Source organism: Prunus avium, chromosome 1 (assembly GCF_965620075.1).
Source record: "Prunus avium chromosome 1, drPruAviu1.hap1.1, whole genome shotgun sequence".
In the NCBI taxonomy this organism is placed as follows: domain Eukaryota; kingdom Viridiplantae; phylum Streptophyta; class Magnoliopsida; order Rosales; family Rosaceae; genus Prunus; species Prunus avium.
Window position 1 is genome coordinate 3,131,533 of NC_142284.1, and position 71,566 is coordinate 3,203,098.

The 71,566-nt window shown below is 36.6% G+C and overlaps 6 protein-coding genes and 1 pseudogene across 7 annotated transcripts; 4 read left to right on the forward strand and 3 right to left on the reverse strand.

The window, feature by feature from the left end:
• Positions 1-319: 319 nt before the first annotated feature.
• Positions 320-4,256, forward strand: LOC110744437 (Transducin/WD40 repeat-like superfamily protein). The gene is made up of 3 exons (XM_021944409.2): positions 320-2,247; positions 2,582-3,195; positions 3,556-4,256. The coding sequence occupies exons 1-3, from the start codon at positions 427-429 to the stop codon at positions 4,082-4,084; spliced, it is 2,964 nt and encodes a 987-aa protein (XP_021800101.1). The 5' UTR covers positions 320-426; the 3' UTR covers positions 4,085-4,256.
• A 4,517-nt stretch (positions 4,257-8,773) lies between these two features.
• FAO3 (fatty alcohol oxidase 3) lies at positions 8,774-15,531 on the forward strand. Its single transcript, XM_021944402.2, has 3 exons — positions 8,774-9,206; positions 12,140-12,412; positions 13,440-15,531. The coding sequence occupies exons 1-3, from the start codon at positions 8,970-8,972 to the stop codon at positions 15,192-15,194; spliced, it is 2,265 nt and encodes a 754-aa protein (XP_021800094.2). The 5' UTR covers positions 8,774-8,969; the 3' UTR covers positions 15,195-15,531.
• Positions 15,532-15,835: 304 nt separating this feature from the next.
• Positions 15,836-24,137, reverse strand: PHO1 (phosphate 1). 2 transcript variants are annotated; one of them, XM_021944406.2, is made up of 15 exons: positions 23,751-24,137; positions 22,543-22,626; positions 22,115-22,352; positions 20,588-20,942; positions 19,862-19,910; positions 19,546-19,617; positions 19,277-19,406; positions 18,713-18,833; positions 17,955-18,201; positions 17,684-17,788; positions 17,530-17,574; positions 17,269-17,421; positions 16,696-16,977; positions 16,454-16,593; positions 15,836-16,299 (listed from the first exon to the last, which is right to left on the reverse strand). In XM_021944406.2, the coding sequence occupies exons 1-15, from the start codon at positions 23,988-23,990 to the stop codon at positions 16,209-16,211; spliced, it is 2,352 nt and encodes a 783-aa protein (XP_021800098.2). In that variant the 5' UTR covers positions 23,991-24,137; the 3' UTR covers positions 15,836-16,208. The 2 variants fall into 2 exon arrangements, with proteins under 2 accessions (XP_021800098.2, XP_021800099.2); XM_021944407.2 differs by having other exon boundaries at positions 20,588-20,930; positions 23,751-24,136.
• A 13,364-nt stretch (positions 24,138-37,501) lies between these two features.
• Positions 37,502-39,143, forward strand: LOC148297148 (cell number regulator 7-like). Its single transcript, XM_088246783.1, has 4 exons — positions 37,502-37,687; positions 37,864-37,935; positions 38,132-38,341; positions 38,469-39,143. Exons 1-4 carry the CDS (start codon positions 37,606-37,608, stop codon positions 38,522-38,524), a joined length of 420 nt encoding a protein of 139 aa, XP_088102909.1. The 5' UTR covers positions 37,502-37,605; the 3' UTR covers positions 38,525-39,143.
• Positions 39,144-44,965: 5,822 nt separating this feature from the next.
• On the forward strand, positions 44,966-46,337 carry LOC110744434 (cell number regulator 10-like). The gene is made up of 4 exons (XM_021944405.2): positions 44,966-45,295; positions 45,458-45,529; positions 45,802-46,011; positions 46,132-46,337. Exons 1-4 carry the CDS (start codon positions 45,220-45,222, stop codon positions 46,185-46,187), a joined length of 414 nt encoding a protein of 137 aa, XP_021800097.2. The 5' UTR covers positions 44,966-45,219; the 3' UTR covers positions 46,188-46,337.
• A 48-nt stretch (positions 46,338-46,385) lies between these two features.
• LOC110744436 (putative disease resistance protein At1g50180) lies at positions 46,386-53,826 on the reverse strand. Its single transcript, XM_088246784.1, has 5 exons — positions 52,720-53,826; positions 51,069-51,670; positions 50,914-50,916; positions 47,132-48,329; positions 46,386-46,631 (listed from the first exon to the last, which is right to left on the reverse strand). Exons 1-4 carry the CDS (start codon positions 53,768-53,770, stop codon positions 47,136-47,138), a joined length of 2,850 nt encoding a protein of 949 aa, XP_088102910.1. The 5' UTR covers positions 53,771-53,826; the 3' UTR covers positions 46,386-46,631; positions 47,132-47,135.
• Positions 53,827-66,489: 12,663 nt separating this feature from the next.
• Positions 66,490-68,579, reverse strand: LOC148297149 (LOB domain-containing protein 29 pseudogene; annotated as a pseudogene).
• Between the last annotated feature and the right edge of the window lie 2,987 nt (positions 68,580-71,566).

The following is a 71,566-nucleotide window of genomic DNA, read 5'->3' on the forward strand; positions in this document are numbered from 1 at the left end:
TGCTTCTTTTGTTCTTAAACTTTATAATTATTGTTTCTTGAATTCTTAGCGCACTCAAGGGTAAATTTGAAAGATTTGCAAATTTTTTAGGTGCTGGGTGCACTGAGCAGATGGCTGGGTGGCGGTGCACACCTTTGTTTTGTTCTTTGCACATTGAGGCCCATTTACTATGTAACTTTCAAGGCCCAACGCTTCCAAACAAAAGCCAACAACCTTCCCAAAAAAAAAAAAACGAAAATTTCAAATTTTCAAAACTAAAATTCATTTCCCGCCCAAACTAGCATCGAAACGAGTAAACTTGAAACTCAAATTAGATCAAAAGACTTCCATTCATTCATCTTCCAGTCTTCTTAAAAAACTCATCTCCCCTACCTTAACATTTCCTATTAATCTATTAACAATCAATTAATTTACTGACAAATTGCCATGTCGGCCTCATCGGCTCGCCGGCTCAAAGACCGTGGCGGTGCCGGAGGTACCATCGGAGCCAAAGCCGGTTCCATTCTGAAGCAATCCAAGCCCCTCACGCCGATACCCATCTCCGACAAGAGGTACTCCAGCGCCGGAAAAGAGAACCCTTTACCTGGGTCCACTTTCCGATCATCGGCCCAGAAGCCCACGATCCGGCCCGTGCCACGTGTCGACAAGGCGTCTGTGACGGCGGCTACCAGTGGTGGCGGAGGTGACGCGCGTGCTCGGTGGTCCATGTCTTCTGTGCCTAGAGGTAGGAGCTCTAGCCCTTCTGAGTTTGTAAGGGTATTTTCTCATACTAGTAAAGAGCGGAGGGCTTCGGTGGACCGGACCGAAAGGGGTTCCGGTTCGACTTTGAGTTCGGTCGGAGAGAGAGATCGGGCGGTGTCCAGTGCAGGGAAGGCTTTGAGTAGGGTTAGGGGATCCGCGAGTGGGAAACAGAGAACAGGGTTTAGGGATTTGGATGTGAAGGTGAGTGAAGTGGGGGCCAATGGGATTAGGGTTTTGAGGGATATCAAAGAAAGTGGTAAAATTGGGTTGAGTTCGGATAAAAAGAATGGAACTTGTGGAGAAAAAGAACTGAAAGGGGTTGCAAGTGAGAAGAATTCAGATGGGGTTAGGCTTAGGGTTCTGGGAAGTGGCGATGGAGAAGCTAACTTGAGCTCTGTTCTGAAAAACCCAGATGGGGTTGATGGTAATAGGACTTTACAGAGTTGCAATAGTAATAGAAGTAGCTTGAGTGTTGATACAAAGGATCAAAATTTTGTCAGGGTTGATGATAAAGCTGTGAAGAGTGGAAATGGTGTTGCTTTGGGACTGAAGGAGTCTCGTGAAAAATCTGTGAGTAGTGCAAAGGTGTTGGAGGGTTTAAAAGGGAAGGCATTGACTGAAGAAGGTATTAATGGCAGTCGTTCTGGTATCAAATATCCGAGTAAGCTTCATGAGAAGCTTGCTTTCTTGGAAGGGAAGGTTAAGCGGATTGCCTCCGATATTAAGAAGACAAAGGAGATTTTGGATATGAATAATCCAGATACGTCAAAGGTGATACTCTCTGATATTCAGGAAAAGATTTCGGGGATTGAGAAGGCCATGGGACATGTTCCGAATGATTTAGGTGGTAAGATGGGGTTGCCAAAAAGTGATGAGCATATCGAACAGGATTCCGAAGTGGTTGAAAAGGGTCATATTGAGCAGGAGATTAATGCTAAGAGTTTGGTGAAAGGGTTGAATAGCGAGGACTTGGAAGCTAGACTCTTTCCTCATCATAAGTTGCTTCGAAACCGCACAGCATTGAAAGAATCATCAGAAAGCTCTCAAAGTCATGGATCCCAGGTTGTTGAATCCAGTTGTGAATCAAAGGTTGATGAGAAGTCTTTGAGCCTTATAGATGACAATCCAATTGCATTAGAGTTCTTGGCTTCCTTGGATCAAACTAAAGTTACAACGAGGGATGGTCAGGAAGTTCTGGAATGTTGTGAAGTTCAAGAAGTGGAGGGTATCACCAATGCAGGAGTTGAAAAATCGTCGAAACTGGTCACTGGAAAGCAAAATGCGGAGCTCATTCTCACAACGGATGAAACACTTGATGAGTTTGATGATCAGGAGAATACACAGAAAATGATTATTGATGAGGAAACTGAGGACACTTGCATTTACCAGCTGAACGAAATAGGCCAAAAAACATCAACTGGAGGGTGGTTTGTATCTGAGGGAGAATCAGTTCTTCTTGCTCATGATGATAGCTCATGCACCTTCTATGATATCGTAAATTGCGAGGTATTTAACTTTTCCCCTTTATTGTTGGAGCTTCATTGTTCCTTGATCAGTATTCAAATTCCTTCCTTTACTTGCTATTTTCCCTTTGCTGATTGAGAAATAAAAGGAATCTCAGATGCTGTGCATATTCAGTATGAATTTGAATTGTTTATCTGATATTACTTTCATTCCAAATTTCTTTTTATTTTCTTTCAATTATCCCATATCAAATATTGACATAGAATAGCAAGATACAACACATGGATATATACTGCAGTATGAAAAGATGGACATAAAATCGTAACTGCTGCATATGAAATTTGCTTTATTGACTGATGGTTCATTGTTTCTTCAGGAAAAAGTGGTGTACAAGCCTCCTGTAGGAGTTTCACCTAATATGTGGAGAGACTGTTGGATAATCCGTGCTCCTAGTGCTGATGGTTGTTCAGGAAGGTATGTTGTGGCAGCATCTGCAGGAAATACGATGGATTCAGGATTTTGCTCATGGGATTTCTATGCCAAAGATGTGCGTGCTTTCCATATTGAGGATGGTTTAGCCCCTTCAAGAACAGTGCTCGGCCCCTTGCCCAACAACATCTCATATGGAAGAAATGCTTTGTCTAATCTTCTGGATCCTGAAACTCAACAATGGTGGTATAGACCTTGCGGACCTCTTATTGTCTCAACTGCCAGCTGTCAGAGAGTTGTGAGAATTTATGACATCCGTGATGGCGAGCAAGTTATGAAATGGGATGTAGCGAAGCCTGTGATAACAATGGACAATTCAAGTCCCTTGCAGTGGAGAAACAGAGGAAAAGTTGTTGTAGCTGAAGCTGAATCAATTTCCCTATGGGATGTTAGCTCTCTCAACCCTCAAGCTTTACTATCTGTTTCTTCTTCTGGTCGAAAAATCTCCGCACTTCATGTGAATAACACGGATGCTGAACTAGGTGGTGGTGTTCGACACAGGTGGATGCCAAACCTTCTTTTGGCTTTTACTTTTTTCTGTTTTCTACATTTTCTGGTTCCTGCATATTTTACGTTTTTTGCTAGCATTGCTTGATGAATTTGCTCTCAACATTGATTTTCTAATGGATTTGGCCTCCATCATCTGCTTGAATATGTCACTGCTTCACTAGTTTTCTATGTGTGATAAACCTTTTTTCATCTGGACGTCATTTTCTTCTCTTGCTTATAGTTGATACTGTATGAGGTGGGAAATTAGTGTTAGCATGAGAATATACAAGCGATGTAGAAATCTGCTTTTCCATCTTTGAAACATTTGCAAAGAACCTCTATTAACATTTACAGTGGTTATTTGGATTGCAGAGTAAGTTCCTCGGAAGCAGAAGGAAATGATGGAGTGTTCTGTACCCAAGATTCTATTAACATTCTAGACTTTCGCCATCCGTCCGGCGTTGGTCTTAAGATACCAAAACTTGGTGTAAATGTGCAGTCAGTTTCCTCTCGCGGAGATTCTATCTTCCTTGGCTGCAGTAGTGCAAGGTCAGGATGGAAAAAACAGTCCTCTTCACAGGTGCAACAGTTCTCAGTGCGAAAACAAAGGCTATTCAGCACTTATTCCTTGCCAGAATCAAATGCTCACAGCCATTGCACAGCGATTACGCAAGTTTGGGGGAACTCAAACCTTGTCATGGGTGTTTGTGGATTAGGGCTGTTTGTATTTGATGCCTTCAAGGATGATGGAGTGCCTTTGTTGACCAATGACGATGGGACTCAAAATGCCAGAGAAGTTATTGGTCCAGATGACTTGTATGCACCTTCTTTTGATTACTTGGATTCTCGGGCTCTTCTTATATCAAGAGATCGCCCAGCACTGTGGAGGCACTTATCATAGGTTTGCACATGCGTTTAAATTCTTATAATACATTTATGATTATCTAGGAAAGAGGATATACAAATGTGCTTCCGTAATACGTTTTGTGTGCTAAGATGCTGCTGTAATGTGTATTGTTATGTATAATGTATTGGCTTATCTATTTAGATGTAAACTTCTCCTTTCTGTGTCATATGCATCTGTTTTTTTGGTAAGAACTTTTTGGTATATTTTCCTTTCAAGTTGACCTCTCATATTAGGAGTTTGGAGCTTTTTTATGACAACAATTGAACATTTTATTTGACTGGTCAGCCAAGGCAAGCTCCTCACCAAACCCAGAGGATGAAGAGGAATATGTTTGATGTGGCTAATTATCCTCTTTTTAATCATTTTTGGCCAGGCTTCTTTTTAGCTATATCTTATATGCATGAAGATATTAAACATCTCCCAGAATCCCAAAGCCTCCAGGTTGTGAGGCCTTCTCTCAAGAGTCTGTCATCTTGCCTTGAGCAACTTGAGGGCAAAAAATCTGGGACAGTACGGTGTACCGTGGAGTGTAATCTTTTGCCATTGCTTGTTAACAAAAATTAGCCAATAGAATGTACTAAAAATTAATAAAATATTGAGGGGGCTACGATTTAGTTTCGCATTGCTGGAGACGTTAAAAAATAATCCAGTACTATTTCTTAAAAAATTATAAATGATGGGTTAAATTTTATGGGTGGTTTATGTTTAGTCTTCCACAGTTGGGGATACCTTGAAGGCCCGTTACAACAAATGTAAACCTTTTTTTTATTTATGTTTTTTCACATGAAGCAGATTTTGGTGTTCATTAATTTGAGGACCCCAACCTTTCATTGTAGTTTGTAGGAGACTGGGCTAGGGCCCAGACTAGTAACTATAGTTTTCTTGGGTTTCTTGGGCAACTGGCCCACATGTAACGTCAAAATAAATATATAGATATTATCAGTATAGAAAGCCTTGAGGATCACAAGCGTTCCATCGGTAGGTAGGCCATTGTTATTTCCTGAATTATTATGGAGGTTGGAGGATGAACGTATTTCATGACTTGTGCCTTGTGGAGCCGGAATTTGAAATGTGAAAGCAAGCCCTTTTGTTTGGGCCCCATTGGACCATGTGTTATTATGGGATATGTCAAGTTGCTTGAGTCATTCTATAGTGATGGCCTTATATATGGTTCCTTAGGTGATGTTTTATCTCTTAGCAGTTGGATTAGGCTAACCAACTTATCCAATAGCTAATCAATTTGATTCAACGGTTAAGAGATAGGGTCTTGCCTAAGGGCTATATATAAAGCCCTCATTATAGAATTCTTGCATGTTGCTTTTCAAATTAAGAAGATTCGCATTTCTAATAGGAGAGGCTACACTGATGAGTTTAAAGTGAGGAGGCCAATCCCACCATCAAAATATTTAAAATGTTTAAGTCTGGGCAGGGTCATTAAGGAATTATTCTTCTTACAAAGAAATCATGTTTTGACACTTATGCAAAGGTAATGTATTAAAATTATAAATAAAATATAAAAAATTATGCACATATGTCTGGCTATAATTTATATGCAAAGAAGAAAGAGCCACATATTTTCTTTTATGATACAATTTGAGTGATGTTGACAATAATCTTTGACTTCGGTGACACCTAACTAGGGGTGTACGTCGGTTCGAAACCAATGAATTTTTATCAATCTAATCCAATTTTTTTTATTGGATTTGAGATTTTACAATTTGATCTAATGTACATTGGATTGGATTGGATTGGATTGGATGATCGGTTTTTATGAAAATATGATAATCGCAAATATAATCGTATAGAATTCAATCCGATAGAAAATACCATTAAGTATGTTCTAAATAGACATAAATAAATTTTACAAAATAACACTACAACATGAAGTTCGACATTTAGAGTTCAAGTTACATCCATTCCTTAAAAAAAGAAATGCTAAAGTCGACACAAAAACTTAGAAATCTAGAATTTTTATGCTATATTAATATATTTTTTTGAAGGAATATCAATAAAGTTGTGTTAGTGTGTTGGTGTAAGTGAAACGTGAAAGGTGGTTTAGCTTTGAACACTAGGAAATGCAAATATTTGCATCTATTTTTAAAAGGTTGGATCGCTTCGGTTTGATTTGGATTTTAAATTCTGGATCCACTAATCAAACCAATAAAATTGAATTGGATTGGTCAATTTTGGCGGATTAATTTGAATCCTGTACAGCCCCACACCTAACCTAAAACGTGTCACTCAGACTGCATTGAGCCCTATAAAAACAATCTCCAGGTTGTCCAATTAATTTGTAGGGTAAGGCCCTTATGACAAAGAAGAGAAGTAATCATTTCACCCCAAAAAGAAAAAGAAGAGAAGTAATCATTTCACCCAAAAAAATGAAGACGAGAAGTAATAGAACCCGTTTCACATTATTTATTTATTTATTTTTATTTGTTAGTTTTGATTTAACAACGGTGTTATATGAGATTTGAACTCAAAACTTCATTCGACACAGTTTATGTTTCTCAATCGTTTAGTCGGTCAATGTTGAAGTTAAACAAATTACAAACATTAGATTTGATTCATTGCGAAATTAAACAAAAGAAGCTGAATATTAGTTGCTTGACCTAGAAAAAAAAAAACTTTATATTGGTTGGGTTAATGGAAGTCATATTCCTAGAGAAGGATTTGGAGAGCGTGAAACCTTTATAAAAGGAGTTGTGGCTGGTGGCAACTGCCAAGAACACGTACCCTTCATGATCCTTCAAGCTGACAGTCAAGTATCTGTTCTATAGAGGAACTGGAGTCTGGAAGTATATGCACGTGGCGGGATGTGTTGAAAATATTTGTCCCGCAATGAAAAAATACAAGCTTTACATTACTAATTTAACCATTGATTTGAGACAAATGATTAGGACATTCAATTAGACTTTTAAGTCAAATATACAAATTTATATTAATATAAAGGTTATATTATTTACTGTTGTTTTTTCTTTTTCAGCCTATTAATCGTCCATAATCAATACCAGTGTTTTTTTTTCAGTCTATTATTTACTGTTGTAAGATTTAATTTTCTTTTCAAATACTCGTGTTATAATTCGGCCCTCCCACACATACAATCCTAGTTCCGTTCATCTGTATTCTTGAAGCTTTTGATCCATCAAACAAAAGGGTTTCCTAACGGGTAAAACCCATCACGAAATGGCTAAAACCGTCAACAGATGGTCAACTTTGACGTTTCCTGACTATCAGTTACATATTTGTTTACATTTGAAAGCTCTTTCTTGACGGATCATATCATTTTCTGTACTTTCGTTTGGTGCCCTGCGTGCAATCATTTTCTATACTTTTGTTTTTTAAGTTAATAATATGAATTTATACTGGAATTTCAAATTTTGAGGTAGAAATTCATACTCAAATACTAATCAGAATAAAATTTGATTAGATATGATAATTTGACTGATTATTGATAAACAAATTGGATTTGGTAAGTTAACAGATATCTAACATGATAAACAAATTCGATTTGGTACGGAGAAGCTTGGTGTGTTTGTCGGCTACTTAAATTTTTTTACATCCACTCTCTTATTTTGCAATATTTGGCAGTGTGTGTGCCTATTTAAGCTACAAAAACGGCTTCCACAATTTTGGTTAAATCACGGGATCAGTCTATTTTAGACGATAGCTTTCTCTAATTTGGAAATATAACCGTACGATTGTGGACGGATGGTGTCCTCTTGTGCCCTCTGATTGGCTATAACATCAACTTGAAGAAAATGACACTTAGCTACTACTAATGGTTGGTTATTCTCTTGCCACGTGTAGGTGTAAACATATTAAGGAATAAAAGATGTCTATTTTTTTTTGAAAAAAATTAAATAAAGTGAGCTGATTTTCCCACTCTTCTTTTATCCGCTTACACTCATTTTGTTGGAAATTTTATGTTCTCGCTCATCTTTTGTCCATTTACACTCCATTGTATGTTATAGTAAAAAATATTCAAAAATAAAAAGGAGTAGGAAAATCATCACCCTAAATAAAAAAGACTATATACGATAAAAAATAATGGCATTAATAAGTGTGAGAGGTGATGCTCAAATTCAAATAGATAAAATTAGAATCCTCACCTCTTTCAACGTTTTTTTATATATTAAACATTTGTTACATTTTAAATTTTGTTTTAGGTGCTTCTGGGTTAGTCAAGATTTTCCACATATGACAGGAATGCTAGCTAACTTTTCTCGTCTTTCTTTTCTTGCCTTTTTCATTCACTTTATGCTATGTGTATTCCACTAACACATAAATTTGTGTATTTAATGCGAAGTACTAAATATTTTACTTCTAAATATAATAAAGAGTTTTTTAAGAATAGTTATTGGCACTTCAAAAAAGTTGTCATGTACTTTTTTTCAGTTTTATAAAAATATAAGAGAAATGCTTAATCAATTTTTTGGACTACCAAGAACATTAATCTAATCAAATATATAGCTTCGCAATATTTCTTAAACAATAGGTTTCTCTGATTCTCAAAGAAAAAAGTCTCACTCCTCCAAAAAAAAAACCCTTAGGCAAAACTCTTGCTGTAGTCTAGAAAATCATGTCAAATTGGTTCTATAGTAACTATGGTTAGGGACTATTAAAGCCTTGGTGGGGCAATCCAATTCAGGTTTACAAAAGTGGCACGTATGCATGCTGCAGTGATGACTTTATGATTAGCCTGAAACTAACCAAGCAAAAGGGCCTATATATATATAGCGAGTGATAGTTTTGTATATAATAACTTTGGTGGGGCGTCTTTCCCTTTTTTTTCTCTCTTGAAATGCTCCACTGTGTATAACAGAACATATTTAGTTTTCAGAGAGAGAGAGAGAGAGAGAGAGAGAGAGAGAGAGAGATGAGAAAGGAGTGTCATCCTTTGTTGAGAGGAGGGAGAAGATCAGGAGAACGTGGAAAATACAGTCATGGATTCTCTTCAGCTGAGATGCAGTCTTTGGCAAGTGTTTGTGAGGCTCTATTGCCTGCTCTGCCATTAAATGATTTTTGTTTTGAAGGGAAGGAGGAACAACCGACAAATAAGGCTGTTCAGTCCTTCCAAAAGGCTTCTGGGGCTCAAACTCCAATCCCTGATGAGGTTCATCTCTCTGTCTCTCTCCTCTAGTGGTAGCAATTTTTATGTGTTATGATGTAACTAAGATGTCACCACTTATGCAAGTGGGCTTAAAACTCAAGTGGTTAAGAGTATTTATTCATGCACCTGAGGTCTTGTATTCAAATTCCCCTCCTCCAATATCACATGTATGAAAAGAAAAGAAAAAAAACCCTCATCACTTACACTACAGGAAATATTTTAATGAGAAAAATTAATTATATTAAATTGCAGGTTAGGTGTACTAGTTGACCCAAAAAATAAATAAACAGGTTAGGTGTACATGGACTGCACTTATACTATAATCTCTTTTGTTAAAGAAATATTAAGGGCTTATTAGATTTAGATCCAAAATGATTAATTTTCATCGAGTTTAGTCATCGCGTTTTTGGTTTTAGATGTAGATCCTGTGATATTTATTACTTTTTTTGTTGTGTCGATTTTACCCTTTGAGGTAAATAAGGAAAACACATTGAAAATCTAAATTTAATGCATTATTTCATCATAATTGAATTCCATAGTTTAAATTTTAAATTCTTTCTTTGATAATATTCCTAATATATGGATAAACAATTTAATCAATAAAAAGTAAAGACCCATATATTTGTCACACTTCGAACTCGAGGGTCAGTGGAAACCCTGCGCTCGGTGCGTGAGAAAATAGAAAGTAAAATAAAATAAAAAGAAAAGAGAGCCGAAATATGGGTTTAAAATAAGTTTCTCTTATAAAAAATAGCTCCAAAATCTTACAACTTTACAAGAAATAAATAAAGCTCTATCACTCTCATTTAATTTTGCTTCAACCGATTTAGTCTTTGTCTTACCCACTAATTCATCTGAAAAATTAAACAGGCTCAGTGAGTAGATTATGTAATATGCCAGTCAAGCAATGTCGTTTTACACACTCTAGAAAATATCATGAAAAGATACACCAATCCAGATCATATCACATCATCCCATATCTCGGTTATCCTTCATAACATGTAACCAACCACGTGACCCTTATTGGCCTCACTGCCCTATGTTCATGTGTGGTACATCTATCCCTCAGATACTCCAACATTGAAGTTCTCATGTTCTAAAAGTGTGAAAGATTGCACCAAATTAGACATGCTTGACTTGAAATAGAGAGATATTTGTAAATAGAACAAATCCACGATAATTCATGGTTTTCATATTTTATCACAAAATAAGAACTTTTAGAACACATTACATAAACCACTCACTTTGATAATGAGAGCCCTTAAAATAAATTGGCAAGACAACCCATCTACTTATCTTCATGTACTATCACCCAAACCAAGCTCCAAGAGTTTCATCACCATTCTCTCTCCTTCTTTCTCTCTTACTTTTTCTCTCATTTCTCATGCAAACTATGCATGCCTTTCTCTAGATGTAGTAAACCATTTGTAAACATAGACTTCTGCTATTTATAGTAGTAGAAGTAGGCAACAAGAAATCCCTCATTGGTTAATATTCTTGGCGGCAACAATACAAGATAACAACAACAACTTGAGGTTATCTTCAATCTTTGCATATCCCGCCACCTAGCAAGAATGGTGGCACCATGATCCAACACCTCATGCTAATACCAAATATATCTTTTAAGCCTTAACTCCTAAGTTTTCAATAAAATACAATATAATTTATGATAAGAAGGTTTGTCCAAATCTATCACTCAACTTAAATATCTATCAAAATATACTAAGATTGACCTCAATGTGCACACTGCCATACAAATAATATGGGTTCTTATATATATATATATATATATATATATATATATAATTTATAAATTAAATGGCAAAATATTACATCTTCAAACTATATAATTTTATAAATACGGGGTTTCACAATATTATACCAATTGATCAAACAAGCACCCATATTAAATTATGCACATGACCTACAGGTAATTAGTGTTATTATTAGCAATGAAAAATACTTAGTGATAAATTGTGTTACCTATAAGTTAGGAACATAAATTAGAAGATTGCTTATACGTCAGATACAAAAATTGTATGTTACCTATAAAAAAAAAAAGATACATAAAATACTATTACACATTGTCGAAAATATGAAAAAACATATATATACCTATGCAATAGGCAATATGATATAAATGACTATTACCCGATTCAAGTCATAAGAGGCAACATTGGAACAAAAAATGATTTTAAAAATAAAATAATAAAAATATTACATTAGAAAATATTAAAAAAGGAATGTAATTCTATGTGGCACAAAAGTCAAAAGACTTGGATCAAAGTCACCAAATCCGAGGATTAAACCCAACTCCTTAATAGGAATTTGGATCTATATCAACTTTTCTAAAATATTAATTATGATTCTAGCCAACATATGATGTATTAATTAATGTATGAAAGGAGGTGCAACATTTGACGTGTATAATCCTATAACAATTATTAAATATTTGACTAAATAAGCATAATTAAATTATGCAAGGTGTTGTAACTCAAGTGGTTATAGAACAATCCTACACAGATTTTATAAGTTCGATTCCTCATTCTCCCAATACAACTTGTACAAAATAAAAAAATATAATTAAAAAAATTTTCTTTTTCTTTTTATGTGAAAAGAGAAGATTTAACCACAATATGCGGTACGGTTGGCAAATTGCCACCTCCAGCTGGCAGTTACCTGGTGCCTTAATGACAGGTGTTCGAAACCCGTTGGAAGCACTTTGTGGCTAGGGTCAAGCCAAATCCTGAACAGGGATTAATCTCACCCTTCGGGTGTGGTGACACATCGTGGTATTTACCCAAAAAAAAAAAAGAGGAGAAGATTGGAATTTAAAACTTCTTCGACCAAAAATAGAGAGAAACGTCAATAATATCATTATATAATATTTTCCTTCAAATAATTTTATATCATTTGGGGACGCTCGTGGACTGCAGGTTGCAGAACTACTGGTGAAGAGGGCCTTTATAGAAGCTGTGGTGTTGGTTAGAGTGGTTTTATGGGTCCTGTCTACTCGGTTGGGGACCCTACTGCTTTGTGGCTCGCGTTGTTTTGGTGAGAGATGGCCCTTCATTCTCAACTTTTCAAGTTTGTCGTTGGAGAAAAGAGAGAGGCTGCTGCAGAAGTGGTTCAAGCACAGGTTTTTGACACCCATTAGGCTTGCATTTGTTTACATCAAGTTCCTTTGCCTCTACATTTTCTTCTCTCGGGTAATATTTCCTCTCTCTCTCTCTCTCTCTCTCTCTCTGTGTCAACAGTTTTCATAATAAATAATTTTGAATTTATGATATTTATCTTACTTATTCTTTTTTTTTTTTTAAATCATATAACTTTATTGTTTTTGAGTTATTGGGCAGTCAACATATATATGAGTTTTTCATAAAAAATTTCAATTCAACATTCTTATATAATGAAACATTAGTGTTTGAGTTGCTAAATGTTACCGCGTAAAAGGGGTTTATAATTCAAGTAGTTAAAAATATTTGTCCATACACTCGAGATTTTCCCCCTAGTTCCAAAAAAAAAAGGGCATAATCTTTTGGTTGACAAAGAGCATGCTCTAAAATAATAATATGGTATTGATTCCAATAAATTAAGAAATATTGAATTGGCAAACGCTGTATCAAATCATAGTCAAATGAGACATGATAAAATAAAATATTGAAATCAACCAGTGGTTGAAACATCATCATCATCATCACCGATGCCGTTGAGCTAATCAGGTGGTTGCGCATCAACTATATTTTTAGACATTTAATTAGGACATTTTTTGCACACTGGACAAATGTATAATTAATTAAGCTTTGAGAGTGTCTCACGTGATGTCACGTGATGTATCATCTACACCAACCACTCTCCTCATAATACTAGTATATATGTCATGCCCTAGAAATCAGGGGATATTATACGTTAATCTTTAATTAAATTTCTTTTTGTGCAAGTAATCTTCCGTTTAAAAAACAAAGAAATTTCAAGTCTTTAACCCCACTCAGTCCCATGTCACTTGAAGACTTGTGGGCTTTGATGGTTTCTTATTGTATAAATATTTCTTTATTATATAATGACTTGAGTGTAATGTAACAATATGTGGTGGTGTGTGACAGTCACGTCGAATAATTTCACATTGATGTCAAAGTACATGGGAAAGATAACCAAGATTTACCAGTAATTAACTAAAGAGTAGATTCCAAGCAGTCAAAGAGCATTTTAATTTTTCTATCTTTGTTCTTTTCTCAGGTTGATAAAAATGGTGAAAACCCAATATGGCAAGCCATTGGATATCATGTAGACACTGACGATCAGAACACCCCAACAGCCCCAAAAGAGAGACCTCTTCAGAAGGGAATAATAGAAACCATTTATGAAACTGACACTACCCTTCTGCACTCCCTTGCTGAAAAAGGCCTCACAGTCAGACATGACCCCCAAGAGAACCTTTACAAGATCAAATGTGATGTTGTAGTTGTTGGCTCTGGTTGTGGAGGAGGTGTTGCAGCTGCTGTTCTTGCAAGTTCTGGCCAGAAAGTTATTGTTCTTGAAAAAGGAAACTATTTCACTCATTCAGATTATTCTTCTTTGGAAGGTCCTTCCCAGGATCAAATGTATGAGTCAGGAGGTATTTTTGCAACTATTGATGGGAAATTGATGATCCAGGCCGGATCAACGGTTGGTGGTGGCTCTGCTGTTAACTGGTCAGCCTGCATCAGAACACCAGATAATGTGCTTGAGGAATGGGCTAAGGATCATGAGATCGGATTCTTTGGAGAACCTGAATATGTTTCTGCAATGGATACTGTGTGTGAGAGAATTGGTGTTACAGACAATTGTGTAGAGGAGGGATTCCAAAATCAAGTTCTTCGGAAAGGGTGTGAAAATCTGGGCCTTGGAGTTGATTTTGTGCCTCGAAATTCATCGGAGAAACATTATTGTGGATCTTGTGGTTATGGCTGCAGAAAAGGAGAGAAAAAGGGGACGGATTCTACATGGCTGCTAGATGCTGTGGATCATGGTGCAGTGATCTTAACTGGATGCAGAGCTGAGAAATTTGTATTGGAGAACATCACAAGTGGAAGTTTAAGGAAAAAGAAATGCTCCGGAGTACTGGCAAAAAGTTTAAGCAACAATATAAGTAAAAAGTTGCAAATTGAGGCCAAAGTGACAATCTCAGCATGTGGAGCTCTTTTGACACCCCCTTTAATGATCTCTAGTGGACTCAAGAACAAGAACATCGGTCGAAATCTTCATCTCCACCCTGTTTTAATGGCCTGGGGATACTTTCCTGAATCAAATTCAGAGTTCAAGGGTAAAATCTATGAGGGTGGAATAATTACATCGGTGCATAAGGTGGCCTCAGCTGACTCCAAGGTAAAAGCAATCATCGAAACGCCTGCATTAGGGCCTGGATCATTTTCTTCTTTGTGCCCTTGGGAGTCTGGGGAAGACATAAAGAAAAGAATGCTGAAGTATGGAAGAACTTGCCATTTGATTTCAATTATCAGGGATAGAGGTTCGGGGATAGTTATGAAAGGAGGAAGAGTAAGCTATGAGTTTGAGGCATCAGACAAAGAGAACTTGAAGGCTGGTTTGAGGCAGGCGCTTAGAATCCTGATAGCAGCAGGAGCAGTTGAAGTTGGCACTCATCGGAGTGACGGGCTGAGAATCAAATGTAAAGGGATTGAAAAGGAGGAACTAGAGGAGTTTTTTGACATGGTCTCTGCAGAGAAAGGGCCACAGTCACTGGTAGAGAATTGGACAACCTATTCCTCAGCTCATCAGATGGGGAGCTGTAGAATGGGAATCAATGAAAAAGAAGGCGCGGTTGATGAGAATGGGGAGAGTTGGGAAGCAGAAGGCCTTTTCGTCTGTGATGCTAGTGTTCTGCCTAGTGCTGTTGGTGTCAATCCCATGATCACCATTCAATCAACTGCTTACTGTCTCTCAAAGAGAATAGCAGGCTCTTTAAAAAAGGAACAGTCTAGTAAAGTTGATTGATGCCTTGTTCTGAAGGTGTGCAGAGACACATACACAAGACACTGCCCGACAGAGTCGATAGCAAACTTCTAAATTATCATGTATTATAAAGTTTTAGCAGGTGCATATAAGTGCTCCAATATTTCTTTGGGTGTATACTTATTTAAAGATGGATGATTTCTTTTCCAATGCATGCAGAGCTTGGTAAGATTCAAATTATATCCTATACTACTACCTTATGGGAACCAGCTCAAGCATTGTAGCACAATGTATTACGTATACTATGCATGTTATGCACATTCTTTGCATGTTTAAATACTAAGGAAAACTACAATGTAAGAGGCTTTATGGCTTGAACTTCATTCAAGTTCTGTAAGACTCACCATTTATGTAGGGAGAGAGCTGGTGTGCTTATAGAGCTTCCTTTCCTGCCATAACCTGCCACTAGGGTTACAGATTAGGAAACTTTGACTACAAAGCCTCATTCTCACAGTAACATTTCTAATGCAGAACTTCCAAGATGAAACTTTGCTTTGAAGAATCATATTTGACCAATTTCCATAAAGAAACGGTAAGCCCCTAATCATGCTATTCTTTCTGTGACAGTCATCAGATAACAAAGAATCATTTTCTGCTTATTCTCATCCAATTAAGACAATGTGTTGGAATCAGATCAGTCATTCCAATTTTTATTTCATGTAGCAGGGTTCATATAGATGGCTATATCTTTTAAATGCCAACATTTTGATAGTCAATTGAAGAAGGATCTTTCTTTCCAGAAATATATGATACACCTATATTAGCAAATCCAAATTAAAATGCCAAACGTACGACAAAGAAACGTAATTCCGTTTGAGAAGCGCTTTTCTTCATTACACTTGGCGCCTTACAATTCATGTTCCGAATTGGATATGAGATGAATGGATGGCAGGATCTCACACATTGATATAAGAAAATGTGGATTCCCTCTGCCTTGGCTTAAATTGTCCCATATCAGCATTTCGGGGTTTCTGTAAATATCAAGACTAAATTTTCTCAGCCATCAGAATCTGTCTCACGGAACGGTAGAGGAACTGCCTTCACTGCCCTGTACTTCCCAACATTATTCAGATGCTCATTCTCTAACCTGTTTGATACAAAACATAGCATGTTGAGAAGCTTGTGCTTGTATTTCTAGTGCTTGCACTGAAGAATATGCGGCTCAGGTTTTGAAAAACATTTCTCTGGTAACAGAGGATAACTATTTGAATTGATTATCAAAATTGTGAGACATATAGTACCTGTAAAAGTTCCAATGCCCTCGCCGGATAACCTCTAATGAAGCCAAGAGAAAGTCTAGCAATCGTGATTCAACATCCGGAATTCTCTGGAACCCCATCACTGTTTCCACCCAAGCAACTCTTAAAACCGCATTCAGGACCTGCATCGAATTTTAACATTTGGTTTGAGAAATTTGTCTGCATCTGTTTTAATTAAGGAGACAATGAAGTAATAGATCACAGAAATTTAAAGAAAAACTTACAATGGAAGCATAATAGATGCTTTTGTTTTTCAGAATGAGATCATCTCTTAGCCATAGGTTCTTGGATTTTGGGTCGAAAAGCCCCCAGTCCATGACAAAATCCCAGTACAACTGGTACACTGTAGCCACCACAGATGTGATCACTACCATATAAAACCATAGGTGGTTGTCGGGGTTATTAGAATATGTAATCCTGGCTCCGGCTGCCACCATGGCCGAGACATACTTTCCCATGTTAGCCAAATATTTAACGTCACATTCTTCAAACCATCGTCTTGCACACTGGTAATTCATTGCATTCAAAGGCCACATGTTAGTTGGACTAAATAATTATAACTTTGCAGAAGTGTTCAAATGTCTATTATATTGGTTCTTCAAGTAAAAAAAGAATACGCATTCATATTTCCAATCACAATTTTAAGTCAAATGCTGTTTGTTAATCCTATATTGGATTTATTTCAAACTAATTTCCAGGGGAAAACTGATATCGATGCGGATAAATTTGGCGTAAGAATGAAAATAATAACACAATAAAATAATGGGAGAATCTGCATAAGGTTTTTGTGGTCTTACTTGCATGGCCCGCCAGTAGTACGGCAAGAATGAGATAACATAAAGCAGCTCTCTAAACAGCCTTCCAGTTCGGCAGGTTTCGTATTGGTGCGTTCTGAAACTTCCAGCAAGAAAGTAACAGGCTGTGGATTCCATGTGTCTCAGCAATGGGATCTACAAGCAGGAAGATAAAAGGTGTTTGATTAATGAAATTTTCTTTTGTGAATTGGTTTATGGTGGCATTATAAATATTTTTTTATCAGTGGATCATAATGTAATTACCTGGCTAGTTAGTTGATCAGCCATAAAAAAGTCTACCAACAAAACCTGCACAGGTTTCAGATAAAAAAACAATGCTTCTTAATGCTACTTTCAAAACATCTGCTTAAAATAAGCCAAGTAATTGATGAGACAATGAGCAAAGAAGTACATGTACCTTGTAAAGTGGGGAGCAGACTATGTTGCGAATTACTCTGATGAAGCAGTAACGAGTTGGTCGATAGAAGATGTCGAACGGGCATATGAGCAGGGCAATGGAGAACTGCAAAATTCAATTGATGATTAGTACAATGCTTCATGCTATGTGTCTCAATTTTCTTAGTTACTTTCTTTGAAGCCTGAGTTATGATTATTATGTTCCACATAAGTTGCTCAAGTCCTAGCTACCTTGACTTGAACAAGACCTTGATGAAAGTAACAGAACTAACCAGAAGGAAAATTCCAGGAATGGCATCAACTTGGCTTGAGAAGCCATTGGCCCTTAATATCAAGTGCACAACCATTGCACCAACCACAGCTGTCATGAAGGTTGTACATATGAGGAAGGCGTCGCGATATTTTAGGGCTGTGCTTGGTTGAAATTCAAATATGAAGTTGTAATTGATTCTTGTATTCTTCCACATGAATAGGTTGCAACCATACATAAACAAGTGCAGGCTGAGCAAAGCAAAAACACTGCACAAAATTCACACCCTTACAATTAGCACGCTGATAAAGTGAAGCTCTCCTCATTTTAAGATTGCAGAGAAATGCGGACAAAGAGATTTCGAACTCAGGACATCCTACAACTAGAGCTATGATAGTTTATTAGCCAATTACTGTCCCCGAAAAGGTTAAGTTGTTACGGAATGGCCAACAAGTTAACAAATTCCACTTAATTAAGCTTAAAAACTTCATTATCTAGCAGCTAATGAGATGTTAGGGATATATAGCTTAAATCAATGCATTCAAGAGTGACAGAAAGATCATATTCCACACTACTAGTAGAGCTACGTACCGCTCGATCTATACAAGTGAGTCCCACCTCTATTATGCACAATATAGTTCACAATTATAGTCCAAATAATTTTATTTGAGGAGTTCATGATATAAACTCTCATTATCATGATATAGTTTCTATTTGTTTTTATTATTTTAGTAGCAGTATATGTGAAAACAGAAAAGGCTAATGAGATGAAGAGGGCACCTGAAAACAGGATAGACAGTTTCCAAGTAATCTCTTTCTGTGGTAGGGGAGAATATACCAGACAAGTGCGCTAGGATTGCGTACACACTAAACAATGATACAAAACAACCTGTAAACAAACCTGCAGCAACAGAAACAAAAAACAACTTCTTTATTTTCTAGATATAAGACAGAGGAAAACGACTTCATTAAAAAGTCACCACAAAAAACTAAAAACAATTAAAAAAAAGAAAACTCATACAAAAATTGGGCCCCTGCTTGGTGGGCCCCAGGAAAATGTGTGGCGATGATTCATTCAATTAAGTATTGAGCAATCCCCACTTTCTGAATTAGTGGGAAGCAGAGCTTTGTAGTGCATTTTACATGGAGAATTATAATGCGGTTCATGTTGGCCCAAAGATTAAACCGTACGTACATGATATTGCATTACACAAGTGGTGTTGCTGTCATTAAGGGGAAGACATCAGACATTTTCAGTGATTATACTGTTTAGCTTTTGTGGCCAATTTGATTATACTGTTAAGGCAGCACATATTTTCATATATATAGAGAGAGAGAGATTACCAACAAAAAAGGTGAGCATATGAGAATCTTTGTTTTGGTGGGGCCTCAAAAACTTCATTGCCTTTTTCTTGTCATTACTGGTAAAGTGCTTTGTGAAAATGGACTCCACTTCATCCATTAGTTTAACAACCTTTTCAAACCAAATACAATAACACACAGAATCCCCATCAGAAAACCATTAAACCCATTCTTCCCAACAAAAAAAAGTATTTAGAAATATATCATATTCAGGACAATGAGCTAGGGTTGCAGGGCATCTGATCAGTTACCTTATCAGAACTGATAAAATGTGATCTCTTCACTGCTTTCAGATAGCTTGCTGACGCCTGCTGGTTCGATACCTACGCAAAGGAAAAGAAAAGAAAAAAAGTAGTTTGCTTCAATTTACTTGCACCAAAAGTTAATGTGGTAAATGCATATAAGAAACAATAAGATTGATATAAATGGGTACCCAAAATATCTTGCAATTCCCTTTTCTACATGTATATTCTATCTTGTGTTATGACATGAAGCTCAGATATTTTTATTTGCTGAATATAAAGGAGGCTGAAAAAATGGCACCATTTATATATATATATATCTCACCTTGTCGAACTTCTTCAGGATCTTTGTGAAAGCCACCATATTCAGTGAGCTGCCAAAATTAGTAGCAATTTTCGGTTAGAACGTTAATCGAGTTAAAAAAAAATCCTTGCAAACTAAAGGTAAATGATGCGTAGATCCAATGGAGGAACTTCATATAAGTAGAGTTCATTCTTAAGAATTATTCTAGTTCTAGAAAGAGCACTGCAACTATCCCATTTTGACAAATTTCACCCAACGCCCACATCAGCAGTTCAGTGAAAGAATACATTTCTTATACTACTTTCGTAAACGTTTCTCTTACTTCCTACTTGAGGATATTTACTCAAAACATTTGATGAAGTGAGGGATTTCTGAAAAGATGTTACCTATGTGCTTAAACATTTCATACTCTAGAAAGAAAGTACAAAATGCTGTCCAAACTAATGAGAATCCCGTCCATTTTTGACAAACTATTTAAGCCACATTTACTGACCATCTTACTGACTACCCCTCTAAACCGAGATGAGACGCATGTTTTGTCAATTGGTCTTATTGCTTCAAAGAGCTGGCCAGCAAAAATATATTCCAAATAGCACCTATTGGTTTGATTGCTTTCAACTGTGGCTAAAATAGTAATTGTAACTCAACCTTACTATTTTTAATTTATTTTCTTATCCCTTGTATAAATCATAATAATTTTATAAAAATAACAAAAAAAAAATATATTATTAAAGAAAGAGCAAGAACCTGTAAGTTCTAAGTAGACTTAGGCCTCTGTAGAGCTCCACAAAAGCCCCTCTAATCATTTTTTCAGCACACTGTATCTTCTTTCTATTGATGAATTCTCCAGGGCCTTCCTTTTTGGGATTGTTCACTAAATCTTCCCAAAGCATTGATGTAACAGCTGTGATGGTTCGTGTTGGTGTTGTGTTTGGAATATCAATCCTCATGGCCACTTTCGGTTTGCCTTTCTTGGTCTTACCCCTAGTTGCCCCGTTAATGAAGTTAACACCATTTTTTTCTAGTGCAGCAATTGCTTCACCCCTTTGTGTTATTTCTGTAGGGGTCGTATTCGATTCCGCCAAGCACTCTGCATCAAGGTCTATAATTAATAATTAATGCTAGCAAACAAATTTTCTAGTTAGGAAATGCTTTCAAATCCAACTCTTCTCTCGACTATTTTTTCTACTTCTCGCATTATATAAGACGTATAACATTTGTGCAACTCATTTAAGACCCCGCACTATGTGAGAGAGTTGAAAAAACAAATACCAAGACATTTTTTTTGGTTCTACCTCATTTTCTTGTCGCTATCGTATCATTTAGTGACTAATCTAACAACATTTTTTTTGTTCATTTTAATAGTTTTCGGTTATTTAAGAGCTAATTATATTCATTTTTAGCAAATTTATATATAGTGGAAAATATTTGTGGCAAAAAGAGAAAGGGCAAGGTTTTAATAGATTTCCTCGATCGCTTTCTCAAAAAAGGAGAACCGTTCATGAACAATAGCGTTAAGGATTTGGATTCGTCCGAAATCTATCTTTCTCCAGCTGTGATAGATAGGTGCACTAACGATAAGACTTGCGACTTGAGAGCCAAAAGTTGTGTCATAAAGAAAACGAAAATTCCCATACGTTTTGCATACCAAAATGATTTCTTTGCTTATCCATATATATATATATCCCTTAAACCTACAACTTTGACTAATTAACACTTGCAAATGGAGATGTATGTGAAAGAGGATTATTGAGAAATGAAAGCATCTACTTGCAATTAGGATTTGCTCGATATTTTATCGAGAATGTATCAGATATTGTAAATTAGTAATTGTTACAGTACTTTTTTATGATGAGCTACTTATTGTATTTTAGTTTGAAGCATTTAAGAAACAATTAATGAAACAAAAATATATTAATTATTTATGCACCTAGGCGTAGCCTAAAGAAGCCATATCATCCTGAAGAGAGGAGGTGGAATTTATTCTTGGTTTTATTGAAATTGTGACATGACCCATGTTTCTCCATTTCTGGAACTTACGTACGTATGTGGTCCATGGCCTTGTCCTAATCCAAAACCAACATAAATTGGTCTAAAAAGTCTCCAAGTTTCCATGTGTTTCCACTGACCTCATCATGTACATGTAACCAAAGGTTTGTCCTAATGGTTTTTTTGTGCTTAAATGCAAAACTGCGTCGTTCTAATACTAAGTGTAATATCGGCACCAAAAGCGTAAGCATACATGCCCTACTATTTCAAAAGAAGAAGGCTTACCACTACTACAGTCAGAATTCCGGGGAGAAGAAGACCATGAGCTGGGAACACTCGGCACGTTGTGCCTCGACCCAGAATTCTTCCACCGCCGATCATTGAGAATTTGCTTGAGGTCTAGCAAAATCTGTATCTGTTTGTTCAGAATCTCTCCTCTCTCTATAAACTCGGTCTCTTTGGTCTTGTAAAATTGGTTCACTTTGTTAAGTTCCTCATCTAGTCCCTCAAAGAACACCCTCACCTACATGGATACATAAGTACCAATATATCTGATTAAAGGTTTTAATATATATATATATATATATATATATATATATATATATAAATAATTAATTATAGTCACGTTGTAGTAATTACGTACAACTCAAAATTAATTGACAATTTGTTGGTTGTAAACTTTGTACCAATAAATTTTTTTAAAAATTGATTACCTCATCCTCCGCAGAAAACAACTGAGCGAGCTCGGTCTCAAAAATTTCCTCCTCTTCACCATCCTCCATTATTTTACTGTTCACCTGTGCAACAGAAAAAAATGATCCGTATTTATTAGATTGATGTCTGTCTTTGTTTGCTAGTGTCTTTTTCAGGTTGGTTTTGGATTTTCTTTAGTCACGATGGTTTCGTGATATGAGTATATCTCTACAACCGTTCCAGATTTTGCTTTCGTGAGAAAAATCGAAACCCTCAAAACTTATGTAACAAGACCATAAAAAGGGGCACCACACTTGCTGGACTCTGAAACATTCCGACATTTCCGGCAACTTTATTGACGTTTATCCTGGTCTTTTCTTCGTGTAAAAACAAAAAGAAGAAGGAGAAAATAAAACCCCAACTGATGGAAAACCAAAAGAGGAGATACTGATGAGAAAAGGGTTAGAGAAACCACTACAAGTCATCCCCATAGACCAATAGCAACTGTCCATTTTAGAAAGGACCCCGTTTTTATGCTTCTTGATAAAGAAGGGATTTTGTTGATATCTCGTAATATCGATAATGTATTAGATACTGTAGATTGATAATTGTTATTGTAATGTTTTTACGGTGTTTTTGTAAAAGGGTCTTTAGAGAAGGCTAGGTAGGTAGCTAGCTAGCTATAGCCGCACTAGAATAAGTGCATAATCATGTTCATTGTGCCATGCACACTAATCACACACTCAAAAATATTTAAGGCACCAGCTATAAAGTAAAGCTTTGGTGCTTCTGTCACTAAAGTGGAAGTTACATAGGACTAAAAGGACATAACTTTTGAGAGAGAGGGACGAAGAATGAACAAGATTTTAAGCAGACAAATCGGAGAATCAGTTTCGGTATCATCAGAGTATCGGAAACCCAACCCGAAACTTTTAGCCCCAAAATGACGTGATTTATTTGAGTACTTTACAGGTCTGAACACAACCCACTATAAAAGACAAAACCCAAAACACACCAACTTTATTTTTGTTGGAAAAAAAAACAGACAGAATAATAGATAAGCTAACAAATTTTCGGTTCCTTAGATTTGTGAACTTTGTTTATGGTGGCCGGAAACTCGCCTGAAAATCCAAAAAGTGAGCAAAACCCATTCTAGCAACCACCTTTAAACCTCAAAAGATTAGATATAACTAGTAACAGGTTCTATATGTGTGCATTAATTGGTTACCTGAATTATCTCAGTTTTCTTATCGAAATTGAACAACTTGTCACTGATTTTCTTGGTGACAAGGCGAACCGGATAAAAAATGGAGACACCGAAATCTCGGGCTGCGTCGGGGGTTTGTTTGTTGTGGACTCTTGCAAGCTTGATCTTCTTCACTTGTTTCTTAAGCTGCCAGTAGTTGACAAAGGCATCTTTCCATTCTGGGATAAGTTGAGCCTCAAGCTCCTTTGAGAACTTCACCATTTTTGTTATGTGATGTGAAGGGAAAGGAGGAGGAGGAGGAGGAGAAGAGAGGAGTGCTTAAGAGGTATTAGAGAGACATGGGAGAGGTTTATATATAGAGAGATGGGAGAGAGAAAGAGAAGACGTGTAGTAAAAAACTGAAAGATTTTGCTTTTGAGACAAAACATTTAGGTAACAACTTAAGACAAACGCACTTGAATAAATAACATGTGTAATGTTACACATTCTTTTTCTTGCTTATACATGAACAGTAAAAAAAGAAAAGACTTTTGCACTTTTTTCCTTCAGAATTTAGAATGGTGAGAGAGTTGATTCAGTTCAAGGTCATACGGGGCGAGAGCTATAAAGCTCCATGGTAATGTCCAACTTTTCTTTTTAGAAATTGGGCTTAGCAGAGACAGTCCAATAATTTTTTTTTCCTTTCATGTGAGGCAAAAAAACGACTTTTACTGATAATAAGTGCTTTATGCTTCTTTCTATACCCAAGTACAAAAATTATCACATAATTGATATGTTAAATTTTAAAGAGATGGGTCAGCGAACCACTATGAGCAATATCGATATTATCCTCAACTGAACTGCTTACAAAGCCCATTAAGTGTGAGGTTTTATCACAAAAAGTCTCGGTGATTTTAGTAGTGAAACAACTCATTATATATTGTATTTAGTTAGTCGAGTTTTCGACGTGTGATTTTATATTATTTAACATGATAATCACTATTTGTTACAATAAATGCCAAATCTAAAGATTTTTTTTCAGAAAATATTAAAAACAAAAGCTTTCTTTTTAAGCTACAGTGGAGACTAGTGGAACTCTAGTCAAGATTTCTTTTCCATTTTTTTTCTTCATAAAATTAAAAGCTATATCACCAAGTGATTAATTTTCACGTGCACCACTAGTGAGATATATGTGCAATTGGCAAATTAATTTGTTCTTCTCTAGACGTTGTACTGCATATAAGTTAACAATGTGATTGTTTTGTTGGCCCTACCTTTTACCTTCACTTTTTTTTTTTGCTTTCCACTCATCCCCAAATAGTTTGTCCTTTTTTCATCTCTTCAATGATCAGGGTAAAATAAGATACATCTCCCGTAAGTGTATATCTCTATATTTTATGTTAATGAATTCACAATGTATATCATTTGCTTGTGTTTGTTAATAATGCAAAGTTAATATCCACTCCGAATATGTCATGTGTAAACTCTAAAATACACGTTTGTCATGTGTTGTACATATTATATTAATTTATTTATTCTTTTTGTTATATTGTAGTGGAAACCTAGTTTAGAGGTAAATACTCTTAATCACTAGATTAACAGTAATGAGAAAACTTATACTTGGTTCTTCTTACGGAGTTACGTTAATTAACAAACTGAATCAAGCAAACTAAATGAGGGTATACTAAAAAAAAAAAGGCAACAGTTTCCATTATTTGGTGACATTTGGTCTTAAGCACTAATTAAAGTTTCGATAAATCTTCAGGTAATCTTCTAAGCGCACATTTTCCCGTGGAAAAAATGTGCAAATTATTTGTCGACACTTGAGACTTGAGAGAGACTGAGAGAGACTGTGTACGGTCCATATTTCATTTCACTTTTGGTGTAATGAGTTATGTTGTGAACTCTCTATTGGTCGGCATCGGCATCGGCGAGAGAAGCTGGTGCCTGCAGTTTGTGGTTGTGTAGCCCTTGGCTGGTTGCTCGGATTGGCCATTGTAACTTGGCTGTGGTTGTGCCATGTTGCAAGGTGGTGGTTAAAAAGTCATAATGGGTTTGTAAAAAGTATAGTTGCGGATGGTATTGACGTGGCTCCACATAATTTGCAAAAAAGATCACACTACCTGTTGTCTCTCTTTTGTTTGGTGGGAGCTGTATCTAAATCTCAAATTATACTGCATGGATGGGGCACACCCACGTTGGATCCATATACCTCTTGTAAAATATATAATTACTCGTAGGTTTGGGGTTAAGTTCTCTACGTCTCTTTAGAGTTACAAATTCTTGCTAACTCACCTATTAATTTTAGGGCCTAGTTAGGAGTGCTTTTGAAATAATTCACTTTCCGAATTAAAAAGGCTTTTAAGTGCGTTTGGCAGAATAATTTATTTAAAAATGCTTAGGGGTCACAGAATTTTTAACAAAAATTTCACGTTCTTTTGAAAAAAGCGCTTATAAGCAAAATTGTTTCTAATAGAAGCCGTTCCAAACGAGTCCTAAAATTCATATATATTTCAAAGTAAATTAAAAAAGAAAAAAGAAAAGAACAAATAGCATGGAAATAGTTTAGTCAAACAACAGAGAAAGTTCGCATGCCAACTTATAAGCAAGAATCTAACAAAGAAAAGGGCACGAGGAAGTAGAAGGGCAGTGTATCATCTAGCGTTGTAGAGAAATCTCAGGGGTGAACGTAGTAAGATGGGGAGGATTAAGGTAGCTCAAGTGATGACAAAGAAATAACAAGAGGAATAAAGGGAGTTCTTAGAATTATGATTGCTGGAGAGATTACAAAGTGTATAGTAGATGAACAGAGCTATTCCTCCTCTAAAAGTCTACCCTTTTTCAATAAGGAGGACCTTCTACTTATAATGGTGCATGATATATTTCTTTATCCCTTTTTTGGGGCAGCTTGGCTAGCCAATCACGTCTGACCACATGTCATGTCTGAGCTGAGAGCCAATGGGGAATAGCCTCTAACCCCTGTCACATCTTGCAGGGTTACCGGTTTGAGAGATAAACCAGGAGAGAGAGAAACTTACGGAGACAAATTTTGTGTTATTTGCTTGTTTTCTGTATCTACTTTTCTGTTTAGTGTTCGTGCGATCTTTGAGTATGCAGCACGGCTGGGTCTAGACATTTCTAAAACCATGAAGTTTTCATATAATTTAATTCAGAAACAATAACACTACGGGCACCAACTTGTTTACCAACTTTTGGATACCAACACATGTGGCACATGACATGGCAACCCATGTCATCTGCCATCTCATCTATTTTAATTACATAATTTGTTATATAAATAAAAGAATTTCACATCGAAAAAAAAATAAATAAACCCAACCATTTAATATTTATGGTCCTTTCCGTCTTCCTCCTTCGCCCCCCGCTCTTGAAAAACCCTAGAAATGCAACAGTCCTTCCATTGAAGAATTGAAGCTCTCATCGCACCTAAAAGAATTTCACACCGAAAAAAAAATAGATAAATAAATAAATAAACCCAACCGTTTAATATTTATGGTCCCTTCCGTCTTCCTCCTTCACCCCGCCCCCTTAAAAAACCCTAAAAATTCAACAGTCATTCCATTGAAGAATTGAAGCTCTCATCGCACCATTCTCCACAACCACAATAACGTCGTCGATAGGTTCGTACTTGAGCAATTTTTTTATCACTTGGGTTTTAGTGTTCTAATACTCATATTTTATGATAACTAAAAAACAAAACAAAAATTCTGCATAAATTGCTCCAGCAATCCCGACACAAGCCTTGCGATCATCACAAAAACGAAAAATTCCCTTTTGAAAGAACAATCAGTGATTCATGTACAAATAGACATGAATATATGCGGATAGGTTCTGATGCATACGCTTATTCATAATGACATAAATACGCCTAAATCTTTTTGTATAAATCTTGATGACTTGATAATATATCCTTTGCTATGCTACAGGTCCATGCTAGTGAAATATTATCGACGACGTTATTGTGGCTGTATAGAATGGTGCGATGAGAGCTTCAATTCTTCAATTGAAGGACTGTTGAATTTCTAGGGTTTTTCAAGAGGGGAGGTGAAGGATGAAGACGGAAGGGACCATAAATATTAAACGGTTGGGTTTATTTGTTTTTTTTTCTGTTTTTTTTTCGGTGTGAAATTCTTTTATTTATATAACAAATTATGTAATTAAAATAGATGAGATGGCAGATGACATGAGTTGCCATGTCATGTGCCACATATGTTGGTATCCAAAAGTTGGTAAACAAGTTGGTGCCCGTAGCGTTATTGATTCAGAAAAGTGATATCCTTTAGTGGATCATAGATAGACTTAACACAAACTTATTAATAATTAATTACCTCAACTCAGCCAAGATCTCAAAATCAGTTTCCTTTTCCTAATGGAAATCGTCTATTTAGTGGCACAAACCTCAACTCCCAGCTTAAAAAAAAAAATAAAAAAAGCAGCACAAGATAGTAAAACTGGCAAATGATTATGCCCGTGAGTTGTTAAAATCCTACTGATTACGTCTAAAAGGTTTCTGGAATGCAACTAGGAAGCATTCTATTTCTAGATCAATACCTATAATTTTTACCTTTCGTTTCTTTCTTAGTGGAGCCAAAAGGGTTTATTATGCTTTAGTGTAAAGCATCAATTCCGAGAATATTCCCATGTAAAGAAATTTATTAGTGAAGCATAAAATGGGGTATACCAAAAAAGCACTCATAACATCAGCTAAATTAGTTTAAATTGGAACCTGGATCTTGCATGTTCTCCATTATTGCTAGCTAGTTTCTACAAGTGCTGACTTAACCCTACAAGACATGTCTCTCCATTATATTTCACAATCTAGCAATATAAACATCTCATATTGTCATACAATATAGAAAGAGAACGTTTTCTTGAATTTTGTGCCAAAACGGCGATCGATTATAAGTTTATGAGATAACCCTAGGTTTGTTAGAATTCACGTTTCACTTTCAAGTCCATTGCAATTTCAAGACACGAAAAATATGCACATTGCTCCATCTTGTACTGTCTTGTATCCCCTTCTAAATATTGTTGGTTCCTGAAGTTGTATTTGAGATCTGTTAGTGTATATATATAGCATGGTAGGTCCTTTTTTGTCAGAGTTAAGAAGGGGCGGGGTTTTTCTCATACACACATTATTAAAATGTCATGGGAGTTTGAATTTGAGATTACTGATTTGCAAGTTAAAGCTCTTCTATCAGGTTAGACCTGTTGGCGCTAGTAGGTCCTTCATTCACCAATCAACATATTTTAGTGACTATTTGTTAAACCATAATCATTGAATGATTTGACATTTTGTATTAGCTTTTGTAAAACCGTGATTTACTGTTATTATTTAAATATATGGTAGTGCCATTTTGGCCTGTCGTTGTGGGATAATGTAATCAGTCATCATATACAATGCTAGTGGGATGGCATCTACTTGCATTAAGTAAAGCTTAATTTGCATATAGATGTCAACACAAACCATATTAGAGATTCTTAAAAGCATCATTAGGTTCATTAATTACTCTCCAAATCACCCCATCTGATGTAGAAAAACAAAACAACAAGTGTGGTATGTTAAATTACTGAGAAATCTATTAGCTAGCAACAACGAGGTTGTTCTCAACTTAACCACCTACACAGCTGAGTAGGTGCGGAGTTTTATCATAAAAGACTTTGGTGCTATTTGTAGTGGAACCACTCATTATATATTTTAATTTATTTAGTCAAGTTTCTGACGTGGGACTTTATATTTTCATCAAGGTAAATATATATAGATTCCTTGCATGATATACACTCACTTTGCCAACTAGCTAGGAACTTATGAGAGCCTCTAGGTCATGATCCGAGACTATTGGTGAGTTATTTTCTACAGTGGAAGGGACAAAGACACTGGTTTCAGTGGGATTTGGTGATCAATGGGTGTGCAGAGCCATTTTGCTCAATACTTATTATTTCCCATGAGTGTGCATGACGTTGGAACATACACTTCTATCCCTTTTGTGTTCCCCCACTATAACAAGCTAGCTACCACAATTTTATTATCATAATTAATGGGATTGTGTAGGTTAGCCTTTTTTTCTCAAAAACTAACTTAAGCCAAAGATTGCCCATCACTCTTGGGATACCCTTTAGATCAAGGGCAGTATATATGGATTTAAGGGCTGTCCTGGACATTGGATGACACATGAGGTGATCAAATACCGTATGGGGTTCATCTTGTGTCCAGGTATTCTTTTAATGTAAGAAAAGGTGAAAACTGTACTTGATCAGAAGCATCAGCTGGCTTAAGGGCACTTTTGAGTTTCAGTTATAAATTATCCCTGCATGGTCTGTTGAGGGTATATGACCCTCTGAATCCTTGTTGATAAATTATAATCGGGTCCCTTATATTTATTTAGTCATGGGCTATATGATTAATTGCTTTTCTAATTTGGCTCATTTCTTCGAAAAATGATGCTTAATTGGGAAGTAGAAATAGACGACTCAGATAATTGGATCGCAGTAGGATGCGAGTCTCACGTATCTCTCTTTCTTTCCTTTAAAAGAAGAAAATCCTTATTGGAAGTTACCTATTTGGATAGTGGTCTTAAAAGAACCAAGGTTTGCCCCTTTACTTAACCTAATCTTGTTGAAAAATGTCCCATATTTTTCATAAGTGCCTTGAATTAGTTGCTTGTTAAATAAGAACATGTCATATATATAACATATTCTAATTACAAGGTTGTTCTGGTTGAGTGTCCACTTTCCAGGAGACGAGAGGAGAGACCAATTTCAAATTGGTAACAACGTACACACCAAGACCTTTCTAAGTCACCTTTCCATTTGAAATGTACTTTAATGTAACCCAAGAAAACTTAATGCACCCCCCACTAATGTATATATTTCAAATTGGTGGCTAACTTTCTTTTTCTTCGTTTTAGCTTTTGTGTGTTTACTTTAATCTTCAGCTGAGTACTATTTTAGGTAGACTACGGTGTCACAAAATGGTGCGTAATCCATTATGTTTGAATACAGGAATTAAAGCCTGCATGGTTATTGGTTAGAGGATGCCAAATTGCCTATCTCTGGTCGATCGACAACCAAAATTCCACAATTGGCATGCAGGAAGTGGATTAGATGGTGGAGTAGCATCTAATCCTAGCTTATTAGATGTTGATGTTAAATCCTATACGTATTACAGTTGTACTAAAAAATTTCGGTTCACAAAAAAACACATATCTGTATATGTAATTTAGGGCCTATGGTTTTTCAGGGTTCTTTATTATACGGATTAATGACGTAGGATTGGTTGCCAAGAGATGTGTAGATTGATGGGTTTATTAATACCCAGGGGCGGCCCTGAGAGTGTGCAAGTGGTGCCACCGCATAGGGTCCCGAAATTTTTTTATGTGTATATTATATATATATATATATATATATTAATATTATAGGTATTATATATATACTTGAGTGTGCATGACAATAACACAAAGCAACTATTTGGTTGAGTTGGAAATCAACGCCTTGATTTTAGTAGGCAAGTTGGGTTTGAGTCAGTATTGTGTCATTTAGTAGTTGTATTTACATTTCTTGTCTTTTTGTTAGCAAGAAAAAAAACGAAAAAACATGTTAAAAAAGTGAAAATAAGGAAGCACGCCAAAGAAGAGGAAAGCAATATATACAAGCTTACTCCAATCAATCAAAAAAATTTGTAGTGTATGTTTTCACCCACTCAAAACAAAACAAAAAAAAGTTCTTGTCAAATTGAAACATTAAAATTTTTGTGAATTTGATTTATGATTGCCATTACATGCTAATGGATGATGAATTTTAGTTATTAAAAAAATTATCTTATGATATTAAGTCTTGGAAATTTTTTTTAATCATAAATATTTTCATATTAGATGATGTGAGGGCTCCCGTTTAAATTTTGCACAGAGCTCTCAAAATCTTAAGACCGGCCTGTTAACACCACATGCGTGTTAATTAGGTGAGCACTAAGGATTCTTTTCTGTGCAACTATATCAAATGGTAAACAAGGATTGGTGAAGCTAGAGGTTGTAATGTGACCCCCACCATTATCGTTTTTGTGGTTTACATTTGTCTGTAAAAGTAACGTCTTTCTTGTTGAGTGGGAATTTGATCTTTGGTCAAAGTGGGAGCATTTGACAATGAGTTGTATGTACTGATTTTGATCATATCAGAAGTTGATTTGAAAAATATGATTAGTAGAGCAGAAGACATGAATTCATACTGCGTTACACCGACCATAGAAAGTAGTCATATATTAATATTAATGTAACGATTAATTTATCATTAATTCAACATTTGTTACACAATTTACACTAATGGGATTGAGCACTAATCTTGTTAAGATGATGTCCGAACATCATCTTAATCATGTGTACTCGCGAATCAATTTGCCTTATGACAAGTTACTCCGTGCGCAAGATATCAAATTTCTCAAAATTCATGACGGAATATTCCTTGCCGATATTTGCACAGAGAAGAGTAAAAGGTGAAAGGATGCAAGGTATCTGGGAAAGGAACACGAGAAAGAAAAAGAGGAGAGGGAGAGATTCCTCATGATCTTAAACCAAATAAGTTGGAAAAGAGCTGCACTGGAGCCGTACCATAATAGCGTCAGTACTATTAGAATAGAACTTGAAGCATATCTTCTTCTCTCGTGGGTGCTTAAATCTATTGGCATAATTTTGGGTCATGTCTTCCACTTCTTTGATAGAGACAAACATATATTCAACCAATTTGCAGAGACTTACAGTCCTCTCATTGACGTCTCATGAATTCACGCCAGTACTTTTTGAGCCTTGAGGTTTTTAGGGCCTCATTTCAATCTTTGGTCAACTTGTCCAAGCATCATAGAGACATATACAATCATAACCCAAGATCCATGTCAGACCAATTCGACACTTGGAGAAATTTTTTGTCCTTCTTCTTGAGTATAGATCATTTGTCGTTAACACATTCATGTGCTTGTAAGCTTCAAGGGCCAGCACTAAGATTTTAAGAGTCGTCTGAAAACGGTCGCCTCATGGGACCCCGGCCGTTAACCTAGCTAGAGTGAAAAATATACTGAAATTTGGTTATCGTTAGTGTCGGTAATATCTAGAGTAGGTGTAATTGATACGAAGGAGATGACCCAACCTAGTGCGATAAAAGATGAATAAACAAAATAAATACAGAAAAATAAGGACCACTAAGGTGTAAATTAAAAAAATTGACAGAGACACTAGCCCTAAAGCAACTAAGAAAAGTGAGCAAAAGAAGAAAGAGAAATAGTGGATGCAACATGGTTCTTTCTTGGCCCAGTCTTGGTTATGTGTGGGTTATTCAAGCACAGTAGCTCACTCTGAACCATTCTAATTAACCTCTTATTTAATGGGCAATTGATACTCTTGCATAGTTTTTTTTTTTATTTTTTATGAAAAGAATAAAGACAGAATTATTAGCATCAGTCCAAATATGGAAGGCTGGACCTATAATTTGATGCAACATAAGGTTGATGTCACAATAAAAATATTAAAAAATAAAAACGTAGCCTATACCATTACCATAATTGATCATCAGTAACACCAATACTGACAGTGTTAGCGAGTTCATAGTGTGAGCACTAAAACAAGGATCTTATTAGAAAGACAAATCATTCGTTTTCGTATCTAATTAGACATTGCTAAAGCTTTTGACACAATTGGTGCATGCATAATGCATTGCAGAACACAAGGAAATTAAAGAGAACGGGAAAATATAAAACAAGCAAAGATATGGTAAAAAACAACCACCAAGAAATGACAAATAGGTGAGTAAAAGTTAAGGGGACGTTTGGTATCCTATTCAAATAGGGAACTTAAAAACTTTGATTTTTCTTATAAACAAGGAGTTCTTAAATCTATTTTTCAGATTCAAAAACTTGTTTGGTATGCAACTTGAAAACTGTTTTCAAATCTTAAAAATTTGAGAACTTGTGGGTTGTTAGAAAAAAAACTGAAAAAACTGATTTTTTTTGTTTTTAATAATTGGGGTGTTTTTTAGTTGTTCTTGAGTTTGAGTTTTTAAAAGTAGGGCTACCAAACAAGTTTTCTTTGTTTTGGACTCAAATTATGTTTTTGAGTTTAAAAAGTTGGATTCCAGTTGAATACCAAACATGCACTTATATTTTGGTAAGATTTTTTTTTAGTACTAATGCCGTTTACGTATAAATGATAACCCTTGCAAGATTTCTTAACTAAATAAGGATACCTTTCACATATAAATGATAGTTGAGGTTCTGTCCCACAACTAAATGGACAATAACTCAACTCCTTATAAATCCATACAAAATCTTTTAAATTTCCGATATGAGAGCACTGAACATATTATGTCACAAATGATGGCTGAATTACTAAATAAATGGTCTGCCATATAATGATGTTCAGAGTCCAAAAATGTGTTCCCAAATTAAAGTACTTCGGCCAATTGATGATTTCATCATCCCTTACATCATTAACATGCATGCATCGGCATCAAATGTACTTAAGAGAGAAAGCATACACGTTACCAAACAAGAGGACAAATCAGCTTTTAGCAATAATGAAACTACGTGAATTCTGCGGCCACAATGTCTTGCCAAAAAAAGAGCGAATACAAATCCAAAATATACTGCCATGCCATGTATGGAAGTACCTTTTAAGTGATGCAGATTATATGGGAACAACTTAATAGATTGGTCTGATAAACATAACTGTAATCAATCTCCTCATGGATCTTCTATCACTTGGCACCACCAGGATCCCACGATGGGAAAACATTACTAATTTTGTTGCTACTCATTCACTCATAATCCCAGTCCCGCTCTCACCTAAGGACTGCTCATAATACATATATTCTTGTAAAATAAGGAAATTGAGGACTGGTCTATTTCAACTCTACTAAGAGGTGGTTTATAATGTGGTCAAATAATGTGATTTCCCTGACATGAACCTAGCGTTTACTAAATAATGTCCTAGCGTTTTATTAATTATTTAAATCTTAGCTCATTTTGAACATTATTTATTTCCAACAGATAAGATATTAACATATGGTTGTTCTCAAGAGCACAGTTCATACTAGTACAATAAGGTGATCAAGTTATCCATGCATCGCTGAACGATACACATTAAAATCGAACCAATTTCCTGTCAAGCAACTGAACATACATGCTATATATTCTCTTTCATTATTATTATTTTTTTCCATTTAGCGATTCCGTTAATCTTGAATATTAATCAAATATATTATTTTAATTTAAATATGTAATTTAATTAATAGTCTAACAATATAACATGCTAGATATATAACAAAAAGAGAATGAGCAGAAAGCTAGGGCACTTGTATTATATAAGCAAACTATGTACTCTATATATCATCCACATAAAATGGATGGATAAAAATGATAGGAAGTGGTACCTCTTTAAGGCTTTAAGTATCAAAGAATTTGAGGGCTACCCTACAACTTAGTGACGCTACACCCGTCACTCATATCTGCATTAAGAATCTACAAGAAAACTCATAGTGGGAGAAAAACTTATATGAAACAAGGATAGCACTGTTTTGCTATTCTCGGTCAATCACAAACTGATATATGAAAAAATGATCATGTATGACATACCGTAATTGGTCAAGAATAGCAAAATAATGCTGTCCCATCTGATGTAAGTGTGTGAGATGCATAATATGTTATGACAAACAAGAAAAGCGAAAACCATTAAGTTTTTATTTGATGTTAGTGGCAGGATACAGGTAAAGATAAATGGAGAGGACACAAAACACTACCGCCAAGCCAATCAAACAAAAGAAGGGTTACCCGATGAATGGTTTTGTCAACTTATTTGGTAAGAGCTGAGTGCAAAGATCAGATTTAAATAATGCCAAAAGCTCCAGCCTACACCTAGCATTGGTCCATGGCTGGAACTTGGAAAGTTGAAAAGTTCTGGAAATAATTTGATGTGAAACCTGATGTGCTGATGTCATGGGGAGTTTTATATGATAAAAATATATTTATAACAAGCCTCATTCTTCTATAGGATCATAATTTTAGTGTGTGATATGCTGGAACCCCCATTCTGGATTTCCACAGTGTACGCACTACGATAATTTAGATCACATATGTAAAGGTGATGAATTGAATTGAATGAATCTCTGTCTGTCCTGGCAAATAAGTCAAGGGCTCGATGGCATTGCTATATTTGGACATCACATACGCGGTGTGAGCACTTAAGCAATTTCAACAATATGGGAGTTGAATATGAAACTTTCTTATTGAAAGAAATTTCAAATCTGAAATTCTCCATTTTCCACTTAATCAAATATAAAAAAAAGGTGTCAATTTTTCGTTTGCCGTTGGCCGAGATTGTAAGCTCAATAGATTCATTTTTGTTTTGATATAGGTCCAAGGCCCAATTGGTTGTTCCAGTCTAACCCACTTTTTCCAAGTCACAAAATTGAGTCCTTTCAAGCGTCATAATAAAATGGGCAACCCAATCCAACGTGATCGGCTTTGGAACCTTCACCAAGTCCTATAGGGGGGTGGGTGCGGATGAAGTTTTTTTTACAATCCTCTAGTCTCTCCACATGTGCTTCCGCGTCTCTCTTTCTCTCTCTTTTTATTCTTATGCAAGCTGCTCCCACTCTCTCTTTTCTTATTCTTATGCAAGCTGCTCCCATCCGCATGCATGTGGACTCCATTTTGGAATTCTCAAATAATTCTTACTTGAAAGGAATGAACATCTATTGCTATTTGTAGTACGAATGAGAGTTGGGCTAAAGATGAGAGGTAATGTCGGCATAATAGCATACGTTGTCAATTAGCATGTGATTATGAAGAAAATGCTGCCAGTTACAAGAAATGGTAGCATGATGTGTCTCATGCAATAAATATAGGTGACAACAAACTGGGTGATAGTGCTCCTAGGTTGGCTGGTAAAGTGGACGTGTCTAACTATAGTGTGATCAAAGTAGATCACTCCAACTCTTCAACTTATCCATTTAATTTTTCATGCAAGGAGATCAACAAAGAAAATCCTATAGCTTATGGAATTGTTGTTCACATGACAAGGGAGATCTTAGGTGTATGTTAACAAGCCTTCAAGAAGGACATCCAATCATCAAAAGTAATACCTTCAATATTGTTTCAAAATCCCAAGCAGTTGGCTTTTAAATTAAGCCTCTCACTCATAACTCACGCACCTATGAGCTCTCAAACTGAACCACAAAAAAAAAAAAGCTCTCAAACAGAAGAAAGAAAACAGAGCAAAACAAGGGACCCAATCCTAGGAACCAAATGGCAAAGCCATGAAAAGAATTAGTTGTATATTATATGCGTCGAATTATATAGATATGTGTCAATTCAAACTCTTCCTCAATACGCGTGATCAATAATGTAATCCAACATCTTATTTAAATAGGTATATGGATAGCATCAAACGTATCCGTGTTGACCTATTCTTATTATCACTCAATTGCTCAAACACTTAATTAGCATATTCCCATTGTTGATGTTGATGATTTGTTCTGTCGTTAAGGAATTTTTTCCTTTTCATTTTTGTTATCTATATGGACCTTGCCAGTGTCTTTTGTTAGAGGATATCCTGGCTGTCAGTAATGGGTCAGCATAACATTAATTTTCACGAAGATAAAACAAAAAGATGATGAAAAAGTCTTCATTAATAATAACATGGCCTGCTCTACCATGAGAAGAAGCATATATAATTAATCAATGTCACAGGCGAACTGCCCAAAGACGTTGTCTCTTGGGAATGTGGTGTATAAATAGAAAATCTTAGGAACCTCCTAATCACCAGCACTTACCATTTTTTCTTGGGTTTGTTCTGCATTGCATTTGAAAAGAAAATTAATTTGTTTGCATTGTGAAAGCATGAACGTTGAATATGGCCATCGCCCTCAGCAGTCTAAATGGTCGGGTGGTCTTTGTAACTGTGGAGAAGATGTTACTACATGTAAGATATAAATTCTCTCTCCGGGCAAAATTCACTTTGTCTATTATAGTTACCTGACAAGTTAATTTTTCATTCCAAAATACAACAGTAACATTTTTTTAGCACTTCTTTTATAAATTTGTACATATATACATCTACTCAACCAAGCAATTGGTGAAATTGATCTTGTGGTGTAGGTTGCATTTCATGCTTTCTCCCATGCATCACCTTTGGCCAAATTGCGGAAACTGTCGACGAAGGACGAAGTTGTAAGTATCAAGACCAAAAAGATTTCCCAAATATATATATAAACATGGCGAATTTATTCTTTCCCTTAAAACCATTGTACATATGATCACTTAGTGTGAGAGAATGATCGATGTGTACGACTGTTATTGTATATGAAATAGTTAATTATTAAGATGATTAGCGTTACTAATTGGCGGTTGGATTTTGTAATTTTAGCTTGCGTTACCCATAGCATAGTGTACGCGTTGTTGTTCACGATTCAGTGCCATTGGGTCTACTCATGCGTGTACAGAGAGAAATTGCGCCAAAAATTTGGTCTGCCAGAGGAGCCTTGTTGTGATTGTTGTGTTCATTTCTGCTGTGACCCGTGTGCCCTCTGCCAAGAACATGCTGAGCTCAAATCTAGAGGCTTTGACCCCTCCAAAGGTTCTAATAAACTAATCCTACACCACACACATATCTCGTCATCGTATAATTATGACTTAAATTTATCATTATCAGCATCATTTGGTGCTACATCAAATTTTATTTTGTATTTGTATTAATGATTTAGGTTGGATTGGGCCACCAACTGCTGCTCCACAGATGCCTCCTTCCATGTTCAAATGATCGCCAACATACTCGCCGGACAATGTCCTGTTTGTCTTCGCCATCTCTTTTTCGTTTTTGCTTAATGGAATTTGCTTTGTGTTCCTTGAATTGATGTTGACAAAGTGTGTGTATAAGCGAGGATGTTCCAGATTCAACGTATATGAGGAACAATATTGTAATGTATGTGCCGTTTTCCCAGCTTATTTCGACATCTCTTTTTGCAAGGGTGGTCTTCCCTAAACCACCCATACCACAAATAGACACAACGCGATGAAGATTTTCATCTTTCATTAAATACAAAACGAAATTTTCAACATTGGAGTCTAACCCAACAATATCACGCTCAATAACATGAGAATAACTTTTCCTCAGTATTCGTTGTTTCTCATGCAATTGGAATGAAGATGTACCTCCAATCTCTCATGTGTCACTTGTAGGAATCCTTGCATCAATTGCAGTTCAGTTTGTGCAAACTCAACTTGATGGCTGACTCCAAGAACTTGGCTTCCTGAGTGGTGAAGTCTCCGACCCTTTCAAGCACAAACGGAACAACTGTCTCAGCCATGCTATGCTCTACGTCTTAATCTCTTCACCAAAAGGAACAACGACTAAACACTCAAACTAAACACATGATTTAATAATTGTGATTGATATTATATTTCTCCAAGAGGAGGATATATATACAAGTACAAGTTGACTTTTCCTATAAGGAAAAGTAATTAGCTAATTACAAGGAATCCTAACTAGGTAATAATTCTAATTAGGTACCATGAATTACACGAAGAAATCAGGAATCACAGGATCCCTGAATTATGGCTCACGCCAATACTCCCCCTTCAAGTTAGTGCGTAGATATGTCCTATCCCCAACTAGTCAAGTGAGTGATGAAAAACCTTTGCTAACACCGCATGCGTTAAGACATCTGACAGCTGTTGTTCTGACTTTACAAAAGGTATATCGATTAGCTTATGTACCAGCTTCTTCTTGATATAATGCATATCCACTTCAACATGCTTAGTTCTGTCATGTTGGATTGGATTATTTGCTATCTCTCTCGCAATTTGGTTGTCAAACTATAGCTCCATGACTTTCTTTGGTGGAAAACCAATTTCGGACATGAGTATCCTTAGCCAAAGAAGCTCACAAACTCTCTATGCTATGCCCCTGTATTTTGCCTCAGCTGAAGATCTAGCCACTACATTCTACTTCTTACTCCGCCATGTAACCAAATTACCCCCAATGAAAGTGAAGTAACATGATGTAGAACGTCTATCTGTTATATTGCTTGCGCAATCTGCATTTGTATAAATGTCGACATCCAAATGTCCCAGTTCTCTGAATATCAAGCCTCGACCTGGAGCTTTCTTCAAATAGCTCAAAATCCTCATAATTGCTGCTAAGTGATCCTCACTAGGAGAATGCATGAATTGGCTAACAACACTAACTACATATGCGATATCTGGTCTTGTATGCGAAAGATAAATTAGTCTTCCCACTAATCTCTGATATCTCTCTTTGTTGGTTGGCACTTGATGAGGATAGATTGCTGGGTGATGATTCTGCACAATAGGGGTTTTGGCTTGTGCACACCCTAACATACCAGTTTCTGTCAACATGTCTAGAACATACTTCTTTTGAGATAGACAAATAGTAGTAGTGAGCGAGTTACTTCAATTCCTAGAAAATACTTCGAAGCTCCCAAGTCCTTCATCTTAAACTTTGAGGCTGAGCACTTCTGTAATTTATCCATTTCAACAACATCATCTACCATATCATTGGCATAGATTATTAGCAAAGTAATCTTACCATCCCTACGTTTGATAAATAGGGTATGATATGAGTTACCTTGATGATATCCATACTTCTTCATTACTTTAGTGAACCTCCCAAGCCATGCTCGCGAAGACTGTTTCAATCCATAAAGGGCCTTTCGAAGCCTACACACCTTCCCACTGTTATTAGACAACCTATAACCAAGTGGTATGTCCATGTACACTTCTTCTTCTAGATCTCTATGCAGAAAGACATTCTTCACATCGAATTGCTTGGGAGGCGAATCTAAATTAGCTGCTAAGGACAATAGAACTCGCACCATATTCATTTTTACCACCGGTGCAAAATGTATGCGATAATCAACTCCATACGTCTGCATATACCTTTTGGCCACAACTCTCACTTTATATGTGTCTATTGTGCCATCAGTTTTGTGCTTAACTGTGTACACCCATCAACATCCAAAAGGCTTCTTTCCTTCAGGTTGCGGAACTATCTCCCATATTTCATTCTTCTGTAAGGCCTCCATCTCCACATTCATTGCTTCCACCATTTTGAGTCTTGCAAAGCTTCTTTCAATCTATTAGAAATTTTAATTCCTTCCATCCGACAGACAAATGTTTTAGGTTGAGGAGACAGTCTGTGTGTGGAGACATGATTAGTATTGACATATTTCACCTTGCCTTTTGGTAAGAATCTGTCTTGTGGTATTTCTCTGTTTGCTTGTGCAGGTAATTTCACAATTTCAACAATATTTTGAGAAACACTAGGATCTGAAGGACTCACCTCAGGGATGTTCAGTGGAGCATGAGTAGGTATGGTTGAGAGGGGGGTCGCTGCTGTCCAGTTTGGGATTAGTGATGTTCAATTTGGTTGGACTGTTTGGCTCGGCTAGATTCTTTGACTTTGCTAGACTGATCGGCAACCTGCTTCTAGTAGCTGCTTGACTTGACTCAGCTGAGCTGAGCGGCTTGGGTTTCAGCACATTATTTTGTGCTTCTTTCCCCGATATTTCTATCTCAAACCAATTATGTGCTTCTTTTATTATATTCTCCTCCTGAAGGACATGATTGGGCATGTCTGACAGAAAAACATCTTGTTCTCCACAAACGTAACATCCATGGTAACATAAAAACGGCGACTGGAGGGATGGCAACATCGGTAACCCTAATGTTGAGGTGCAAAACCCACAAAGACACATCGGAGGGCACACAAATCCAACTTGGTCCGGTGATATTTATTGAAATGGACATACGCCACACAACCAAAAATGCGCAGAGTGAAATTAAGATGGTAACAAACAAGAACATGAGCAGCCAATGTCTGAAGTGGTGTTTTAAAACCTAAAACACGTGAAGGCATACGATTAAGAAGGTAGATAACATATTGAATAGCTATGGTCCAAAGGGCTTGGGGAACAAGCCCCTCAATAAGGAGAGCTCGGGCAGTCTCAAGGATATGGTGATTTTTGCGTTCAGCCACACCATTATGTTCTACAGTCTGCGGACACTTATTTCATAGAGAATGTCTTTTTCAATGACGAAGTTTGCGAGTATCTGGTTAACAAATTCCCCTCAATTATTTGAACGAACAATTTTTATCGAACAAGAATATTAAGTTTGAATCATTTGGTAAAAATTCTTGAATAAAGAACCAACTTCACTTTTATGCTTCATAACATAAAACTAAGTTAACAGAGTACAATCATCAATGAAGATTACAAACCACTGAACACCAAAGACAGTAGTAATCGGAGATAGACCCCAAACATCTGAATGAATTAAATCAAAAGCAGATGTGCTTTTATTCAAACTAGGTGGATAAAAAGTTTGGTGACTTTTTGCAAGGATACAAGTCTCATACTGAAATCAGAAATTTTTACTATACTAAATAGAGATGGAATCAAAGACTATAAATAACCAAAGGAAACATGACCCAACCGCCGATGCCATAACCAAATCTTCTTGTGCTTCTCACTCATAACGCCTCAAACTTGATGAACATGACCTAGTGCAATGTCATCCATATAGTAAAGCCCCCATATCTTAGTACCACACCCAATGATCCCTATGGCCTGAACATCCTGAAGCAAACAAAAGGAAGAGAACATGAGCACTCAACAGTCTAACTGTTCGGTAACTTGCCCAACAAATAATAAATTATAGGACAAAGCATGAAGAAGCAAAGTTTTATGTAAAGAGAGGGTATGAGTAAGACTGATGGAACTAGCCTCAGTGACTGAGTTAGATTCACCGTTGGCAGTAACCACACTTGTTTTGGTAGGAGCATGCATAGAAGGAAAAAAGGATTTATCATAGGTCATATGATCAGTACCACCCGAATCGATAATCCAACTTGTGTCTCGTTGGTCAAAAAGCACCAAAGCTTTTCCCTAGTTACATTCGCAGTCAGTGGGCTCTGGAATGGATAACTGAGAGAGAACAGTAAGAGAATCATCAACTGAAGGCAGTGCCGGCGATCGGTCTGGAAGACTGGCAAGCGGTGGCGACAACAGCTGCACGCTCCCGCCATTCTTTTTCTTCGCTTGCACCGCCTTTCGTTACTTCTGGCGTTCAAGAAACCACTCAGGAAACTCATTCTTGTGAAAACACATGACCTCTATATGACGGTTCCTATTACAGTAAGTGCAATGCATGTTTTCTTTTTCCTCAAGGGTTGGACGGGGAAAAGAAATACTAGCAACATGGGCTTTGGAAACCATGGTAGCAGAGGATTCAGTCTTTCCATCTTTCTTGAGCGTTGTCTCCCGACGTTGGGCCTCTTTATGAACAAAAGCAAACAACTCTTCTAATTTTGGCAATGGACTCAGCCTCAACAAATCTCCCTAATTTTATCAAACTCATCATCTAGACCAGTAAGAAAATCATAAATACTGTCTTTCTATATGTTGGCCTGTCGAATCGTCACATCATCAAGGCACTTCATGTTGATTGGACGATGGCGGTCTAGTTCCAACCAAACGCTCTTGAGCTCAGCAAAGTAGGATGCAATATCGCGACCTCCTTGAGTAATACGGGTTGCTTTACACCATAATTCATAAATCTGCAACTCATCAGACGCGTTATAATATATATGGGTTATACTCTCCTAAACATCTTTAGCTGTTGGTAGATCTAAGAACAAGTATACTAAATCAGGTTCCATGGTTTTTATCAATCATCCTTTAACAATGGAGTCGTCAATACACCAAGAATCAAAGCCTCTTCCCTGTCAGATAACCTCTTTTTCCCTAGCTTGACACATGAAACAACATCATCTTTGACCAAGTACTGTAGTTCTTTCCATTCAACTGTATGGTGAATCAGGTAGGGGAAGTATCATTGTGAACTGTAACAATTGGTTGCATCATAGCTAGATTTTTTTGGGTTTCTAAAGCACTGGAAGCACTGGATTTGAGGCTGAGGTGGGGTTGTTTAGGGTATCTTTGAAAGCCATGCAGGAGAGAGAACAAGTTTGGATGGATTGGTGTTGTAGGAATCTTTTGCTGCACTAGGTTTGTGACGACAAGGGCTTAGCCGCTGTTTTGTGGAAGCTAAGGTTTATTTTTTTTAAGAGACCGGGATTAACCGGCTTTGATACCAACTCAAACTAAACATGAATAATTGTAATTGATATTACATTTCTCCAAGAGGAAGATATATAAACAAGTACAAGTTGACTAACTAGGAAAAGTAATTAGCTAATTATAAAGAATTCCTACTAGGTAATGATTCTGATTAAATAACGTGAATTACACCCAAAAATCTAAAATCATGAGATCCCTAAATTATGGCTCACGCCAATGTAAACCTCTAGATTCAGTTTTCAGATTGACGAGTGAAATCTTCTCTTTACTCTGTCGTTTATGTATGAATTCCAACCAATCAAGTCAATTTCAAGTGTCATGTCAGCTTTGTCGTTTTATGACCATCTCAATTACTTCTAACTAACAGAGATGAAAATTCCTCTTCAATGTGCAAAAGAAAAGTTTCTATTCTATGGTGTTCCTTGTTTCTGGCCCCTGATCTGAGTCACATTCTTTAACTGAAAGAGACATTGCCGTATCCATGGGTTCTTTGCACTCACAAAGAACACCTTTGTAATGACTAACTATTTATATTTGGGGTTACAAGAAGAGCACAAAAAGTAACTTAAATTGTTCGTGTGACCTATTTCCATGAATATACGCAGCTGCTCTTACAATGCAATAATCCCTCCAAAATATAATTTGCAAATGCAGTCAAACTTTTTGCTTTCAAAACTGATAGTTGCATGTATTATAACACAAAGAATTATATTTAAGTTTTTGGAGTCATTATATAAATGTTCATTATCACCAAACAATTGTATACTTCCAATCCCATGTGGATCGAGCTTTTGCTTTTGTACACCTCGACCATATAAATGTATTGGTTTTTATTTAAAAATTATTACGCTGAAATTTGAACTCGTAGAAGAAAATGTAACAATGTCCTTGTCAGTGTCTTTTCTTAGAGGGTTCTCCCGCATAAATTTTGTCAGTGTCTTTTCCTTAAAAAAAAAAAAGAAACAATTTCACAACGTACTTCGCACGTTGTAGAACTTAAAGACATCACAACATGCATGTTTGTGTTGCGAAATAAGGACCGCCTATAATATTGCGTTCCAGCTCTAAGTCGATAAGGACCACCTTTGTCCTCTAGGGTTTCCTCTAGGGTCTTACCCAGTATACACTCATTCTTTGTAAAGTGGATATAAACCATTTGTATTGATTCTTTGTAAGTCTATATAAACCATTTGTATTGATTCTTTATCAAGCAAGGCACTTACACATTTTTCGAAAACATTTCATTCTCCGACAGTCTCTCTTTCTCTCTTACATCTCCTCTTACATTACTGAAACTTTTCCATTTCCAGCAATCTTTTTTTTTGGTCGAATTCTAATCTCATAAAAGAAAACCATGAACGTTGATTATGGTCATCGCCCTCAGCAGTGGTCGCATGATCTTTGTAACTGTGGAGAAAATATGAGTACATGTAGGATATAAATTCTCTCTCCGGCCAAAATTCACTTTGTCTATTGTAGTTACCTTACCTGACAAGTTAAATTTATACCAAGTAACATTTTTAAGCACTTCTTTTATAAATATATATATCTACTCAACCCACCCATTTGGTGAAATTGATCTTGTGGTGTAGGTTGCATCACATGGTGTCTCCCATGCATCACCTTCGGCCAAATCGCAGAAATTGTCGACGAAGGAAGAAATTGTAAGTGTCACAAGACCAAAAAGATTTCCCAAATCTATAAACATGGCGAATTTATTATTTTTCCCTTAAAGTGGTTGTATATATAACTGGTCTCTCACATTTAGTTCTCTAGTAATAATCACGTGATCATTTAGTGTGAGAGAACTGTTGCGATGCATAGACTGTTGTATATGGAAAAGTTAACTTCTCCTTGCACCGACTATGCCTGACTTTAATTATTAAGATGATTAGGTCAATCGTGTGTTACTAATGGTTGGATTTTGTAATTTTAGCTTGCCTTTGCCATGGCGTAGTGTACGGGTTGTTGATGACGATTCAGTGCCAGTGGGTCTACTCATGCACGTATAGAAAGAGATTGCGCAAAAAATTTGGTCTGCTGGAGGAGCCTTGCGGTGATTGTTGTGTTCATTACTGCTGTCAACCGTGTGCCCTCTGCCAAGAACATGCTGAGCTCAAATCTAGAGGCTTCGACCCCTCCAAGGGTTTTAAACTAATCCTACACCACACATATATGTCGTCATCGTATAGTTATGACCTTAAATTTATCATTATCCGCATCATTTACATCAATTTTTATTTTGTATTTTTTTTTAATGATGTAGGTTGGATTGGGTCAACAACTACTGCTCCACAGGTGCCTCCTTCCATGACCAAATGATCGCCAATATACTTGGCAGACAATTAATGTCGTGTTTGTCTTCTCCATGTCTTTTTTGTTTTTGTTTGATGGAATAATTTGTTTTGTGTTGTATGAATATATATTGATGTTGATAAAGTGCGTGTATAAGCGAGGATGTTCCAGATCCAACGTATTGTAATGAATGTGCCGTTGTTTGTTTTGTATTCTAAAAAAGTATTATTAGAACATTGTAATTTGTAATTGAATAAAAGCAAGAACTGGCATTCCTGTCAAGTTTTACACCGTCAAAATATGAATGTTGATCATGATCACCATCGCTCGCAGCAGTCCGAATGGCACGGTGGCCTTCCTTATGACGTGCAGAAGATGCTACAACCTGTAAGAAGTATTATCCCTCTGCTCAGCAGCTGAGCTCCATGATGACACAAAGTGTAGCCTTACTTTTCCAATGTCAAGTCCCAGCTGCAGCTACCATAACACAAATTCAGCACTTTTGCCATACTTGAACCTTAGAGAGATAACTTGTTAACATGATCAACTACAAAGAAAATCCTATAGCTTATGGAATTGTTGTTCACATTACAAGGGAAAGATTTGACATTTCACAGATCTTAGGTGTATTTTAACAAGCCTTCAAGAAGGACATCCAATGATCAAAAGTAATACCTTCAATATTGTTTCAAAATCCCAAGCAGTTGGCTTTTAAATTAAGCCTCACACTCATAACTTACGCACCTATGAGCTCTCAAACTGAAGAAAGAAAACAGAGCAAAACAGGGGAGGGAATATTGTGCCCTCAGTGCTTGTGCTTCACCAGCATGGCCTTCAAGTGCCACACAAATCTTTTACTAGTGAACGAAATTAAACATTTGATACCCAGAACCCATTTCACTAAGACATGCGAATCAAACGAGACAATAATAAGAAAGAAGAAAAAAAAGAGAAAGAAATTAAGAAATTACCTTTTCATTGCATTGGTGGGTCGTAGGGTTCTCCAATTACAACAGAAGGTACATGTCGAATTTTACAGAAATCCTCTCCATCTTCCTGAATCCTACTATGGAGTTCTCTAGGCATCCCGAAAATGGTTAATTCCTTGAGATTAGTAAGATATGTCAGCCCATCTGGAAGCGTCGTCAATCCACTGCAAAATCCTATTCGCAATTGCCAGAGACTAGGCATGGCTCCTTCCTCTACCCTCCACTCTGTTATTTCGTCCATACGAAAAACGGAAAGAAATTGTAGGGAAGGAAAGCCTCCTTTGGAGAAAACCAGTATCTTTGTATTCTCTTCAAATACTTCACTTATAAGGAGCAAAGTTGTTAGGTTTGGCAGCTTCTCTAGTATTCCCATTTGGTCGTCCTTGAGACTACAGCTACACAATTCTAACTTGGTGAGGTTTGGATAGTTGTGGAGCTCTTTTGGTAATACTGCTGTTGGCCCATCCAGCTTCAGTTTATATATACGACGACAACTTGATACTATTTGATTACCCTGCTCCTCATAACTTGTATTCCTTACAGAATAATAACCGTTGTATACAAGTAGAGACCGGATATGATTAAGTGTGCTGCCTACAGATTTCAAGATTTCCTCCAGATTTTCCAAGGGAAGTGACAATCTTATCTGCAGTTTTTGGAGATTGTTTAATCCAGCAACATCATTCAAATCACAATACTCACTTGAAAGAAAATCTAAGGTCTGTAAATGGCCAAGAGTAGATAGCTTCAGGTTACCGCTTGCTGTGTAACGTCTGGGTAAATATAAATGCCTTAATTGCTTCATTTTCCATATCACATTTGGGATGAACAATTCTACATATCGAACACGGAAATCAAGAGTTTGCAAGCATATCAAATTACCTAGGGATAATGGAAACCTTTTTATTTTGCTATCTCTCACACTTAGAAACCTCAAGTGGACCATATTTCCAATTTCACTTGGCAACTCTACTTCTACTTCATCAACATCTTCAACCTTCAAAACTCTAAGCACTTTGAAATCCGTCAGTGGAGATAGTAATACTTTTTCACTTCTTGGCCTCCATTCTCCTAAGACAAAGTATAATAGAGATCTGACGTGGCCATTTGTTTCATCTCTTGATGAAACCAACCTATCAGCATTCTCATCCAAGTAGATTGCAAGTCTTCGAATTTTCCCCTGACAAGACCCGCCCCGGATTTCCTCGGAACCCGGGTCGGATCCCGCCTAAATATCCAGCATTCCGCAGATGCCGGGCCCATGTACTAAAACCCGAGACTTTCTACCAAAATTTTGGCAGAGTCTCCCCTGTAAACAGGACATAACCCAAAAATTTCAACCTGTCAAAAACACAGATATTTATTCAACCCAACAGCCAGCGTAAAATATACACAAAGCTTAGTGTTACAAACCATGGCCTCCGGCCTCAAAATACCAAATTCTAACTGGGCAATAACAGAGCATCTAACAGAATTCAACCAACCAGTAAGAATAGAGTTTTACGAGTTAACAGGGTACCGAAGCTCTACAAAAGCTCGGAGCACCAAAGTTCACGGTTCAAGGGCACACGACACAGCTCTGCTGCTCGTACCAGTCACTACTGGCTGTGGGGCGCAAAACAGAAAATTGTGAGTGGACAAAACAAAGTTTAGTTCAATTTAAACCAAAGTAATATAACCCCACTGTTAGAAAACCATGCATGAACTCAATACATTAAAAACCATTATATTCATACATATATAGTTTGCTCAACCCGAGCTAAATCCGAAATTCAGTGAAACTTGCAAATCAACCCACCCAAACCTTTCCTTACAAAACTCAAATCAAACTCTCGAAACCCGTGCCCACCGGCACGACGAGCGGGGAAGTATCCTCGCTCAAAAATAAGAACAATTGCATAATACTAAAATATGAGAGATACACTCTGTATATATATAAGACACACCTAATTGTACCGGGGAAACAATCCAGCAGGGGATTGTTGACTAGCTCACAATTATCAGCCCTCAAGCGGACTATGTGGCTAGGGACAAGCCGTCCAACTGGGGGACTAACTCTCAGCCAGCACGTACGGACGAAGAATCAAGACCCGTACGCCTGTAAACAGTCCTACGCGCGCAGACTACCCAATTAAGGGTCTACAGCGACACCCCGTTAAGGTATGCCCCGGGTTCCGATATTTCCAAGTATCACATTTCCATAATCCATTCACAAATCCAGGGGGAGGTACACGGGGTAGTGCTTATAGCACTTCAAACTGACAATCTATACCACATCTTTCCACAACTCATAAAACAACCCCGTACTTCCCACACATAGCCCTCAAAGATAGATAACAATTCACATATATCAATTTATATATACTCAAGATACTTAGAATATCAAAACCCAGAAAATATACCAAATACTTACGAACATATTAGTTTCACTTTAAAGCACAAATTAACTGTCAGTAAATCCTTAAATTCTTATACATGCAATTTCCAAGATAAATCCATGCTATTTATTTGAAAACAAAGTCCACTCACAAGTAGTCCCAAGCTGCGTGACCCCGAGAGGGTCCTGACTGCTCCGAAGGCGGAGTCGGATTACCTATTTCAGAATAGAAATACGATATAAAAATCCAACTCTTCAAAATAAGACTTTAAAATAAAATCCTAATTTTCTCGGGTTTCTAGTACGCACGAGGAACGAGACACTCCTAGGGTCCACCTAAGAGTTTCAAACGCTGAAAAAGTCTCGGAAGACACTCGGTCAACCGGACGGTCAAAACTCACGATCTAACGGTTATCGTAAATCTTAAACTTTAAATCATTGAACCGGAACATCCGGGGTTCCGATTCACAATCCGTGAATTCCTATGCGATCCTAGGAATACCTGGAACAACATACGTGAAATTGGGTTTGATCCAACGGTCCAAACACATCACACCCGAAAATCACATAATATGTCAAATTGGTTCGAGGCCCAAACGATATCCAAATTGAGATCCGTAAACTCCTACGCGCTCGTGACAACACAAGGATCATTCTAGGATAAAATGTGGCCTCTGCCGGACTGCCCACGCGCCGCCCCACGCGCTGCCGCACGCGGGTGGCTTGATCACAAATCCGGTGACCGGAAAAACTTAGTATTTTGGCTCCAAACTCCTAACCTAGGTAATACACCTAATTTGGAACCACTTTTCTTCTTGGGTGAAGACCAGAAAATGGCCGGAAGTGGCCGGAAATTTCGACTGAAAATCGGCTGTAGCTAAACTTCGAAATTTAACTTGTAAACTCTCAAAATTTCTGGAAACCTAACCAACAGGCAGCTAGAGCACGAAAAATAGATGAAATTTCATACCTCACTCGTCCAATTTGGTTGAGAAACGAAGGAGAACGAAGGTGTTGAAGTTCCACGATTTTCCGGCCTGTTTTCTGCGATTTCCGGCGGCTGTCGACGACTCCAGGTGCGGTGCTGGCCGGGGAAGAGAGAGGAGGAGGTGGCGGTTCGATCGAGTCCGGTCTTGTGGCCGGTGGTGCAGCGTGGCGGCGACGGTGGCTGCTGGAAGTGGCGGCTGGAGGTTTTTGTCGAAGGGGAGGGGGCTGCTCGCGGGAGAGAGAGAGAGAGAGAAATGAGAAATAATTAGAAAAATCTGATTTTTATTCCAAATTAATTTCTGAAAATTATCAATTAAATCCTCAATGATTTTTCGATCGTAACTTCTTCGTTTCAAGTCCGAATCGAGCCTACCGCGTGTCTACGAACTCGGCTCAGTACAACCTTTCTAAAAACACCACCCAATGCTCCAAACTCTCTCCGGATAAAAATGACCCTTTTTGCCCCCACTTCGAAGGCAAAATTGGAAATTCCAAATTTTAATTAAATTAAAACCAAACTTAATAATATTTTGGGTCGGGATGTTACATCCCCACTGGTGTTCCCTTGGCTACCATAGAAGAAGTAACAGGATTAGTTGCCTCATTTTCCTGCGTAGAATAGCCAATCCGGAGAAAGCTTTCCTCTTCTGCCTTTAACAAACACAAGTCTCTTATAAGGTCATGGATTTGACACGTTTTAATTGTCCCAGTTGAACCGCTTCTTCCCACTTGAACCACACACCTTTCCACCAACTCAGTTAAGCAATTGTGCGCTATATTCTCCATTGTTTCCCCTAGACTATGTCTTTGTTGTCTCAATGAGATAAGACCTTCTGCCATCCATAACTTAGTCAATGTGCTCACTGAAATCTCACGGTCTTCAGGATAATGGCCTAAATATAAAAAGCATGGTTTTAAGTGGTACGGTAGGTCATCATAGCTCAATGCCAACACCCATGATGCACCTTCATATTCTTGTTCATGACCTCTGCCTCTCCTTATGTTTGCATATACATTCTCGTTTACCATCTCCCATTGTTTAATAGTGTTTTTTGTGGAAAGAACTCCGGCAAGCACAATGATGGCAAGTGGCAATCCTGCACAATGTCGAAGCAACTTCCTACCTAATTCTCTCATCTTAGAGTAAATTCCCGAATCTGAAAATAAGCACAGGAAAAACAGCAACTTGTAGTATGAGTAACCGTACTATAACAATTTATCATAAGGTATCCCTTGCTTAACGATTTAAGAACTACAATTAGAAAATGTAGAAAGTTTATCACTAGTGTCCTTTGTAATATTATAAGTTCGGATTCTATAAAAAGCATAATGCATAATGGACAAATGACAAAAATTAAATTTTGACAAACACGAAAAATATGTATGGGATATTTTTTCATTGGAACATACAAATTACAATATAATGATTTGATTCAGTTTGGTTTTGACAAAAATCACGGAGGAAATCGAACCAAATTGAATCAATTTAAGATGGTTTGGTTCGGCCGGTTTGGGCATAAGTCCAATTCTATTTACTTTTTGCATTTTTTCAACATTGTTAGCCTAATTAGAACAACAACACTGACTAGCCTTTTTTCGCTTTCCATTTTCTAGCATATCAAACCATCTTGAAACTCCCTTTAAAAAAAAATAAAACCATCCTAAAACTCAACATATAATTAAACTTCAAAGTTCAATAACTAAAATAGCAAAATATTCAAATATCAATAAATTCAAAGTTCCACGTCAAACTTCAAATTCAACATCAATATCTAGTTATTATCCAATGAGATGACTACACGTTCATAATAAAATATAAATAAATAAATATACAAGTGGATGGTTTGGTTTAGTTTAGGCCGGATTGCAAATGCTATAGACCAAACCAAACTATTTACGGTCCGATTCGATTTTAAAACCGTTTGACTTTTTCTTATCCAAAATCAAACCAAACTAGTAATTATGGTTTGAATCGGCCGATTTAGTTGGTTCGACCAAATTGATTCCCACCCACTTTGCTAAGTGCTCGACGATATTTGAAAACTGTAAACTCCTAACAATTCTGAGAAAAATAAATAAATAAATAAATATATATATATAAACCTTTCTATCATCAGATATAGGGCCTTCCAAATTTTGGAATCTCTTGGCCTCTATATAAATAAGAATAGAAAAAATATATATATATTAAGGGTGAGAAAAATACCGATATCAGGCCTTCCAAATATTGCTATCTTCTCTAATAGTGCCAAACTCTCATTCTCATTTAGTGGCTGGAGTTTGTGGAGGAAACAATTTCTGTTTGGGGGCAAAGCGACTGCTTCATAGCGTGTTGTAAGTAATATTGTGCTCTCTGTTTTCTCATTTGGAAATGCAACATTCAAAAAGTTCCATGTCTCGATACTCCAAATGTCATCAAGTATAACCAAACATCTCATTTCTTGCATGACACAAAAAAGCTTCTTTGCTATTTCATCATATGTCATTTCCTTAATATCTTGTCTTTGTTCCTTCGTAGCAGAAATGAGTTTAATGAAAATTCCTTCCCAAACATTTCTTATTTCACACCGTTGAGATACACACACCCAAGCAAAACTATGAAAATGTTGCCTAACAATTTTATGATGATAAACCTGTCTTGCAAGGGTGGTCTTCCCTAAACCACCCATCCCCCAAATAGATACCACTCGATGACGATTTTCATCTTTTACTAAATGCTTAACCAATTCTTCAACGTTGTACTCTAATCCAACAACATCACGTTCAATAACATGAGAATAAGTTCGCCTCAGTAGTCGTTGCCTCTCATGCAATTGCAAGAAAGATTCACCTCCAATCTCTGTTGGTACCCTTGCAATATTATAACTTTGCAAACTTAACCTCAAATTAGAAATTTTGGCAGTAATGTTCTCAATTTCTAACCCAATCTTTCGAACATCAACCCCTTCCCTGAAGATGCAGGCAAATCTTCTGAGAATATTCTTGATGCCCCTTTTCTTCTTGGAAGCCACTTTCAAGCCATAAGTTTCAATAACATCTTCCAAATCATAAGCAGCATCTCTAGTTTTGGCAACCCAAACTTGTACTGTTGCATCTTGTCCTTGTCTTGCATCTGCATCTTTGAGGAAGCCCTGCATCAATTGTAGCTCAGTTTGTGCAACCTCAACTTGATGGCTCACTCCAGACAAGAACTTGGCTTCTTGGGTGGCGAAGTCCCCGACCCTTTCGAGCACAAACGAAACAACTGCCTCAGCCATGCTATGCTCTCCTTCTTAACCTCTAGATTCAATTTTCAGATTGGTCAGTGAAATCTTCTCTGCACTCTTTCGTCTATGTATGAATTCCAGCCAATCAATTCAATTTCAAGTTTCAACCCAACAATATAACTCAGCTTTGTCGTTTCCTAACAACCTCAAGTATTGTACGTTTAACGACTAAGTCAGTCGTCTCCAATAATTTCCCCGAAGAATGCAACTTATCATCCAATTAATGCAAGCTTAACTTCTTTGTTAAATATTGGACCCAAAAAAAACATCTTCTTTGTTAAATAATTCTTTCATCCTAACACAGCTGTGACATGCCCTGTCGCTTATTATATGTAGAATGAATACTTAGATTTAACCTATCGCTTATTCTTTGAAAAAAAAAAGTGTAACGGGTACAAAATAGTAATAAGAACCCAGATATAAAACTAGTCTATGTTTAGAATATAAAAAATGTCTTTTTCCATCTTCTACAATATTCAAACGGAAAGTTTTTAGTCTATATTGGTGTTCCCTCTTTCCCACCTGCCTGCTATTTATTGCTTCTAGTCTCCAAAAATCTCTTTCTTTGCATATAGTTGAATATTCAATTGTAGTAGCCCAACAACTATTCAGATACATTGGGAAGAAACCCCAGGCAGGGGAGAAGGGAGGGCCACAACCACTATGGTAATTCCGCATTGGCATAGCCAACATTTTATTGCCGTCATGAGCGGAACTAATCCCAGGGATATCCTGGGCTGTAGCCCAGGGAGATTTTGGGAATAAAAAAATCAAACACACACACACACACACATATATATGCAGGGAGCTTCAGTTGAGGAATCCCTCAAATAAGAGGATACCCTTGTAGGGCCCACTTCGTATTGTATTTCACTAATCCAAACCGTCTATTTTGTAGATACTAATTCAAAGATCATCTCTACAAAAAATCACTTGAATCCGATATCATTTGACCACTCAATTGAAGTATTGAAATTTTAGTACTTTCTTGAAGCACCGTGTTCATTAATTTTGTAGGACACAATTGGATATCAAAACGGTTTGGATCGTTGAAAAAAAAATCGTAAGGGACCCTAAAAGGTGTCCCTCAACAGAAGGGGACTGATATATATATATATACTCAGGCTTCATGTGTCTTCTTCCCTTTGTTTCTTTTCTCTCTCCATGTAGGACAATTCTTCTTCCAATTATGTTTTGACCTATACTCAAAGCAACCTTCTTTCGCCTTGGATTTTGATCTTCCTCGATCGACCTCTCTCTCTAGACTTTGCTACAACACCTTCACCTTGAGAGACACCTTCGAGACGTTGAACCATTATGTCATGCGTCAGGATGTCTTGCATGACCTCTTCATACTTCAAGGTTCCCTTCACGAGCATAAGCGTCGTGCGAAAGTGTTTATAAGACGGTGGTAGGGATGTCAAGAACATTACAACCTTGTCTTCCGACTTATAAACCTCATTCATCTTCTGCAAGTCAGCAATACACATATTAAAAGTACTCACATGCTCCGTCATGCTTGCGCCCTCCTCCATCTTTAGAGAGTGAAGCTCCTCCTTCAAGAAGAGTTTGTTGGACAACAATTTTGCTGCAAACATTTTTTCGAGTTTCTCCAATTTTTGCTTCGCGGTGTCTTCCATCGCATTACACAACACATCGTCAATGGATCCTCTAGCAAGCTCATCTAGGTCCTCCCAATTCACATTTGTCATGGTTGCCGGCTTCTTTTCCTTGCCTGCCAAGACCTTGCTGAGACCTTACTGCTTAAGGACATGCTTCATCCTTCTTTGCCAAAGCGTGAAGTTCTCCATGTCGGTGAACGACTTCAACTCCACCTTCATACTCGACGCATATGGTGATTTCGTCTAGGAGCTTTCTCCTCCCTCCTTATCGCTTGCCATCGTCAACACACCGACGCTCTTAAAGTTATAAGAGCACTTGGGCATAACCTATACCCGCCGCAACTGCGGCTCTAATACCACTTGTTGTGCGAAAACACTCCAAGATCTTGTAGTTGATGGACTACACAACTATCACATGTTAACAAAACCTATGGCTAATGTGCCTATTTATATATCATAGGGCTTTAGTACAATTATACAAGGAACATGAAACTTAAAGGACCCCAAAACTAGGAAGAAATCCATCTTAATTCGCTAGGGATCCTCACTGGATTCGTGCCTCCTGCTCGAGGGCTTGGGTCAGAGCATGAATTCTTGCTCTGCCTCTCGAGCACCAGTGCCTGAGCAAAAAACCACCATTTTGCCGCTCGAGGTCCTACAGATTCCACTCGAGCACTAGAACCCAATCAACTCTTCTGCAGCTCTTTGACTGATCGTTTCCTCTGTTCCTTTCGCATCTTGAAGGTGAACCAACATCAACAACTCAAATATTTTCTTTCAATGTATTTCCATATGAAATTCCTTTCTCGTCCAGCCTTGTGCTTTTAGTGGCCATGTGTTAAACTTAAAATGAGGCCCTCACAATAATCTTTCAATAAAATATGCGTAGTCTAGTCCATATGAAATTCCTTTCCCGTATGGCCTTGAGATTTTAGCGGTCATGTGTGAAACTTAGGGTTCATGATCAATCCATTGAGGCAGGTGAGTTACAACAAGGGATCTTGACCTTCCGTAAAGAGGGAGAACGCTCTGACAATATGATTCGTGTGTGTTCGCACCACTTTGCAAAATCCAAGGGAGGTGTCGTATAGTAGTGTAGCTCGGAAGTCCGAGTGTCGTATCCACAGAGAGCAGTGTAAAGAAAATAACAGAGATGAAAAAGAACAAGTGTGATTGAGAGGTTGATTTATGCAAGATTTGATTTAGAGAAAATTCAATTGATTAAAACACTAAGGCATTGGGTTTCCACTTTTAACATAAGCATGCAACTCTTAATAATTTGATCCACAAAATATTTTCCTTTGTAGTTGTTCAAAATAATTAAAGCCCTTTTTAATTTCCTTTAGAAGTATTCTAAGCATAACTTGTACCATTGGCAACAAACTATCAAAAAATAATCTTCATCAAAATTCTATTAATCTTTAGTAATTCTCTTCTCTTTTAAAAGCATGAAAGTTTTTACTACACAATGGGAAAAACATGATTGAACCCATGAAATAGATTATCAAACATTCATCAATTAATTAAAAAGAAAACTACAAATTCCATTTGAACAAAAACTACAAATTCACATTAAAGCTTAAGTTTGGATCAAACTAATAAAAATTACTCACTTATATTAAAAGCTTTCCCCCTAGCCTTAGCTAGGGAGTTAGTTCCCCATAAAATAAAACTAAAACAGAAATTTAGAACTAGAAGAATTGGAGGAAGGAGAGAGAGCTCAAGAGAAGATTGTGAGCTTGGTGTGGTTTGAAGGCTTGTAGAGCTTCCTATTTATAGCCTTAAATCTCAACAACTAGGGAAATATTAAAATCTAAAATTCTCATCTCATTCAATGCACAACCGTAACCCTCATCTTAATATTTCTTCTTTTCTTCAATTGTTGCTCCACTTCTACTTGCTTTTGTTATTCAATCCTTTCTTTTGGTTAAGTGATGCACCTCTTATCATCATCCTTCATTTCATTTGCTTAACTCACAATTTTAATAGTTCATGATTCCACATCTTCAAGCCACCATCTTGTTTGTTGCTTCATCCACTCCATGCATGAATTGAATATGTCTTCCACTTGCCATCAAACCAATTGCCAATTTGCTTCCTTTATTTATTTCATAGTGTTGATGACTCCATTCTCCAAATTCTTCATCTTTTTGTTTCATTGGTTGTTGCATCCATTTGCCTACTAGCATCCAATCACTACAAGAAAAAAGGTCTTTCACGACGAAATCTTTTGCGACCAATCCAAATTTGGTCGCCAAACAGGGTTATGGGAGACGAAGTTTTTTAATTCGTCGCCAATAATTTCGTCAGATTTATGAACTAATTGACCATAAAATATGTCCGAATGGCGACCAAAATATTTGGTCGCTAGGGGAGGAATTGGCGACCAATATTAAGATTGGTCGCCTTTAAGCCTGAAAATTATTGGCAACCACAGTATTTCGTCTTTAAGATTGCTTGCGTCGTCTCTAAATTTGAGATGCCGCGAAAATATTTTGTGAGATGCCGCCCAAATATTTTGTGAAACTTGGCGACCAATTGTTTTGGTCGCAGTTCCTGTAAAAAAGAATATAAAGTATTAAAACTGTGTCGTTTCCCTTATTTGGGGGCTGCCGACCAAATAGCTTGGTGGCTGATTCTAGGAGACTATAAATTAAAAACATTTCCCTAACCGGTTACTTCCCCCAATTTACTTCTCTCGTATCCACTCTCTCCATCTTCCACACCATCGATGCCTTCAACTCCGTCCTCCACGGACGCTCGCAATGAAATCTTCCAACGATGCTGGCCAATCACTTATATACCCACTATCTCTTCGTCCCTCTTCAGATTTCTCATGGCCTTTATTTCTCACTCTCTTTCCCAAAATCATCCTTCATTAATGCCAACCACTTGCTGCTACGGCAACATATACTAGAGATTCTCTGCAATGTGCTCAGCCACATACCAACTCTGATTCAAAGGTGCTTTTATTATTTATTATTTATTTAGCTAATTTTCTGTAATTATTTTATTTTCATTTTGTAAAAATAAAATTTAGTTGGTTTTTGTCTTAGTAACGAATGAAACTATATAAGGATGAAACTCAAAGAAAAAAGAATTCTAAGCAAAGGATGATTCATGCAATTTGGCCAAAAATTAGAAACCTAATTATTTTTCTATTTGAGTCATGACAAATGTCTGTTTGTTCTCTTTTCTGCTAGGCTCTAAGTAAAGGAGTTCCAATTTGATTGCCCAATCCACTTCTGTAGGCTGTAAATTTGACTACAAATCTTTTAAAGAAAAATACTTAAAAAAGAATAATTGAAAATATTTATTTTATGTAACGAAATTCTCAAGTGTTTTTTTTTTTAAAATAACGAAATTCTTTGAAGAAACTAGAGCATATTACAGTAATTTAAGAGGGCATGTGGATGAAAGATTCTCACTTTAAAACGGAAAGAAACAAAAGTTATATATATATATATATATATATATATATATATATATATATATATATATATATTTTCAAGAAGAAACATAATATTTAAGGTTTGTTTGGGAAACGTTTTACGGTTTCTTTTTGAATAAGCACACGGACGTGTTTTATAATTCCTTATATAGTCCTTCAAATATAAGCAAATAATATAGGAACCAAGAGCAAAACATAGTCCAATTCAATTCTAAGTTAAGCACATACATCCGGATGGGCACCACCGTGTAGTGGTTGGGGCTTTGCATCTTCCCAGTAGCATTCCTAGGCTTGACCCCCCACATATGCTTGTGTGTGAGTTTGTAGATATTTATCGACCCTTTCATTAGGAGAGGCATTAAAGAAAACAAATAAAGCAGGTACATCCAACCAACCATAGGATAAAAACATAACCTAATTAGCCACACCAATATCACCATACTCATCATCAAAATCATGACCAACCTCGACACCATCCTCATCATCAAAATTATCACCACTATCGTCGTCGTCGTCGTCGTCGCCGTCGTCGTCGTCGTTGTCGTCGTCGTCGTCGTCGTCGTCGTCGTCGTCGTCGCCGTCGTCGTCGCCGTCGTCGTCGTCGCCGTCGTCGTCGCCGTCGTCGTCGTTATCATGGTTTTTTTTACCTTTCTTACGCAAGTATTTGATATGGGCTTGCATCTTCCGGATGACGCCAAGTAATTCATCCACTTTGCCTGACAACTCATCCACTTTATGCTTTGAATCATAAGAGGTGTTGGTGGCATTAGATTCAGAAATTCTACAGGAAGTACCCTGCACACGAAGACTAGAACCCACACCACGTATCTTTTTGTCCTTTCCAACCCCAAGTTCTGCAGACAAGATCCCTAATTGTAGCTTCTCAGGCACCATGATCTGATATGGTGGAGTATCATTCGGTGCACTTGAGGCCAGTTGTTCTTTCACTTTCTCCAATTCGGCTGCCATATTCTTCTGCAAGCAGAAAATTAACATGTTAGACATAAGTCAAAAGTATCTATAATAAACTTGTGAATTACTAAATTTATAGAACATTTAACAATTTAACTTTACCCCTTTTGCCTCAGCAACCTCATTGACGTATACGCCACCCTTCTTTCTGTACTGATGCATGGCTTGCCAGTTGCTGATATAAGTAGGGTGTTCTCCTTTCTACATTTTCTCAACAATAAAAAAGAAAATGAGTATTTCCACATATCTGAAAAACATTAAACCAAGAACACAAATTACCGTTTCAGCAAGTTCTTTATGTTTCAGGAATGGACGTGAACCCCCTGTATGATTAAATTTTATATTTTGCCTGTTTTTGGCATTGGCTTTGCACCGTCTCTGCATTAAGAGCGCATGTATAAAAATTGCATATTCAATCACATTAATAATTCTTTTCTTATTACTATTTAATTAAATTAACAACGGAGCCACTTCGTAAATCAAGTCAATTTATTTTTCATTTCAACTGTTTGAGGTCCGATATATGAACATGGAAGACAGACGACAACAATTATAGAGGTTGGGATTTGAAATTTACAACAAAGAACAAAGTATACGGTGTGTCATGTTCTGACACAAAAAAAATTTGTCATGTCATCTCCAATTAGGTCATTGTAACACTAGAAGATTAGCTCATAACCTTGTACAATTATTAATGCTAGGATCTATGTAGGACACCAATAGCCGAGAAAAAATAGGATCTATTATAGGTATATATTAATTATATATATGTATATTATAATATATAATATATATGGATATATTATAACAACAATATATGCGTATATAAGTGTCTATATGTACATTATAATATATTTAATACATATGTGTATATTGGAAATATTGGAGAGAAATATTGGAAATTTTCAAGTCAACCAAATTGATTCAAAGTTTACGGTACCTGGTATTGCTCATTTGTGTACAAGTTATCAATAAGCCAATGCCATTCCTCTATTGTTCGTGTCGTACCAAATACTTCTTTGGGGGGAGGTGTAGCCCGTGCAAGCTCAATGTCAGGATAAAACTTCTTAAAGTGTTTATGGAGCTTCGATTTCCACTCTTTATAAGTGGAGTACATATGATCATCAATAAACCTCCACATAGCCGGATCCATGAGGTCAACATCAAAGTTGAACTACCCACAATTACAAAAATAAAAAATAAAAATATTTACCTTAATATTAATTGACTATAAACATAATTACACAGCATTGAATTGCTCACTCACCTTCAGTGCCTCTGCCCATTCTTGCTTATCCTCTTTAGGAACTTTCTTCAATCCTAGAACATTCAGTGGAGCTTTCGCACGAGTGATTATTCCAATCTCATTGACAAACAATGGGTGAGTCTTTATACCCTCCACTAATTTCTGCTATGGATCCAACCGAATCTGAATTTGCCCCTGGGACTTATTAACCACGTCGTAAGTGCCAGCACCTTTTGTTGGACCACGAGTTTTCTTGTTATGCAAAGAAGTTCCTGCACAATCTCCATGCCATATAAGCAAAAGAAACCAACAAAAAATATAAACATAAATATTTCGATCACTCACTTGCTATGATCGATTGATCTGGTGATCGTGAAGAAGACTCGTGTTGTGGTGGTTCTGATTGATGGGGTGCACTAGATGGTGGTTGTGCTAGTGAAGATGGTGGAAGTGGTGGTTGAGCTAATTTTTGCTTCTGACCTATAGTTCGATCACTAGTTTTCTTCTTCTTTAAAGAAGGCCCTGCACAATGTTCATGCCCTAAAGCAAAAGAACCCAACAAAAACTTAGTCATTTAAATAAATAAATATAAACATAAAGTCGATCGCTTATTTGTTGTGCTTGACTGATATGGTGGTGAAGAAGAGTCATGTTGTGACTGATGTGGTGCACTGGGTGGTTGTGCTAGTGGATGTGGTACAAGTTGTTGGGTTGATTTTTGCTTCTCACCTATAATTGGATCACATGTTTTCTTCTTCTGCAAAGAAGGTACTACACAATTTCCATGTCCTATACACAAAAGAAACCGGCAAGAAATTTTAGTAATTTAATTATAAAAATATATATATATATATATACAAAAAAATATTTCAGTCACGTACTTGACATGCTTAATTGATCTCGTGGCGGTGAAGAATCAGGTTGTGGTGGTTGCGACTGATGTGGTGTACTAGATGGTGGTTGTGCTAATGAATGTGGAGCAAGTGGTTGTTTAGCAAATTTTTGCTTCTTATGTTTACCTACCATCTTCTTGATCTGCACATAAAATTAATAAAAACCAATCTCTCATTTAAAAATTGTAGTACACCAAATTGGGGGACATGAAAAACCTTACCACTAAAAACAAAAAGATAAGTTCTTTGGAGTAAAAAAATAAATTCCATTAAAAAACCATGAAACAATACATAGTGAGGAACAACAAGTTAAAGGTGGCCTCGTTAAAACCTCCCGGAGAAAACCATGTAGGACAAAACTCCGGGGTAGGAAAGAGTGCCACTCATACTTTCAACTACCAAAAGAATCAAACTCGTACATATAAAAAAGATATATAAATTGAACATGTATTAAAAAAAATGTCAATCCAAATCACTATAATCATCACTGTGAACACTATTTGACTCATCCCCTGACAATTGTTCTTCAATTGAATCATCATCAGTAAAAACTTCCTCATAATCATCAACTCCTATTGGTTCCAAACTAATCTCCTCCTCAACTATTTCAGGTTCTGCATCATCTCTACGAAGTGAAGTGCTTGGTAATTCATTCTCATCTCGACTTGTTATCACAATATCATCACCATCTTGGTCTACTCCTTCATCATAGATTGTTTCAACTTCATGAGCGGCTTCATTTTCAGGAACATCCCACACATGTCTATGTCGAATCTTCTGAATTACTTTCCAACTAGAACCCAATTTAGGGTCGTCAAGATAAAATATTTGTTGGGCTTGTTTAGCAAGCACATACGGATCATCTTTATACCATACATTGGTTGTATTCACTGAAGTGAGATGATAATCACGACGAATCCGGTGAATCTTTTTCTTCCTAAAAAATCTTGGTTGAGTATTAAACCACTCACATTTGAAAAGTATAACATGATACCCATCTTGAAAACCTATCTTCACAACATTCACCAATCTACCATAAAAGTTAGATTGTTGATCACCATGTGTCCCAGGTACCATAACCCCACTGTTCTGAGTTGTGCGTGTTTCTTCTACATGACCAAATGTCAATTTCGTGGGTAAACATATTCTACCACGCACTTTCACCGACGACCCAGGGCGACAAAGTAGTTTGGTCATGCATGGCCCATGGTGACCAAAATAGAACCATTGGCGACGAAAGGTGTTTGTCGCCAATTGTATTTTTTCTTGTAAAGTGCGTGGTAGAATATGTTTACCCACGAAATTGACATTTGGTCATGTATGTTGTCATACGACCAATTCATTTTGTCGCAAATTTTGAAAATAGTTGTCGCTAATGCGTCGTCTGAGTGCCCCCATATTTGGCGGTTAATTTGAATATTTTGCGACGAGAAAATCCAAATCGTCGCCGATTATCAATTCCAACCACAGTCCATCGTCGCTAATAGAAAACTCATCCGTCGCCAATAGCATGTTCATACTATACAACTTTGCGACCATATTGGTCGTCGCTCTAATACAAAGTTTGGTAGTTTTTAGTTTCATTTTTAAATAGTTATTTTTTGGTGAAAAATATGTATTACATATTTTGTCTGTATTATTAAAAATTATTTTACTGTTTCATATGTGTATGTATTAAAAATAGACGTCATATGACAACACTAAACAAATTAAGGTTTTGTGGGCATTTGGGAACAAGAAATAAATATGGTATAAAAAAACCAAATATGAATGTAATATTACATTAAATATATACATAAGTTTTCCCATATTTAAATACATAATTGAAATTATCATCATATTTCCAAATACAAACTCAAATTAGCCTGTATACACATGCTAATTAACCTACACACAACACTACTGCAATAAGTTGGAAAAAATTCACTTGCAGGGATATGAGACTGGTCTTGAAGATGATATCCCCCTAGAGTTAGAATTGAGGGATGGTAACTGAATTGTTCGAGTTGATGGCCATTCTTATATGTGTACCAGGAAACTAAGCTTTTGTCACATCTGCAATCAACATATCAACAACCAATTAATTTATCAAAATCACTAATTGATAATTCATACAAGCAAGAATACTAAAATCAATTTCAAATCCCCATTTGATAATTCAACAAAATGAAAATAAATTGCAACTCATAAACCGATAAGCCCCGATTTCAAATCCCTAATTGATAAACCTCAATTGCAAATACTTAATTCATACTCTATACGATAAATAACCCCTAAAATTTCAACATAAAAAAATTGAGAGAAGAAAAGAACTAATAAAAAGCAAGCGGAGGGAATGTCTGTGGGTACGTACGTATTACTTTAGTCCAAAAAAACAAATATGTGTCATCTACATCCTTATTCTTCTTGGCACCTATGAAGAGTGAAAAGCAAATGAAAAAAAAATATGACCCGTGATGCAATTGCAAAACATGATGCAAAGCCTTGTGAATAAGAAAGAAATTGAGTTATATATATATATATATACACGTCACAATTCATAGGTTAATCTCATGCAATCACATTTCTTACTTTGTTAATTTGATCAACATTTCTATAGGTATTAATATAACAAAATTGATATATATATATATATATAACGGGCGTATTAGAAAACGAAAATGAAATCCTTTCACAAGATAGCTAGGGTTTCAACAGTGCAAAACATATTGCTGCTAACAAGTAGAGAGAGAGAGAGAGAACCATATATTCTAGTTGAAATTTGAGCTAAAAGTAAGATGAATCTCAAGGTTTGATTCATTTTTCAGACTAACTAATCTTGATTTGGAGACAACTAGAAAGAGCATATCAAGATGTTGAAAGCACATTCTACTACACTGGAAAGATTCAAGTGCTAGCTTTTCCCTTACAACTGGAAAGATGCTAGCTTTTCCCTTACAAATAGAGAATAATATATAGATATATATATATATATATATATATATGCATGTTTTTCAAGAAATCATGGAACAAAATTTGGGAAAGACAAGATTTTGAAAAAGGAGATAGTCAAGACCAGAGTATATAGGTTTCCTAGCTTTCATCAAGTACCAATGACATATATACACAAGAAAAGAAAGACTTTTAGATTCCATTGGGATCAGGGGCATTTCTAAATTTGAGGTACCTCTCCCTCATCCTAATTATAATATTATACTCCAAAATATGAGACAATATTGCAGTCATTATTAACTTCTTCCACATCCATTTTGCTTAGATAGTTTTCAGAAGGAAAAGGAAAATAAAGATAGAAAACAAGGAATTTATCAGCTGGAGATGGCACATTCAGTGTGAGTAGAGAATTGTGCTAGCTAGGTGCAGCTAGTTGCACCTATTAAATCTTCGACCGTTAAATTCCTATTTGATCTCATTGTTTAAGCAATTCTATTGGAGAGAGAGAGAGAGAGAGAGAGAGAGAGAGAGAGAATTTTCTCTAGTCTAGCTAGTTAGCCCTTGCCATTAGATTTGTCCAGTAGGTGATCAGATCAAATTAAACAATAGAATATAATTGCACCTCACAAGATAGTTAATTTTTGAAATGCAACAAACTAGGTTTATATATGAAGGGGTATTCACAAAGCAAACTGCTAGGTCAAAAATCTAGGTCTACATTAAGTCCAATAAACAAAGAAAGATAGCTCAATCAGGATATCATGAGATCTATCCAGTCCTGTCAGAGACTCAGAGAAATGAAACTATTATTCTTCTAGTACTAACATAAAAAATTACACTAGCTTAAATATATATATATATATATATATATATATATATATATATATATATATAACCATGTCTCCTTCTTCTATATCTCCTCCTTCCTCCCCGATGCTCTCTACCACACTAGGCATGCCGCATGCGCAATTTAAAGTTCCATTACTCTTCCATCCAGATCCAGATAATTAAATAGATATACATAATACATTTTTTTTTTGAAAAGAAACATTATCATTCAAAGAAGAAAGAACGAACACAGAACAAGATGGCCAAGGAGGCCACCAAAAAAAGAAAAAACGAAAAAACCTCTACCCTACAACACAGCTGCTTTCCAGTCTATAGCTAGGTGGAGAAGCTGAAACCCAATCTCCCTAAACTCCGTTGTGACAGAGTGAGAGTACATTACAGAGTGAGAGTATGTACCCGACGCCTTCATGCCCAAGAACTCGAGGGAAGTAGAGGCTGTGATAAAAGAAAGATGAAAATAATAATCAATCCACCCCTTTTTGTTTAAATTATTATTTCAGATCACAAATAAGTAATAATATTACTATTACTATATACTAACAATTGGGTGGCCTTTGGAAATCAAGATGTCAGTGTGACAAAGACTGGCGTAGAGCATCTATAGGTAGGGTTTCCACTTGTATTAACATTTCTAGGGTTCAATATAATCCCCAGCTTAACTATAAAGCGCATCCTGAAATTTCAAACTGAATAACTGATGATATATAGAATGCTTGCACCAATATACTCATCGATGGGCCGTCACCTCATGAATGCTGGTGAATGTAGCTGAAAACCATTGATTGAAGCTCATCAGCATCCTGAAAACCCCATTGCCTGTTGCAATTTGTTTGCATGCCAAAAGAAGACATGGAATGAGAAGTGCCCTCTTCGAAGCTGCCATATAAGACATTTTCTTATGGGATATTCACTGAATTTTCATAACTCCCATTAACAGAGTTATTTGAATTCATAATTCCATTCTCGTAGTATGATGTAGTTCCAGGATTATTGATGTGGGTTGAATTGAATTGTGGCATGGAGTTGGATGAATTTTCTAACTCATGAAACCAACTTTGAGCTTCCTCTAGATCTGTGTGAGAAGGAAGTTTCCCATAAAATTTCTCATTAGGGTTTGCTACAGCAGAGCCATTGACAAAGCTTTGAGCTGCTTGATCCATGAGGAAAGCTAACTGTGCTTGTAAGTTGACCACCTGAAAAGTTTAAACCAAAAGCATATACTCATCAGTTACTTCAACATACAATCTGAACAAAAACCCAATCTGAACATACAAAGGGTTCTAAATGATTAACCTGCTGTTGGAGAGCAAAAATATGTGAAACACAGCCATATATGGGATCTTCAAGCCTGGCATGAGCTTCATATGACATCGTCACTGCGGCCTGGCATCGATCGCTCAACGGAAGGTGAACTAAAAGCCTCGACATATTGCTTGCGCCAAAAACCTTATGGATGGCAGAAAAATCGATAGCTCCCCGTTCATGGCAGAAATAAGGCGCAAAAATACACCCTCTCGCACATTTTCTTCTCAAGAACCTGCAGGCTCCACAGGGAGAACCAGAAGCAGCTGATGAGCACAAAATTAATACAAGTTTTATCCTTAAATTTATAGTTGTTAGTATTTTCTTTTTTATTATGTAAATCTATTAGAGTATTTATATTGTTTTCTTTCCAATCTTGTTTTATATTTAATGAGTGGTTATTTGTAGATATTAAGTGTCTTCCACCAATGCCAAATGGAAAGAAGAAGCAATCAATTGCATAATATGCTCTAGGACATGCATGCAAGCTTCCATCATTGAAGAAATAAAGAAAGAATGAATAAACAATGAAGGAGAAGTTCAAATTGACTACTTGCAACCAATGAATGCAAAGAAGAATGATGATGCTTGAGTTGTTATCTAGCTACAATTTGAACTAAGTTGCTGCAGTTTTTTATAAGATACGAGAGATGAGATGGAGCAAGTGGAGCAAGTGGAGCAATTGATAAGAAGGCTCAAAGATCTTTGTGAAACCAAAGTAAAGGAAGTAGGCTAAAGATGAGAAAGATATTTGGAAAAGTAAGCTACTTGATTATTATATAATTCAAGACTCCCTTTCTTTGGCTATAAATACAAGTTTTGAGCAAAGATCAAAACATAGATATATAGAGGAAGAAACACACGGCAAGAGATAGAGAGAAAGAGTGAGGAAGAAAGAGAACAATGATGGAAAGGAAAGAACCAAGAGCTAATAACTCTTTTAAACTTGTTCTTCCTTTCCTAGTTCTCATTTAATTTATGTATTTTAGTTTCTTTGTTTTGTTTTAAATATTAATTATGTCTATTTAAATTACCTAATTAAGGTTGGATGAAACACCATTACTAAATAAAGTTCTAGTTTTTATTTTCAATTCTCAAATATTGTGGTGTTCAATGATTATAATTTTCACTTCACATGATTAATAGATTAAACTTCTTTTCACCACTTCTATCATGTATTGTGAGATATAACATGTATTTGTGGTAGTTAAGAGTTTGGATTAATCTATTAATTCATCCTTGGTTTATATTTCTAATTTACAAATTTCTTTGATATTTTGTTATTCAAATGAACTTTTTCACATAGGACGCTTAGGAAACTTTGATCCTTTGTAGTTAAATAATTTTGTTTACATATTATGCTTAGAATTTGTACTTATGAAGGGAAGGAAAATTTACTTATGATCTAAATTACAAGCTTAATTGATAAATCTTGAGAAAGCATTAGATTGATTTCTAGATTGCTACTCCATGGGAATTGAAAGATAAATAATTAGAATCTTATGGAATGATGGTGTGGATTCTAATACCTCATGGTTCCGTAGGCTAGCTTTTAATATAAGTGTGTAATTTTTATTAGTTTGATCCAAACTTAAGCTTTAATGTGAATTTGTAGTATTTGTTCAAATGGAATTTGTAGTTTTCTTTTTAATTAATTGATGAAAGTTTGATAATCTATTTCATGGGTTCAATCATGTTTTTCCCATAGTGTAGTAAAAACTTTCATGCTTTTAAAAGAGAAGAGAATTACTAAAGATTAATAGAATTTTGATGAAGATTATTTTTTGATAGTTTGTTGTCAATGGTACAAGTTATGCTTAGAATACTTCTAAAGGAAATTAAAAAGAGCTTTAATTATTTTTGAACAACTACAATGGAAAATATTTTGTGGATCAAATTATTAAGAGTTGCATGTTTATGTTAAAAGTGGAAACCTAATACCTTAGTTATTTTCTCATAAATGTAAATCTTGATTTCAGTTTATTGTCATTTCTATATTTGTTTTATGCTTTATTTTATTTTCTTTTTAAACAAACAAATCACCATTTGAATCAACTAGGTTGGCATTGAAATTAACTTGGGTGAAATTGGTTTTCTATCTTTACACGCAATCCCTTGGGTACGATCTCGCTCTTACACGCTTATGCTATATTCGATTCGTGCGCTTGCGAGTTTATAAATTTTAAAACACCTCTTTTGAGGCACAACAGCAGCCATGGTGTTGATGATCTTTTTTAATTGGGAGGGTTTTTTGTTTTTTGTTGGTGATTTTTGCTCTGTTAGCGATATTTGTGCTCAGCATTATCACCACCTTGTTTTAATGATGATTTGCTGGGGGCTGCTGAGCCCCGGCTGATCTGTGTTCCGTTTTTTCCTCTTGGCTTTTCCCAATCTTTTCAACAAAAGAAAAAAAAGAGTGGAGTTGATTATAAAATAATCATTAATGAATTGCATTAGGTCCCCTTAACGGGGAACATACTTCATTATTTTTTCCCCTTTACCTTCCATCTCAAAAGTTTTCCCCATAGTTTAATTACTTCATAATTGTTGTTTCTGTTTTTGGGCTTTAGCCCTCCTTAGCACCAAATAAAAAAATAAAATAAAAAATTCTATACTCCCATTCTCATATTAGATTCCATTCTACATCCTTATACGACAAAAAGAGCTGAACCACAAACCAACGCCATTTCTATCAATTTTAGCTTCATTTTTTTTTTTTTTTTTTTTTTTTTTTTTGGATATACAGAAGGGACAAAGCCCCAGGAACAAACACCTAAGAGACCTTAGAACAAATCAAACGGGATCTGGGAATCCCAATCAAGTCCTCATCCAACAGGTCACTTGCCCACGGAAGAGCAATATCAAAGACACAAACACCAAGGTCCAGGTTGTGGCTCCAGTTAGCAAGCCTATCTGCGACACAGTTTATCTCCCTGTAAATGTGTTGGACCACACAATCCCCAACTTGCTTTCATTAGATCACAGCAGCTATTAATTAAGGGAGCAAGAGGATGGCATTCCAAGTGATCAGCTTTGTGGATAAGCTGAACAGCCACAGCCGAGTCCAACTCCACAATAAGTTTAGACAGCCCCTTTGCCACTGCCAGCTTCAGACCAAAATATAAACCCCAACACTCAGCGTCCAACACCTGGCCTATATTGATAGGGGAAACGACTTAAGTTTTTCTTGACTGGAAAGTGCTCAGCTTTATTTGTTGTTTTTTATTAACTTATTATATTAGAGACAACATGAAATATGCTGAGCTTTATTTGTTGTTTTTGTCAAATTAATATTAAACAAAAGAAAAAACAAGACAGGTATTCTATATGGTGTTGATCTGCTGGCAAAAAGTATGAATTCGAGAAGAGGAAGAATTGGTAAGGGGGACCAAGTGAAGTTTTGCCTCTCCCTCTCTGTTTTTTTTTATGAGAAAAGGGGGTTAAAGAACCCAAAGGAAAAAACACACATATTACACTCAAACGGGCCTTAGCAGCCCCCAGCGAATCATCAGTCAACCGATTACTCTCTCTCTCTTCTTGTTTCACACAAAAAAAACTTATTTTATTAAACAAAGTTATGCAACTTATAATGATGGTCATGTATATTATGATTTTGGGTGAAACAGGGGGTAAAGAAAACCAAAACTTCTTAACGGTCTCAGCAGCCACAGCAGGAAGATGATGGAGGGACAGAGCAAAAAGCATAAGCGAGGGGAGCCACAGCCTTTAGATAGCAAAAAGCAGTTCATAGTGTAAGTTGGCAGGGTCAGAGTTACCTCCCTAAAAGAAAAGTTGTGGAAAAAGCTTCAAGGGTGGAAAGGTAAGCTGTTGAGTGGGGCTGGCAGGGAGATTTTGATTAAGGTCGTGGCTCTGTCTCTGCCAACTTACACTATGAACTGCTTTTTGCTATCTAAAGGCTGTGGCTCCCCTCGCTTATGCTTTTTGCTCTGTTCCTCCATCATCTTCCTGCTGTGGCTGCTGAGACCGTTAAGAAGTTTTGGTTTTCTTTACCCCCTGTTTCACCCAAAATCATAATATACATGACCATCATTATAAGTTGCATTTTGTTTAATAAAATAAGTTTTTTTTGTGTGAAACAAGAAGAGAGAGAGAGAGTAATCAGTTGACTGATGATTCACTGGGGGCTGCTAAGGCCCGTTTGAGTGTAATTTGTGTGTTTTTTCCTTTCGGTTCTTTAACCCCCTTTTCTCATAAAAAAAAAAACAGAGAGGGAGAGGCAAAACTTCACTTGGTCCCTCTTACCAATTCTTCCTCTTCTTGAATTCATACCTTTTGCCAGCAGATCAACACCATATAGAATACCTGTCTTGTGTTTTTTCTTTTGTTTAATATTAGTTTGACAAAAACAACAAATAAAGCTCAGCACATTCCATGTTGTCTCTAATATAATAAGCTAATAAAAAACAACAAATAAAGCTCAGCACTTTCCAGTCAAACAAGAAAAACTGAGTACTCATATGTACAGATGGTTTTGTGGGGTTCATGGTAAAGAAACTTTTA

Coding starts and splice junctions, on each gene's coding strand:
- LOC110744437 (XM_021944409.2), top strand. CDS start 427: ATGTCGGCCTCATCGGCTCGCCGGCTCAAAGACCGTGGCGGTGCCGGA. Junction 2,248..2,581: donor ATGATATCGTAAATTGCGAG/GTATTTAACTTT, acceptor TTGTTTCTTCAG/GAAAAAGTGGTGTACAAGCC. Junction 3,196..3,555: donor GGTGGTGGTGTTCGACACAG/GTGGATGCCAAA, acceptor TTTGGATTGCAG/AGTAAGTTCCTCGGAAGCAG.
- FAO3 (XM_021944402.2), top strand. CDS start 8,970: ATGAGAAAGGAGTGTCATCCTTTGTTGAGAGGAGGGAGAAGATCAGGA. Junction 9,207..12,139: donor AAACTCCAATCCCTGATGAG/GTTCATCTCTCT, acceptor CGTGGACTGCAG/GTTGCAGAACTACTGGTGAA. Junction 12,413..13,439: donor TCTACATTTTCTTCTCTCGG/GTAATATTTCCT, acceptor TTCTTTTCTCAG/GTTGATAAAAATGGTGAAAA.
- PHO1 (XM_021944406.2), bottom strand. CDS start 23,990: ATGGTGAAGTTCTCAAAGGAGCTTGAGGCTCAACTTATCCCAGAATGG. Junction 19,618..19,861: donor TCCTGAAGAAGTTCGACAAG/GTGAGATATATA, acceptor TCCTTTGCGTAG/GTATCGAACCAGCAGGCGTC. Junction 18,202..18,712: donor ACTGTCTATCCTGTTTTCAG/GTGCCCTCTTCA, acceptor AATTTTGTGCAG/TGTTTTTGCTTTGCTCAGCC.
- LOC148297148 (XM_088246783.1), top strand. CDS start 37,606: ATGAACGTTGAATATGGCCATCGCCCTCAGCAGTCTAAATGGTCGGGT. Junction 37,936..38,131: donor TGTCGACGAAGGACGAAGTT/GTAAGTATCAAG, acceptor TTGTAATTTTAG/CTTGCGTTACCCATAGCATA. Junction 38,342..38,468: donor AGGCTTTGACCCCTCCAAAG/GTTCTAATAAAC, acceptor TTAATGATTTAG/GTTGGATTGGGCCACCAACT.
- LOC110744434 (XM_021944405.2), top strand. CDS start 45,220: ATGAACGTTGATTATGGTCATCGCCCTCAGCAGTGGTCGCATGATCTT. Junction 45,296..45,457: donor TGGAGAAAATATGAGTACAT/GTAGGATATAAA, acceptor CTTGTGGTGTAG/GTTGCATCACATGGTGTCTC. Junction 45,530..45,801: donor TGTCGACGAAGGAAGAAATT/GTAAGTGTCACA, acceptor TTGTAATTTTAG/CTTGCCTTTGCCATGGCGTA.
- LOC110744436 (XM_088246784.1), bottom strand. CDS start 53,770: ATGGCTGAGGCAGTTGTTTCGTTTGTGCTCGAAAGGGTCGGGGACTTC. Junction 51,671..52,719: donor ATTTGGAAGGCCTGATATCG/GTATTTTTCTCA, acceptor GCTTATTTTCAG/ATTCGGGAATTTACTCTAAG.